Genomic DNA, 72,089 nt, shown 5'->3' on the forward strand with positions numbered 1-72,089 from the left:
AGAAAACAGACGCATCAGGACACCTGCTAAAATGGGCAATCGAGTTCAGTGAGTTCGATTTAACATTCCAATCTCGACACGCCATCAAGGGCCAGGCCCTTGCTGATTTTATGGTCGAGTTTGTCAAAGTCCCAGAAATGGAGGCGATAATGGAACCAGCCGAGCCCCCCACATGGAAACTATTCGTAGATGGGTCCTCAGGAGAGACTGGCTCAAGGGCAGGGATCGCACTGGAAAGCCCAGAGCGCCACAGGCTAAATTGTGCAGTGAGGTTCGACTTCAGAGCCTCGAACAACGCTGTTGAATTCGAGGCCCTTCTAGCAGGTCTTAGACTTGCTAATGAGATGCGGGTCAGAAGGCTCCTGGCGAGCAGTGACTCTCAACTTATAGTGAACCAGGTCAATGGAAACTTTGCAGCCAAAGATGGTAGCATGATTGCGTACTTGAAGTTGGTTCTGGACATAGTTCCTCATTTTGAAAGGTTTGCACTGACTCAAGTCCCCCATCTAGAGAATGTACATGCAGACGCCCTTTCAAAATTGGCCAGCAGCAAGGATTCAGAGCTGCTAAAGGTCATCCCTATTGAGCACTTATCAAAGCCCTCCACCTCCGGAGGTGAAGAGATACGATGGATAGAAGGCATCCCATTGTGGATGCAGCCTATCATCGCTTTCCTGAAGGATCAAACACTGTCTGCTTCTAGAAGCGAGGCAAGGAAGTTAAGAAGAAATGTTGCACACTTCGTCCTGCAAGAAGATACTCTTTACAAGAGAGGCTTCACCTCGCCGCTTCTTCGATGCGTGGGGGGCGAAGAGGCCACATACATACTCAAGGAAATCCATGAGGGAATCTGCGAAAATCACTCTAAAGGAACGGCCCTGGCACACAAGGTTCTCCGTCAAGGCTACTTCTGGCTGATCCTAAAAAGGGATGCGTGCCAATTTGTCCAGAAATGTGACAAGTGTCAGCGCTTCTCGAACATACAAAGATAGCCCACTCAGAGCCTCTCCGTAGTAATCAGCCCTTGGCCATTCGCCAAGTGGGAAATTGACTTCATTGGTCCACTCCCAAAAGGAAGAGAAAGTGCAACTTTCGTCATTGTCGCCATTGACCACTTCATTAAGTGGGTCGAGGCAGAACCCCTTACCAGGATCACCGAGGCGAATACTACCAAATTTGTCTGGAAGAACATCATTTGTAGGTTTGGCATTCCCCACTCCTTAGTGTTTGACAATGGAAGGCAGTTCGACAACAGGAAGATGCGAGACTTATGCGACGAACTAGGCATAAAGAAGGACTTTTCAACACCTCATCACCCCCAAGCAAATGGGCAAGTTGAAGCAGTGAACAATACTATCAAGCATACCCTGAAAATGAAGCTTGACACCTCAAAGGGGGCCTGGGTTGATGAACTCCCCCACGTCCTCTGGGCTATCAGGACTTTTAGCCGAACTGTAACAGGTGAAACACCATTTTCCATGACCTACGGAGCCGAGGCCATGAGCCCGATCGAGGTCGAGGTCCCATCACATCGAAGGATACACTTTAATGAGATCAGCAACGACGAGGCTTTAATAAGCAAACTATACCTCCTTAAGGAGAGGAGGGATGCCTCCCAAGTGAACTTGGCAAAGTACCATCGAAAGACGACCCGCTATTATAACTCCAAGGTCAGAAGCAGAATTCTTCGCCTGGGCGACCTCGTCCTCAGAAGGGTCTTCCAATTTTCAAAACCAACCGGGTCAGGAGTGTTTGGCTTGAACTGGGAGGGCCCTTACCACATCTGCAGGAAATCCCGACCTGGTACTTTCGAAATTAAAGATATGGCAGGAAAGGCACTGCCTCATCAGTGGAACATCAAACACTTGAGGAAGTACTATTAATGATGAGCTTTTGTTCCGTTCCAATCTCAAGATGGTCTAATGAATCGATTGTTCTGATATGGTCTCAGTTGTAAGTTCCTTAGCTTACTAAGTGCGGGAATTGGCTTGGTAAAGTGTGGTGTAATTTATCTCAAGTAGTGAAACTTCGGTTCTGTGCCACATCGGTTAGTAAATAGTTTCCTCAGTCCTTCGATATGTTTACTTAAGTGATCCGATCTTCAATTATTACTGATTAACGTTAAGCGGCTCTTCGTGTTTGCTTAAGTGGTCCGCTTCATATTAACTTAAGTGGTCCGATCTCAAGTTTTTAACTGATTAACGTTAAGAGTCGCTTCATGTTCGCTTAAGTGGTTCAACTTATATTAACCTGAGTGGTCAGAAACTCAATTATTAACTGGTTATTGTTACGAGGCGCTTAGTCTAATGTTTGTCATTCATACAAGTATAAACAAATCCAAAAGGTAAAAAAGCAGAAGCACAAATACTTAGCAAAAAATTTCATTTCATTTAATGAATTGAAGTACAAGAAAGCCGAAGCTATTATAAAAGATGGCCCTATTCGACTGGAGGGACTTCTGCATCGGCCGCCTCCGGAGCCTTCTCAACAAGCTTATCAGGCCGACCTCCAGTTGGTTCCCCGAACTCTGCCTCCAATGAGGAGATGTCCAAAGTAGGGTGTACCTCTTTTAGTCGACCCAACAAGCTTTGGGCACTCCAAGAGGTCCAGAAATTGGCGAAGTCGTCATACAGGGGATGGTCTTCAAAGTGGTCGATGAAGTTTTGAACTGCTACCTCCCCTGCAGACTTCAACTCCTCCTTCAAAGAGACAATTTCCTCTGACTGAGCCTCTGCCTTCTGTCTCAGCTCCGCCTTCTCTTTGTTTGAGGCCTCCAGAGCCTCGGTGGCTAGCTTGTGGTGCTCGTTGGGGTGATCAAGTCGCCAAGTCACAGCAGCCACTTGGCACTCCACCTCGTATAACTCCTTCTTCAGCCGCTTAACTTCTGCTTTGGCGGTAGTTAGCTGGGCCTCGGCCTCCTTCTTTCCCTCCTCCGCCTGCGTGGCCTTGGCCTGGTCCTCTCGCATGGTATCCCCATAGTGCATCGCCTCCTCGAGGCACTTGACAAGGTCCTCCCTCTTGGAGTTCAGATCCTTCACCAGGCCTTCAAGTTGGATGCTTGTACTCAGGGCCCTAGCCACGCAGGCGCCGTTTGCAGCCACCAAGTCCTCAGCTATGCACGAGGCGGCGTGGTCCTTCCACTCCTCGATCTAGTATTTGCTGTGGACCACCGCCACTGCAGCTGTTTCTGGAAGAAGGGCCTCCAACACTTCCCTTACCGACTTCTCCGAATTTGTGCCCAAAAGTCGACTTCCTTAAAGGGACGGGGCCTCTTCCTCTTCTGCTTCCCTGGCACTTGAGCAATTGGCATAGCAGCAAGTGGTGTTGTAGTCGGGGCAGTAGCAGCATCAGATGGAACAGGCCTCTTCTCCGAAATGGCCACCCCGATTGGAATTGTGGTTTGCTTCAGAGCAAGGGATGGCCTCGCCACAGTTGGGCATTTTTGAGGGGTTGCGCTCTTTTTGCCCTTCCTCTGAAGGTCAGCCTCTGGGTCCTCCGGTACCTCCTCCTCCGTCGAAGGCTGAAGCTTCTTACTGGCGTCCACCAGATCCTCCATTTGCTTTTTGTAAGAGGATGAGGAGGCCTTCAATGCCCGTACCTCTGCCATCATCTTCTGGATGGTCTTAAAGTCGAGGCGCACGGGCATTTTCTTGTTAAAGTTGTCTGCAGAGAATGAATTATGAATGAGTACAAGTGTTGAGAGTTCAGAATAAATGGTAAGGACTTCGGTCCAGTTACCTTGGGATGCCATCAGGTCGTGGGTAATGAAGTGAATGTTCTTTTGGATCAGCCTATAGTAAGACCTCTTCTAGTGAGGCAGCTAATAGATGATGCAGATGGTTTCGAAGTCCTCAGATGACAACTCGCACCGAGGAAGAGCACCTCCAAAGGAAATGCAAATATTAGGCACGATTCGAACCGAAGAGAAATATAAAGAAAAGCAACTACTATTCTCACTAAGTGTTGAATACTTCGTCGGGATCGTAAGAGGCGCCAAAGGGTCCCTCTCCATCATGTCCCATCGCCCTACAGCCCAGCACCACGAGCTCTTCCATTCTTTGATAGAGCTCGACAGGTTGAGCACGAATGGAGTGTGGGAACCCCATGAAGTAAGGTCATACCACCCCCGGGTCTTATCCCCCCCGGCTGTTACCTTAGGTATGTAAAGGGTCTCGAAGACGGAGAGGGGCATCTCCACCCCTAATGACGCCTCTTTCCACAATATTCAGGAGCCCACCATCTGGCTCTAGGAGTTTGGATTGAGTTGCGTCGGGGCTAGCCCATAGGATCTAAGCACCATCCTAAAGAATGAGTGAATTGGCAGCCTAAGTCCGACCCTAAGGATTGCATCGCTAATGGCCACACAACCCGGCCTGGGGTAGCAGGCCCTCTCTTCGGGCCCAGGGAGGATCAGATCTATACTATTAGGGATCCTATACTCTGTCCTAAGTCTCCCCAGGTCGGCCTCTCTTAATTTAGATGGGTAGTCCAATGCCTCCCAGTGCACAGAAGTATCTGCTGGGCTATCCGGTCGCTTCCATATATTTTTCCCCCTATTATCGCCTCGGCTAGTTCTGAGGAGGTCGCCACAATGGGCTCGTCCATCCTCACTAGTTCTAACCCCCTCCCCGAACGAGAACTCCTCTTAGAGGCCATTTTTCAAAATTTAAAAATCCTAAAAGGTACTGAAACCTACGAGTTTGAAGGTTTTCCTAACCGGGAATGGTGTAAGGTCGCCGGATGTTGGTGTTTCTCGTCGGAAGTTCAATTTTCTCACCGGAATTGCTTAGAAAATGCCGAAAATCGCAAATGACTTGAGAGCAAAGTATAGTGTTTGTTTCGCAAGGGTAGAAAGCTTGAGAAAAGCTTAGAGTTTGCCTTTTATAGAAAGACCCATCCGATCTCCACCGTTAAATTCAAATGCGATCAATCTAAGCCGTTCGTTGTATCTTCAATCTGGGCCATTGAAATGAAACGTCAGATTTGATCTACACCCAAGATGTAGCTGTGACCTTCACGCTTGCTTAAAACGCGTCACCACCAGCCGTCAATAATAATAAGTAGCCACAACAGCATTTCAGGAGAATGGGCATGGCACCCAACTGTCACCTTGGAAATACGCAACAGTTGTCAAATCATTTGACGTTTGAATCGCCTTGGATCGAGCTTCTCACTCAACTTTATAAGGTTTGGATACACCTAACGCAAAGTCCTCTGTGGGTCATCGCCTCGGACGCTGCGTTCCCTCCCAAGCTTTACAAAATTTTAGCCATCCCCAACGCATCGGCCCTGTGGGTCAGCGTACTGGTGGCAGATGAGCTCCTCACTCAACTTTACAAAGCGTGGACGCACCTGACGCAAAGTCCTCTGTGAGTCATCGCCTCGGACGCTGCGTTCCCACCTAAGCTTTACAAAGTTTTAGCCATCTCCCAATGCGTCGGCCCTATGGGTCAGCGCACCGGTGGCAGATGAGTTCCTCACTCAACTTCGCATAGCCTACACGCGCCTGACGCGAGTCCCCTGTGGGTTATCGTCTCGGTCAACACGTTAACCTCTTTTCCTACTAATCGTCGTATCTTGCAGCACTTCGACCTCACATCGGTTATTATTTCCCTTACGTAGTAACGAAACTTTGGCGCATCTGCCTAAGATCATGGCTTCGGTTACTGCGAAGGATCGACCCCCAAGCTCCCACGAGTAGCGGTCCCTAGTTCCGAGACATAAGCATCCGGTCAGGAAAGCAAGTCCACCCATGATATAAATATTCATACCTAGACTTGGGGGACCACTGTTACACCCCTATTATCTGAACCGCTTCGGCATGCCGCCCATCACACATTCCGACCATATAGACACCCAACCGAAGTCCTTCCAAAGTGATATCACCAATGTCAACAACCTAGTAGCACACTACGATATATAGGCGATCCTGCTGAATTGACCGAAGCTCCTCGCCTCCGAGGTCGAGGCCAAGTGGACCCCTGTCAGGAGATCCGTCGCCAATTTCAGAAAGAGATTTGTGCCAAGATCATCTCTGCACCTAAGGTTTAAATTGATTTCACGTCTCCATGAGGCTAGTTGATATGACTTATCAACTTTATGTCAATTCAACCCAGGAGAAGCAAGCTGCCCGCCCACTTTACAGACGCAGTTGATTGACGCCTATGAGCGGACGCCTCATACCGTCAGATGTATACACGTGTCCCACATCCAACGGTTCATCCCACCTATAAATACCCAAGGTTTGGCAAGAGACAAAGGTAATGAAACTCTTATTACATAGCACTCCATAGCAAGTTTATATATTTTCTCCTCCCCCTTATTATTATTATTTTGCACAACCCCTGGGTACTGTTCCGACCACCTAAACCCAACTTGACCGTCGGAATGTATACGGCCGCCACCACCCCCGCCGGTCCTGGCCGTATGCGTTTGACCGTGCGTTGATTGTGCGCAGGGAGGAATACGTGGAGTAGCTATCGGTTGGCCACGTGGAAGGTCTAATTTTCAAGGTCAACAATAACTGTTATTTGTTATATCAAGACAACATATTCTCTTGAAATAATTTTTTGGACATTTATTTGTGGAAAAATGAATATTGGATAACTGTACGTGCAATTCAATTGATTGAGTTCCCAGACTATCTAAATAAACAATTCTTATTCCTTTGACTGCAAGTCGAAAAATACTTAAATGTTAAAATTTCAATAAAAACTTAATAAATAAATTAATTTGCATTGGAAATGAATTATTAGAAATTTATCAGCGGAAAAATGTGTTTTAAAAAAATGGAAAAAAGAGAAATCTACGTGCAGTTCTTGTCAACATTTTAAAATAAAGAAAAATGGAAAATAGAGAATCCTACGTGCGGTTCTCCGTACATTTTTTAAAATAAAGAAATGGAAAAGAGAGAATCATACGTGCGGTTCTTTTTGATATTTTTGAAAATTTCAATTTTATNATTTAACCACTGTTTGTTTTTCATTCTTTGACCATCAAAATGAAAAAATATAACCATTATACGTTACATGAAGACATCATATTTTCTTAAAATAAATTTTTTGACATTATTTGTGGAAAAATGAATATGGGTTAACCGTAATTGCGATTCAATTGATTGAGTTCCCAGACCATCTAAATAAACATTTCTTATTTCCATGACCGTAAGGTAGGGATGTCAAAAAATGCTCGGTGGCTCAGGCGACTCATGGCTCGACTCGGGAAAAGCTCGAGCCCGCCCGACTCGTGGCTCGGGTTGAGCCTCAAAATAAGAGGTCAGCCGGAGCCCGAGCAAGACACGGGCCGGCTCGTGTCACAGAACATTTTTGGCCCGTGACAATAATGCTCGGCCCGAGCTGAATTAAAGGGCAAAAAATTTTTTTTTAAAAAAAATTAGCAGCAGGTGTGACCTGCTGCCTAAGGCAGCTATAAAGCTATCTATAGTTGCCGGCAGGGGTAGCTATCGCTGCATTTTTTACGTGTTGTAGCCGTGTAAATTTTGAAATTCAAATTTGAAAAATAACACGGGGTTTTTTTTCTATAAATACGGGGTGATTTTTGAAGTTTTAAATCACTTTGTTATCGATTTTAATTCGCATTATTTCTATATTATAAATTCAGGTTCAATTATTCAAGTTTCAATTTCTTCTTTCTCACTTCTCATATAACAATTAATATATTCAATTTCTTTCACTCTACAGTCTAATATTCAGTATTTTATATTATACTAGTTATTATGGATTTTACAAGTGATAAAATTAATCAGTTTGGCGGTAGCTCGAGTACTCCATCTAACTACGAAGCATGTCAAAATGTTCCAATTAATTTGGAGGATATTGAAGAGGAAGAAGTTCAAGTACTCGAGACAAAAAGGTCAAAAAAGAATCATTGGATTGTTGGCAACATATGACACGTAAAAAAATTGGTGTTCAAAATGGAGTAGATATTTGAAAAGCATGTTGCAATTACTGTGACAAAGAACTTAGTTGGAAGCTCGGTTCGAGCACAACGCATTTGAATAGACACGTATTAAGGAGTTGCAAAGCTAAACCAGCCGATATTGACTTGAAACAGATTGAACTAGTGTTTGGCTGTTCTAATTCTACTCTTTCCACCTTTGTATATTCACAAGAAAGATTTCGTGAAGGAATGGCTGCATACGTGGCTGCAGCAGAGATGTCGCTTACGATGATAGACTCAATACACTTTACCCGATTCGTGCAGAAATATCTTCAACCCAGGTATTCTTCTTATTCTAGAAGTACTCTTCGTTCGGATAGCATAAAATTATATAACAGAAGAAAACAAGTTACTATTGAAGGTCTAAAAAGTTTTAATAGTGTTATATCATTTACTTCTAATTTATGGACCGATTGTAATAGAAAAGGTAATATTGTTGTTACGGCTCATTATATTGATCACATGTGGCTTCTACATAAAAGAATTATTGCATTCAGATGTGTAGAATATCTTCATAATGCCACTAACATATACATGGTTTTAAAAGATATCATATAGGAATATGGTATACAAGATATGGTTCGAAATTTTATTTTTGATAATGTTGTAGTGAACAAAGTTGTTATTGAAAGATTTATTACTGATCTTAACCCCGTATTTGGAAATTTATTTTTTCATCAACGTTGTGTATGTCATATTATTAATTTGATTGTAAAAGCTGGATTAGAACATATAAGTTCACCTTTAGATAAAATTAGACAAGCAATAAATTTTATTACTGTGTCATCAGTAAGAAAACAAGCATTTAATAGTTTGTGTGCATAGTATGAATTACAGGAGAAATCATTTGCCACTGATGTAATGCATATGTGGAACTTTACATATCTTATGTTACATTCGTGTAAAAATTACGATAAAGTAATTTCACTATATTATAATGGTAGGCATACACTTGGACCCGAACATAATTTGGAAGATTGGGAATGGGCTATTGCATTTTACGTGAAAAAATTCTTACAACCTTTTTTCGATGCTTCAAAGGAATGTAGCGGTGTTTATTACCCTACATCTTATCTTGTTTTACAACATTTTTTCTACATTTCACAAGCATTTCATATATATAGGAATTTGTCACTTTTTGCTGATGTAGTCCGCTCTATGGAATTAAAATTTTGTAAATATTGGGAAAAGTTGCCTTCTTTATTTCTTTTAGCTTCAGTAATGGACACTCGACTTAATTTAACTGGCACAAAAGCTACTGTAAAGGGGATATCAGATTATTTGAATATAGAATTATCACATGTACATATAGAATCTTTTTATGTGAAATGTATAATTATTATGCTGAAAAGGTAGGTCAGGGTAGTTCTATTTCCCAAGGTTCTTTTTTTTCAAGAAATATTTCAATAAATTCCGAAAATTTATGAAATTATTTAGATAGCAATACAAGTGTTCCTTCATATAGTTTTAGTTCTAATTCATCAACATCTAGAGCAATCAATATTGGTGGTACAAATCTTGAAATTCCTTCTGAGTTAGCTAGGTATATGTGCGTGGATGTTCGTAGTGTGTTGCAACCAAACGAATTACAAGAATTTAGTCTTTTAAATTGGTGGAGGTGTAATGAAAGGCAATATCCAATTGTATCAAAAATTGCACGTGATCTACTAACACATCCGATGTCTACGGTAGCATCGGAGGCTGCATTCAATTTAGGTGGTCGAATTTTATCAGATGAACGATCAAAACTAAAAAAAGATATATTGGAGGCTTTGATATGCTTGAAGGATTGGGAATGTGCGGAATTACGTGTTCAAAAATATGTTGACAATATGGCCGAAGAGTTGCAGCATATCTAAACATAAGATGTTGTAATTTTATAAATTAATTATTTTTCTTTAAGAAATGTATATTTTAAATTTATTTGATTTACGAAAATTGTATACGAAATATTTTATTCGTGTACAATTTTAACTCTGCCTACGTTGATTGTAGTCGATCCTAAGCCCGAAAAAGGAGGAGGGTTGTAATTTGTAACTTTTATATAATTTGTTATTCGTATAAATTACATAATTTTGGAAGTTGTACTTTTATTTAATTTGTAATTTGTATAAATAATAAATAATGCAATTTTTATATTCTTTAAAAAAAATGTGAAAAAATATCATTAAACAATTTCTTTGCCTTCTACATTAAACAAATTGCACTACAACAATTGGCATGTGAAAAAAATGTCATTAAAAATTGGCAAAATTTTTTTTTTTTAAAAACCGAGCTGGCTTGGCTCGTAAAAAGCCCGAGCCAAAAGGTCAGGCTGAGCCGTATTTTTTTGGCCGAGCTTTGGCTCGAGCTTGAAAAAAGCCCGCTATGATTTACTCGGACTCGGCTCGTCTCGTTTACATCCCTACCGCAAGTCGAAAAATACTTAAATGTTAAAATTTTAATAAATACTTAATAAATAAATTAGTTTGCATTGAAAATGAATTATTAAAAGTTTATCAGCGGAAAAATGTGTTTAAAAAAAATGTAAAAAGGAGAACCCTACGTGCGGTTCTCTTTGATATTTTTGAAAATTTTAATTTTATTTAATCAAAAATGGAAAATTACAAATATATTTAACCACTGATTGTTTTCCATTCTTTGACAATAAAAATGAAAAAATATAACCACTATATGTTAAATCAAGACAACATATTCTCTTCAAATAAATTTTTTGACTTTTATTTGTGGAAAAATGAATATGGGTTAACCGTACGTGTGATTCAATTGATTGAGTTCCTAAACTATCTAAATAAACAATTCTTATTTCCATGACCGCAAGTCGAAAAATACTTAAATGTTAAAATTTCAATGAATACTTAATAAATAAATTAGTTTGCATTGGAAATGAATTATTAGAAATTTATTGGCGGAAAAATGTGTTTAAAAAAAATGGAAAAAAGGGAATCCTACGTGTGGTTCTCGTCAACATTTTAAAATAGAGAAAAATGGAAAATAGAGAACCCTACGTGCGGTTCACCTTACATTTTTTAAAATAAAGAAATGGAAAAGAGAGAACCACACGTGCGGTTTTCTTTGATATTTTTGAAAATTTCATTTCTATTTAATAAAAAATGAAAAATTACAAATATATTTAACCACCGTTTGTTTTACATTCTTTAACCATAAAAATGAAAAAATATAACCGTTTTATGTTACATCAAGACATCATATTCTCTTGAAATAAATTTTTGGACATTTATTTGTGGAAAAATGAATATGGGTTAATCGTACTTGCGATTCAATTCATTGAGTTCTTAGACTATCTAAATAAACAATTCTTATTTCCATGACCGCAAGTCGAAAAATACTTAAATGTTAAAATTTTAATAAATACTTAATAAATAAATTAGTTTGCATTGGAAATGAATTATTAGAAATTTATCGGCGGAAAAATGTGTTTAAAAAACAATGGAAAAAAGGGAACCCTACGTGTGGTTCTCGTAAACATTTTAAAATAAAGAAAAATGGAAAATGGAGACCCTACGTGCGGTTCTCCGTACATTTTTTAAAATAAAGAAATAGAAAAGAGAGAACCATACGTGCGGTTCTCTTTGATATTTTTGAAAATTTCAATTTTATTTAATCAAAAATAGAAAATTACAAATATATTTAACCACTGTTTGTTTTCCATTTTTTGACCATAAAAATGAAAAAATATAACCGTTATATGTTACATCAAGACATCATATTCTCTTGAAATAAATTTTTGGACATTTATTTGTGGAAAAATGAATATGGGTTAATAGTACTTGCGATTCAATTAATTGAGTTCTTAGACTATCTAAATAAACAATTCTTATTTCCATGACCGCAAGTCGAAAAATACTTAAATGTTAAAATTTTAATAAATACTTAATAAATAAATTAGTTTACATTGGAAATGAATTATTAGAAATTTATCAGCGGAAAAATGTGTTTAAAAAAAATGGAAAAAAGAGAACCCTATGTGCGTTTCTCATCAACATTTTAAAATAAAGAAAAATGGAAAATAGAGAACCCTACGTGCGGTTCTCCGTACATTTTTTAAAATAAAGAAATGGAAAAGAGAGAACCATACGTGCGGTTCTTTTTGATATTTTTGAAAATTTCAATTTTATTTATTCAAAAATTGAAAATTATAAATATATTTAACCACCATTTGTTTTTCATTCTTTGACCATAAAAATGAAAAATATAACAATTATTTGTTACATTGAGACATCATATTCTCTTGAAATAAATTTTTGGACATTTATTTGTGAAAAAATGAATATGTGTTAACCGTACATGCGATTCAATTGATTGAGTTCCTAGACTATCTAAATAAACAATTCTTATTTCCATGACCGCAAGTCGAAAAATTCTTAAATGTTAAAACTTTTATAAAAAAAAATTAGTTTGCATTGGAAATGAATTATTAGAAATTTGTCAAATATAAAAACGAGTACCTTACGTGCGGTTCTCTAAAACATTTTCAAATAAATAAAAATGGAAAATAGAGAACCCTACCTACGGTTCCCTCTGATATTTTATTTAATCAAAAATGAAAAATTACAAATATAAATTAACCACCGTTTGATTTCCATTCTTTGACTACAAAAATAAAAAAATATAACCGTTAAGTATCACATCAAGACATCATATCTCTTGAAATAAATTTTTGAATATTTATTTGTAGAAAAGTGGAGATGGGTAAACCATGTGTGCGATACGATTGATTGGTCTGAGTTTATCGACATGAAAGATTTGTGTGAGCCACTTCGCTTAGAAATGAAAAACACAGAAATTTATATTTTTAAAAATATATAAAAAAATGGAAATTTGCTATTTTTTATTTGGAAGAAAACGAAAGAGTGGGACATAAATAGTGAAATAACGGTCAAAAATCAATTTTTAGTGTGTAAAATCACTCTTAATAAAAATAGAGAACCCTACGTGCGGTTCTCCTCAACATTTTATTTTTTTTTCCTTTTCGAAAATTCTTTTTTGAAAACGAGAAAGAGAATGCGTTTTCAACTTTTTGAAAAACTGAAAATAGAAAACGACCCAAAAATAGTAAAGAGAACACACCCTAATATTTTTAAAAATAAATAAAAAATGGAAATTTGCTAATTCTCCATTAAAAGAAAATGAAAAAGAGCGACCATATTCAGTTCCTTGACTATCTAAATAAATAATTCTTATTTTCATGATCGCAATTCAAAGAATAGTTAAATTTTAAAATTATAATAAATAAATTAAACGCGTTGGAAATAAATTATTAGAAATTTATCGGTGGAAAAATATGTTTAATAAAAATGGAAAATAGAGAACCCTACGTGCGGTTCTCTTATTTTTTGAAAATTTCAATTTTATTTAATCAAATTGAACATTACAATTTTATTTAACTATCATTTGATTTTCATTCTTTAACCACAAAAATGAAAATTATAATCATTATGTGTCATGTCAAGACATCATATTTTCTTGAAATAAACTTTTGGACATTTATTTGTGCAAAAAATGGATATGGGTGAACCGTACGTGTGACTTGATTGATTGGTTTAAGGTTATCGACAAGAAAAAATTATGTAAGCCATGTCGCTTAGAAATGAAAAACACAAAAATTTAGATTTTTAAAAATAAATAAAAAATGGAAATTTGTTATTTTTCAATTGAAAGAAAATGAAAAGTGAAAGTGAAAAAGATCGACCATATTTGGTTCTGTGACTATCTAAATAAACAATTCTTATTTTTATGACCGCAGGTCAAAAAATAGTTAAATGTTAAAATTTTAATAAATTAGTTAAACGCAATGGAATTAAATTATTAAGATTCGATTATTTTGGGCTCAGAACATCATTGTACATTCTCTACAAAATGAAAACTCCACAAAGCTAACCCCGAATTGATCGAACAGAGGCAACTACTACAATGGGCCAACAATCAACCCTAACTCTGATTTTTTATTTCTCAACCTCTAATCGAAGAACCACAAAGACTAAAAACACGGACTAAGGAGTTTAACATATTTACACAAAGTACGAAGAAGAAGACTTGACGAATGAGAAGCGACACGAAGAAAGAGAGAGAGAAAACCAGAAGCTTCTCAAACAAAATTAGAGATGAAAAGTCACGTAGGGAAGCCACTCAAGTGGTATTTATACCGCTATTTCATCACCGTTGATTTCAATAGGGTGATCTAACAATTCGTAGCAGCACATGCGTCGTCCAAGATTGGGGTAAGGTTTAAGCCCATTTCATTAAGTGTTATCAGGCAATGGATAAGTAAGCCAGCAAATGGGCAGCGCCCAATTAGACCATTGTCCAATGAACTAGGTCAACTTTAACTTGGCATCACAACCCAATATTGAGTTTGACCTATAACTTTCCTATATAGCATTTATCTTTCTAATTTATTGTTCATTAGCTTGTGAATATTATGAAGCATTCAACAAAAACCACGTTGATTTGTACAAATATTGAGAATTTAACAGATTAATGAAAAAATTCACAGTATTATTTACCTTCAATAAAACCTGGATGCTAGAAGATTTTATTTAAGCAACTCGCAATATGCACGTCTACTATACTGTCTAAAGGCGTCTCAATGCCATCAAGAATCCACGGCGTTACTTTTGTCATTTTAATGAACCAGAGTTTAGGTTTCGGTTCTTCTCATTAAAAGGAAAATCAGGGATCATTGTTTGGGGTTTAAATTTTTATTTAATAAAAATATTGTTTAGAGTTTCATCTCAATATTTGTGTCAATTATTTTGGTATTCTCTTCGAATTGATGAATCGTTCACCTCCAATTCTGGAGTAGAACATACAAGTCTTTTTACCTGTCCACTATTATTTGATTCCAGAGTCTTCATTGACCGCTATTTTAAAGGTCAAAATAATAATAATAATAATAACAACAACAACAACAATAATAATGTGGGTAGGATCAAGAGAGTAATTAACGGTTAAATGGGTTTTAAAATTTAGATTGATTAAATAACTTTGAATGACGTATAATATGAGATGACATGTGTATATAATTGGATTCAACAACATTTCATAGAGATCAGATCTAGACTCGTATTAATTTAGGCCTTGTTTAGGAGGGATTTTAAGAATTGATTTTTTGACCGTTAGAAGAAAAGTGGGGTCCACCTGTAAGAAAAGAAGTCAAAAATTACGATTGAAATGGTGAAATAACGGTAAAAAAATTAATTTTTTTGGGTAAAAAATCACTCCCAGTCAAGCTGCTAGCTTCATCTTAATGTGCCTTTTTTTTAATACCTGTGCTTTGACTAAAAACACTAGAAAATCTCCAAAATTGAAACGAGTGGACTAAATTGTTAGCGCTTATGGATTTGAGTTTCATCTCACTATGCATGATGGTAATCCCATAAACAGTAATCCCATTGTGTACGAAGAAATTTATAATTTTTAATAATTTATATGGCCATTTTAAGCCTTTGTTTCAAAAACTACATTCCATGATCGAAATCTAAGCTCTGTTTCGAAAACTGTGACCGGATAATGCATAAGTTTTCAGAAGCAAAATTTAATAACTTGTGCATTATTTTTCCAAAAATCTAATTCTTGACTATTTTTGGGGAATCTAATTCAACAAATTCAAGCCCGGAATTCTAGTTTATGATAAGAGGTTAGAATCTCTTCAACTGATATGTCTTGAAACGAGAATTCAACGGGCAGTTTTCCAAAATCTTTTCGTAAATTGTGGTAAAAGAACTCATATACGTTTAATATCCACGAATTTATCCGAAGTCGGAGTGCCTAAACTTAGTTAAAAAACCACTATAAAGGGGCCATTTTCATGAAGATTAAAAAACCAAGCCATCTTTCTATTGGGAGAGTCAGGGGCAAAGAATCTTATAATCATCTTTGGCTCTAGTCTCCCTTGCACCCATGTAAACAGGTGGTGAAATCATTCAAATAAATTGAACGTGTGTGCGCGCGATCGATCTTTTTAATAATTTAACTGATGTAAAATATATCGAGTGAATTTCTGAAAAAAATTGTTGGACATTTTGGAGAAGTAAAAATGGCAATAATAATGTGGGTAGGATCAAGAGAGTAATTAACGGTTAAATGGGTTTTAAAATTTAGATTGATTAAATAACTTTGAATGACGTATAATATGAGATGACATGTGTATATAATTGGATTCAGCAACATATTGAATTGAAGAGAGATTAGTATGGGATTAATTTAACATTAATCAATATTGTATCTGATAATTATTCTAATTTTGAAATAGGTGGAGTTACGGGCATGGATGATTTTCTGATTAAGTTCTTCCCTAAAGTTCATGAGAGAAAGCTTCATGCAGCAGAAAACAATTACTGTAAATATGATGACCAAATGCTACAGCTTTTTACCTCTTCCTTGTACCTAGCTGCCCTTGTATCCAGCTTTGGCGCGTCAAAAGCGTGCAGTATTTTAGGACGCAAGCCCACTATTTTCTTGGCTTCAGCGTTTTTTATTGCTGGTGCCGCGTTTAGTGCAGCTGCTGAGCAGAAATGGGTGCTCATTCTTGGTAGAATTCTATTTGGGATTGGAGTAGGATTCGGAAATGAGGTATGTCCAATTGGCAAACTTAAGCTATAAGATTTAGTTTCTTTTTCTGTTTTTTTAAAGCTGTTTAGTATTCCTCAAATCACATTTTACATATGTTTCAAGATACTAATAATTAGTGCACTCTCCGAAAATTGCAGGCTGTTCCTTTATTTTTGACAGAAATTGCACCTGCACAGCACAGGGGGGCTGTAAACATTCTGTTCCAACTCTTTGTAACCATAGGAATTCTAGTTGCTAACCTAGTGAACTATGGAACATCTAACATGCATCCCAATGGATGGAGAGTATCACTAGGACTGGCAGCAATTCCTGCATTCGTTTTACTTATAGGTTCTTTGATCATAACCGAAACTCCATCTAGCCTTGTCGAACGTGGCAAAGAAACTCAAGGAAAAGTAGCACTTAAGAAGATCAGAGGTGTTGACAACGTTGATGCAGAATTTCAGCAAATCATTCTAGCCTGCGAACAAGCCAAAAAAGTCCAGAAACCATTCAAGAAACTCTTCAAACGCGAAAGCACGCCGCCTCTAATCATCGCCATTTCTCTGCAAGTCTTCCAGCAATTCACCGGGATCAATGCCATTATGTTTTATGCACCAGTCTTGTTCCAAACACTTGGATTCAAGAGCGATGCTTCATTGTTGTCCGCGGTTATCACGGGTTTAGTGAATGTTGGCAGCACTTTTGTGTCAATTTTTGCTGTTGATAAGGCTGGAAGAAGGAAATTACTTCTGCAAGCTTGCGTTCAAATGTTAATCTCCCAGGTATATACTAGAATCAATAACAAACTAAGATTTGTTCATTAATAAAATTATGGTGGCTGTGTTCGATTCATTCTAGATATATAAGAAAAGATCCAAATCAACAAGATTCTTACCAACTACCACAAGCCATATTAATTTAGTATATCTTTTCTTTTTCTCATGTTCTGCCAAGATCACATCACTCTTATAAATTAAATCTTCTTCAAGTCAATGCAATACCTGTTTGAACCACTCAATTAATCCTTCCCTTAATTTAACTCATCAATAATGTGATCATTCTACAATTAAACAAGATTCAATCAAAGTGATAGTAATCTAAACTATGTTGTCTTGTGATTACAGCTTGCAATTGGATGGATTTTACATGTCCACTTGAAGGAAACAGGTTCACTCGACAGGACTCTTGCAGCCATTGTGGTGATACTAGTGTGCACATTTGTAATGTCCTTTGCATGGTCATGGGGTCCTCTTGGTTGGTTAATTCCAAGTGAAACCTTCCCAATGGAAACAAGAACAGCAGGATTTGCCTTCGCAGTGAGCTCAAACATGATTTTCACTTTCATCATTGCTCAGGCATTCCTGTCAATGCTATGCCACCTGCAAGCCTACATTTTCTTCTTCTTCTCTGCTTGGATTCTTGTAATGGGGATTTTTGTTGTATTCCTATTGCCGGAGACCAAGGGCGTCCCGATCGACTCTATGGTCGAAACAGTATGGAAGCAGCATCCAGTGTGGAAGAAATTCTTCACGGATGAAGCTCCCAAGAGCTATGAGATGGCCTGAACATACACATATACATTCATTCAAGGATAATGTTTTTCAAATCAAATCTTTTTATCGTCTTTGCTTTGTATTGCAATGTGTTATAACTCTTATGGTACATTGTACTACTGGCTATTTTGTGCTTAATTGAATTTCATTATATAAAAATAAACGCGTTGGAAATAAATTATTAGAAATTTATCGGTGGAAAAATATGTTTAATAAAAATGGAAAATAGAGAACCCTACGTGCGGTTCTCTTATTTTTTGAAAATTTCAATTTTATTTAATCAAATTGAACATTACAATTTTATTTAACTATCATTTGATTTTCATTCTTTAACCACAAAAATGAAAATTATAATCATTATGTGTCATGTCAAGACATCATATTTTCTTGAAATAAACTTTTGGACATTTATTTGTGCAAAAAATGGATATGGGTGAACCGTACGTGTGACTTGATTGATTGGTTTAAGGTTATCGACAAGAAAAAATTATGTAAGCCATGTCGCTTAGAAATGAAAAACACAAAAATTTAGATTTTTAAAAATAAATAAAAAATGGAAATTTGTTATTTTTCAATTGAAAGAAAATGAAAAGTGAAAGTGAAAAAGATCGACCATATTCGGTTCTGTGACTATCTAAATAAACAATTCTTATTTTTATGACCGCAGGTCAAAAAATAGTTAAATGTTAAAATTTTAATAAATTAGTTAAACGCAATGGAATTAAATTATTAAGATTCGATTATTTTGGGCTCAGAACATCATTGTACATTCTCTACAAAATGAAAACTCCACAAAGCTAACCCCGAATTGATCGAACAGAGGCAACTACTACAATGGGCCAACAATCAACCCTAACTCTGATTTTTTATTTCTCAACCTCTAATCGAAGAACCACAAAGACTAAAAACACGGACTAAGGAGTTTAACATATTTACACAAAGTACGAAGAAGAAGACTTGACGAATGAGAAGCGACACGAAGAAAGAGAGAGAGAAAACCAGAAGCTTCTCAAACAAAATTAGAGATGAAAAGTCACGTAGGGAAGCCACTCAAGTGGTATTTATACCGCTATTTCATCACCGTTGATTTCAATAGGGTGATCTAACAATTCGTAGCAGCACATGCGTCGTCCAAGATTGGGGTAAGGTTTAAGCCCATTTCATTAAGTGTTATCAGGCAATGGATAAGTAAGCCAGCAAATGGGCAGCGCCCAATTAGACCATTGTCCAATGAACTAGGTCAACTTTAACTTGGCATCACAACCCAATATTGAGTTTGACCTATAACTTTCCTATATAGCATTTATCTTTCTAATTTATTGTTCATTAGCTTGTGAATATTATGAAGCATTCAACAAAAACCACGTTGATTTGTACAAATATTGAGAATTTAACAGATTAATGAAAAAATTCACAGTATTATTTACCTTCAATAAAACCTGGATGCTAGAAGATTTTATTTAAGCAACTCGCAATATGCACGTCTACTATACTGTCTAAAGGCGTCTCAATGCCATCAAGAATCCACGGCGTTACTTTTGTCATTTTAATGAACCAGAGTTTAGGTTTCGGTTCTTCTCATTAAAAGGAAAATCAGGGATCATTGTTTGGGGTTTAAATTTTTATTTAATAAAAATATTGTTTAGAGTTTTATCTCAATATTTGTGTCAATTATTTTGGTATTCTCTTCGAATTGATGAATCGTTCACCTCCAATTCTGGAGTAGAACATACAAGTCTTTTTACCTGTCCACTATTATTTGATTCCAGAGTCTTCATTGACCGCTATTTTAAAGGTCAAAATAATAATAATAATAATAACAACAACAACAACAATAATAATGTGGGTAGGATCAAGAGAGTAATTAACGTTTAAATGGGTTTTAAAATTTAGATTGATTAAATAACTTTGAATGACGTATAATATGAGATGACATGTGTATATAATTGGATTCAACAACATTTCATAGAGATCAGATCTAGACTCGTATTAATTTAGGCCTTGTTTAGGAGGGATTTTAAGAATTGATTTTTTGACCGTTAGAAGAAAAGTGGGGTCCACCTGTAAGAAAAGAAGTCAAAAATTACGATTGAAATGGTGAAATAACGGTAAAAAAATTAATTTTTTTGGGTAAAAAATCACTCCCAGTCAAGCTGCTAGCTTCATCTTAATGTGCCTTTTTTTTAATACCTGTGCTTTGACTAAAAACACTAGAAAATCTCCAAAATTGAAACGAGTGGACTAAATTGTTAGCGCTTATGGATTTGAGTTTCATCTCACTATGCATGATGGTAATCCCATAAACAGTAATCCCATTGTGTACGAAGAAATTTATAATTTTTAATAATTTATATGGCCATTTTAAGCCTTTGTTTCAAAAACTACATTCCATGATCGAAATCTAAGCTCTGTTTCGAAAACTGTGACCGGATAATGCATAAGTTTTCAGAAGCAAAATTTAATAACTTGTGCATTATTTTTCCAAAAATCTAATTCTTGACTATTTTTGGGGAATCTAATTCAACAAATTCAAGCCCGGAATTCTAGTTTATGATAAGAGGTTAGAATCTCTTCAACTGATATGTCTTGAAACGAGAATTCAACGGGCAGTTTTCCAAAATCTTTTCGTAAATTGTGGTAAAAGAACTCATATACGTTTAATATCCACGAATTTATCCGAAGTCGGAGTGCCTAAACTTAGTTAAAAAACCACTATAAAGGGGCCATTTTCATGAAGATTAAAAAACCAAGCCATCTTTCTATTGGGAGAGTCAGGGGCAAAGAATCTTATAATCATCTTTGGCTCTAGTCTCCCTTGCACCCATGTAAACAGGTGGTGAAATCATTCAAATAAATTGAACGTGTGTGCGCGATCGATCTTTTTAATAATTTAACTGATGTAAAATATATCGAGTGAATTTCTGAAAAAAATTGTTGGACATTTTGGAGAAGTAAAAATGGCGAGCAAAGGTGAAGTTTTCAAGTCTAAGATTACAGTTTACGTGTTGGCATGTTGGCTCCTTGCGGCCTTTGGAGGCCTAATGTTTGGCTACGACATTGGTATTTCAGGTGTGTTGATATATGCAACATATTGAATTGAAGAGAGATTAGTATGGGATTAATTTAACATTAATCAATATTGTATCTGATAATTATTCTAATTTTGAAATAGGTGGAGTTACGGGCATGGATGATTTTCTGATTAAGTTCTTCCCTAAAGTTCATGAGAGAAAGCTTCATGCAGCAGAAAACAATTACTGTAAATATGATGACCAAATGCTACAGCTTTTTACCTCTTCCTTGTACCTAGCTGCCCTTGTATCCAGCTTTGGCGCGTCAAAAGCGTGCAGTATTTTAGGACGCAAGCCCACTATTTTCTTGGCTTCAGCGTTTTTTATTGCTGGTGCCGCGTTTAGTGCAGCTGCTGAGCAGAAATGGGTGCTCATTCTTGGTAGAATTCTATTTGGGATTGGAGTAGGATTCGGAAATGAGGTATGTCCAATTGGCAAACTTAAGCTATAAGATTTAGTTTCTTTTTCTGTTTTTTTAAAACTGTTTAGTATTTCTCAATCCACATTTTACATATGTTTCAAGATACTAATAATTAGTGCATTCTCCGAAAATTGCAGGCTGTTCCTTTATTTTTGACAGAAATTGCACCTGCACAGCACAGGGGGGCAGTAAACATTCTGTTCCAACTCTTTGTAACCATAGGAATTCTAGTTGCTAACCTAGTGAACTATGGAACATCTAACATGCATCCCAATGGATGGAGAGTATCACTAGGACTGGCAGCAATTCCTGCATTCGTTTTACTTATAGGTTCTTTGATCATAACCGAAACTCCATCTAGCCTTGTCGAACGTGGCAAAGAAACTCAAGGAAAAGTAGCACTTAAGAAGATCAGAGGTGTTGACAACGTTGATGCAGAATTTCAGCAAATCATTCTAGCCTGCGAACAAGCCAAAAAAGTCCAGAAACCATTCAAGAAACTCTTCAAACGCGAAAGCACGCCGCCTCTAATCATCGCCATTTCTCTGCAAGTCTTCCAGCAATTCACCGGGATCAATGCCATTATGTTTTATGCACCAGTCTTGTTCCAAACACTTGGATTCAAGAGCGATGCTTCATTGTTGTCCGCGGTTATCACGGGTTTAGTGAATGTTGGCAGCACTTTTGTGTCAATTTTTGCTGTTGATAAGGCTGGAAGAAGGAAATTACTTCTGCAAGCTTGCGTTCAAATGTTAATCTCCCAGGTATATACTAGAATCAATAACAAACTAAGATTTGTTCATTAATAAAATTATGGTGGCTGTGTTCGATTCATTCTAGATATATAAGAAAAGATCCAAATCAACAAGATTCTTACCAACTACCACAAGCCATATTAATTTAGTATATCTTTTCTTTTTCTCATGTTCTGCCAAGATCACATCACTCTTATAAATTAAATCTTCTTCAAGTCAATGCAATACCTGTTTGAACCACTCAATTAATCCTTCCCTTAATTTAACTCATCAATAATGTGATCATTCTACAATTAAACAAGATTCAATCAAAGTGATAGTAATCTAAACTATGTTGTCTTGTGATTACAGCTTGCAATTGGATGGATTTTACATGTCCACTTGAAGGAAACAGGTTCACTCGACAGGACTCTTGCAGCCATTGTGGTGATACTAGTGTGCACATTTGTAATGTCCTTTGCATGGTCATGGGGTCCTCTTGGTTGGTTAATTCCAAGTGAAACCTTCCCAATGGAAACAAGAACAGCAGGATTTGCCTTCGCAGTGAGCTCAAACATGATTTTCACTTTCATCATTGCTCAGGCATTCCTGTCAATGCTATGCCACCTGCAAGCCTACATTTTCTTCTTCTTCTCTGCTTGGATTCTTGTAATGGGGATTTTTGTTGTATTCCTATTGCCGGAGACCAAGGGCGTCCCGATCGACTCTATGGTCGAAACAGTATGGAAGCAGCATCCAGTGTGGAAGAAATTCTTCACGGATGAAGCTCCCAAGAGCTATGAGATGGCCTGAACATACACATATACATTCATTCAAGGATAATGTTTTTCAAATCAAATCTTTTTATCGTCTTTGCTTTGTATTGCAATGTGTTATAACACTTATGGTACATTGTACTACTGGCTATTTTGTGCTTAATTGAATTTCATTATATAAAAATAAAAACCACCACACTACAAGAAAAAAAATTGCTTTTAATGACCAAATTTATTATTGAACTACTAAACTACTAACTAAAGAGATTAAATTTAGTTAATGCCTTCAACAAATAATTAAATATTAATTATCTAATAATCTAATTGGTAAAATTATTAAATTTATAAAAAGTAATGTTTAACTTAGATTGAGAAATTTCTATAGTTCCAACAAATATTTCCCACATATTATTAGAATACTTGTTTGAGATAAAACAGAGTTGTTCAATAATGTATCAAGACTCAAGTTTAAATTATTGACAGATTATTAAACGGTACTTACATCTCTCTAAACATATACTATAGATAATATTAAGCTTAGAGATGATTAGTTTTTCAATTGTAACACATTTATATCTTAGTTATGAAAATAATAGATTGTCTAATATATTAAAGTTCAACACAAAGTTATGAACTATATATTCGAACATAATATTTAATTCAATTACATGTATAAGGAATTTTATTATACTTGATTCATCATGCTCAATCCGATAGGAACGGTCAATCAATATCCATACATATACACATTTGTGAAACTTTTGCATTTTTCCACGTTTAGTCAACAGCCTATTCGATCGATGTCCTGATCTTTAAACGTCAAGGTATTGTTAATATGGAATTTGATAAAGCTACAACTCTTTCATTCTTTCACAAAATACACAACTAATTTAATTTTCTTTTAAATAGTAAAAAGATAAAATTTTATTGTATATTGTTATTCTACACATTTTTCATTAATTGATTTCTTAAAAACTTTTGATCAGTGATTAGATTAAAAGTTAAATGCGTGATTGTCAAAATAAAATAAAATAAAATAAAAATGGAACGGAAAGTTCAATATATGTTGCAATATAGATTAAATAAAATAGAGCTTGTAATTCAAAAAACAATAAAAGAAAATCATGTTTGAACATGTCATCTCACCATCTCGAAAAAATTATTCATCACCGAAATTCAGCAGCTGGTCAGCGTGGCCGACAGTCACTTCAACCATGCCGATCTCTTCTACTTCCCTACTCCAACTAAGATGAAAGATGTTCAACCTTCTTTGCCACACTCATTTGTAGATGTCACAGGTTCATGCAAATCGGGGTGTCTGGTGTCCCATATGAAGACAAGTATTTTTACCAACTTTTTTTTTTTTTTTTAAATCATTTTTACTTAAAAGTAATTAAAACTATTAATTAAAGATAAGTTATCTCTTTCTAGCCAAGCAAACAGCTTATTTAAGGGTCTTTCAAAAGATTTGCAATTTTCCAAGTGAAATAGGAGCCCCTATTTATATGTGTGAGGTTAGAAGAATTAATATCATTTTGAAGAAATTTCTTAAAATTATTTGTGGCATTTACTGTGTTGTTGGCAAAATTTTATTGAATTGTCGAGTGCTGCGATCATCCCTATCCATGTTGCGCAATAGCCGTGAAAACACTGCGCAATCATTTCTTATATTCAGCAGCTTAATTTTCTTAATTTATTCAATAATTTTCTTTGTACCACTAAATGCCTCATTGTTAGTACAACACCAAGTTTCCTAAGTTTTTCTAAAAATCCTAGAATGATACAGGTCCGGTCCAAGATTTTGAAGAGTGTTCAGCTAGGCTTGGATCTTATTTTCAGTATTTATTTTGTGAAGGGACTAATAATGAAGCAGAAATGAAAGCACACTTTGAAGGTACAATTATGCTGTGAGTTGGAGCTAAATCATATTGATATTGAGTGTGACTCACTGTTGACGGTCTCATGGATTCATTTTATCTTTGAAATGTTCTTTGTGAAACTTTCGGGATGATCTTTTGGATTTATTACAGAAGTTCAATTACCCAGTGACACATCAATGGAGGGAAGGGATTAGGCGTGAAGTGGGTATACATGATACATGCATGTGAATTGTCCTAGTTAGCCCACTAATTTTGACTCATTTTATTCGAGCATTCTTTTTGTCTGTTTAATTCAAAAAAGTGTACGATGATTCCTCTGCAAATTAATGTATTTTAAAAAAAATATTAACCCTAGATGCATTGCACGCAGCATAAAAAGACTCCCATGAATAAATTGTCAACAATTGCATGAAACTGAGTTATATGCCGGCAGGCGCGGAGCCAGCACCCGGCGAGGGGGCGCGGCTGCGCGTGCTGGCTCCGCCGGAGTCTTCAGTGGCTGCAGCTGCAGGGTTGGCAGCAAGCTCCTGCGCGCAGCGATTGTAACCGGAGGAAGTGGAGAAGACAACCGGATTTTCCATTTTTCCTTTGGGCTAATGTAACCGGAAATTGGGCTTTTTTTTTAAAAAAAAAATTAGGCCCAAATGTGGATAGTGGATCCATTCAAACGGTCCATGGATATGGCTTTAATTGGTATTTCTCTCAAACCCAAATCCCCCAAAATCCATTTGCAGAACGGCACAGAAGGCGATATCAAACCCTTGGTCGGTTGGTCCCTCACCCAGTTACCCTTCAATTTCCATTCGAAGTTGTAGCACTAGTTGCAGCTGGAGGTGGTGATCGTGTGCCGCCGGTGTGCGAAGTCTTAGGGGTGAATCTCTGACCGGCGACAGACTCTGAGGCGACTGGCAAAGGCCGAGCAGCCAGCAGTGTGCATTGGTGATTGGTGAGTTTAATAAGTCCAATACTTGAAGTTGAAGAGTTGAATATTGAATTGTTTTAGTTGTCTCATGTCTGATTGTCTCACTTGTCTGTAAGACTGTAACTCTGCAAATTGTTTTGACAAACTTGACGTATTTTATTTGTTGATTTGTGCAATTGTGCTGGTGCAAGTGCAACTGCAATTTGTCTCGTGTATTTTTTGATTTGTGCAACTTCAATTTATGATAATTAAATCATGTTGATGGTTCGTTCGTTCTCAAGTTTTTGAAAAGTTGAATTATGAATCTATTTTTTTTTTTTTTTTTGTCTCTTAATCATTTTAAGCATGTTTGGGAGAACTTATTTGGTACTTATTTTGACATAGGTCTACCTTATTACGAAAATAGTAATTTATTTTTAAATTTCATTAATAAAAAAGTTATTTTAAGTCTTACTATTTACTTACAAGCAATCTTTTTAAACTTAGAGACATAGTATTATGATTTAAATATTATATTGGATGTTGGTACAAATTGTGTTTTGGTAGAGACAATGATATACAGTGGATTCTTCCCAAGTTAATTTGAACACTCTATCAAGATTGGCTGCTTAGTGTCATTAATGAAACTTTAATTTTGTATTATAGTATTGCAAAACTTGTGATTGTGCATATGTTTTAAATCTTTATATTAATTATTTTTGATTGCTTCAAAATTTCAAATGATATGAAAATCGAGTTTGAGATAAACAATGTATGTAGATCATGAAAAACAAACTTATGCTTCTGACATTCTATCTCTAGAAAAAGCACATATTTATCAAATATAATGTTTACATTTTAGTGCATTTACATATATATCGAACAATTTTTAATATTATTTAATCAAAATTTAATACGAACTGATTATCGACGGTCGACTGTCAAAGTCAAAGTCAACGCCCTAGCTGAACATGGAGTCTAGATCCGTCCCTGTATGCCGGCATTATTTTTACGATGGTGTCCCATACGTTGTATTTTTGCAAAGCTAACCCCGGATGTACTATCAATTTCATAGCTAGGGATGGCAATTCGGCTCAGTGGCTCGAGCCTAGCTGACTCACGTGCCAAAACTTGAGGCTCAGCTCGACTTGAGTAAAAAAAAAAAAAAAAAAGCCCGAGCCGAGCCGAGCAGAGCAGAGCAAGACAACAGACAACTAGGTATGGGAAAAAAGGTGAGAATTTATTGAATACAAAATTGGGTTTTTTTCCATAATTGTAGAAATTTTAGTAATACCCCACGTGAATCAAGGAGTTCAAAATTTTGGCATTCTTTGTGAATTAAAGAATTTTTTTTTTCCCTTTTTCGTTTTTTATGCCTTAGTAAATTAATGTGAACTATGAGATTATTCGTCACATCTTCATTGGCTCTTTCTTGCATTACCTTCTCCACTGTATATTGAAACCTTCACACATAACCTTTTGGAAAAATATAACCTCTATATGCTTGCAGGCGCCGTGCTGCATAAAAAAGCAAACTATCAGTAAAATGACAGTTATATGCGAAGATAACTTGTGATGGTTCCCTAGTGGAGATGTGATCCATTGTCCATTCAACCATTCATTGTCTTCAGGACTTTCAAGTAAAAATTGTTATTTCAAATGTAATTCCTAGTATTTTGTCGCATGATGCATAAAAAAAGCAATCAGCCATTGAATGACATGTAGAAAATTGGAATTCTATTCAAAAGTTTAATCTATTCGATGGAGTAGCTCAATTTCTTATGAACCCGTCATTTACTCAATAGCTAACCAATATAGTAGGAATTTTTGTTTTCACTTTTCCAATATGAAAGTGACAGTCACATGCAAGGATGATGTTCGATGGCATCCAGATGGGACGTGATCCAAAGAACATATGCATTGCCTTTCCGTAAAGATAACCTAGGACCTTAATCTCAACTTTTTATTTTACAATGTTTTGTGGGCTTAATGCATGAATATAATCCACCCACCTTGAAATTAGCAATAGAACATTAGCTTAGTGATTAAAGTCGCATGATCTATGGTTGGGAATTAAAGATACGAGATTCTACAAGATAACTGTGATTGATGTGACGTTAATACCGTCATTCTCTTTGGGACTCAACATAGAGAAGTTATACATGTTCTTCCTACCTGTTGTAGTCAAAATCTGTCCACCTCTAAACTGGTCTTGAAAAACTATTGCAAGAACGCTGAAGCATTTATGGATAAATGGTTGGTGAACTCCCGATTGCACCTCTAATGAATAAATCATGTTTGTACGAAATTAATAGAGAATTAAATCTGGTAGCACGTATTTGAATTGTAAATTGTAGTTTGCTCGAAGAGACTATAGAATCCTCTATATATTTATAATCACAGGAAGTCCCATGTGAAACAACTTATTCATCGTATAATAGTTTTACTACGAAACTATAATATCAAGATTTAATTTACTTAATTTTCATTCACAAAACTTTCTTAATTTCTTTCATATTTATCAAATTGTCAAAAAGAGACTAATTTTATCAAAATTTTAGTAATAACAACAAAGAGAACAAACCAGAAAAAAAAAATAAAAAAAATTATGTAACTAAGTCCATGATGTACCTGCAGATTCTCCACAAGTTTCTTAGAATTTTCAATTATTTATGATTAGTTATATGAAGAACTTGCTTATAATAGAAAGGGAATGACGGCACTAACATGGGGGTAAAAATGATATGCTCGTGTAAGCAGTATGAATTGAATTTTAATATCTTCTTTAAAATAGAACTAATAAAAATAATTAAATGAGAAAAACTCAAGATGCCAACTTTAAATTTTTCAAAAGATACTTTTTGAATTCAATTATAGTGCCAATCTGAGTGTTTACGAGTGTATTATGTCGTATGTGGTATCTAATTCTCTAAATCTTGTTCTAAATAAAATTAAAATCGACCAATTAAATCTTTTTCGTCACTCTATCGACAATCTTTAATTAATAGAAAAGAAATGATGCAAAAATTGGCACACTCTATCTCCTAAGTTTAGCATTTAGTATTTAATTCAAGAAAATCAAACCCACACCGATGGTTTTTGATGCAAAGTAATGTCCTTTAGCTCTTAGTGGGATGACCTAATGTATTCGAATTTTACATGCATAAAGCTTGGGAAAGCATGCTCGTTTAGAATCCCCAAAGGTTAATGACCTTATTTATTTTGTATTAATGGCCTGTACTTTGTTAGGACCACATTTGCTCATTGAGCTCTAAAAGAAAAACAAGCATCAGCTACTGTCACATATTCATCGACGAAAATTTGGAATCAACTGCTAATTAGCGACAGATAATCGTTCTCATACATAACGGTGTCACATTACTATAGGCGTGTCATTTTTATTAGTGTAATTAGCTGTCTTTATTTTATTCTTGTCTTTGTCACATACGTAATCACTATTCCTAGCTGTTATCTGGTGAAAAAGTTGCATAATGAAGTAATTTCTTTCCATTACAATAATTTAATATCAAGATGAAACCCATGTCTAAGATGACTTCATGATTCTCAGTCTGTAACCTTATCTCCAATATGCTTCAACTTGAATAATAACCCCAAATATATGCTTTCCTTATACCTCTGATCTATGGATAATGAAGTTACATACACATGAGATCTATTGTTATAGCAATGTTTTTTACATATATTTTAAACAAAATATTTTTTTAAAAAAATGAGTAAATTATAATTAATTTCTTCATGCTCGTTCCAATCTCAAAGCCGCCCATTACTTGTAGTAGAACTTTGCACGAAGATTCCTCCTGTGATATGAGTTACGATCTCCTCATAAACTTTTGCGTAACTTAAAATTCTGCTTTCATTTTATTTTCCAGAGGTTAGGTCTAATCCTCTCCTCTCCTACGATATACTTCACATTTTATATTAATAAAACTGTGCCCTGTGTGTGGTTTGCTTAAAAAAAAAAAAAAGAAATCTACGTAAAAGCATAAAACTATAAAAAATTGATTTCATTTGGCCACCTGCGCATAGTTTTCAATTTTTAGAAAGCTACAACAGTCCATTGAAAATACATATATATGGTACTTAGTCACTTGTGCTAGCTGGCCACTTTTCTATTTTCTCCATCCTACAAGGTTTGAACATGCTCATCATTTCCATACTTAGAATTCTAGGAGTAAAGTTCACAAGGCAAAGAATCAATTAAGGACAGGCAACTTCATTTTTTGGGCATTGAACCGTCACTTGCTTTAACATTTAGGGTAGGTCATTTGTTGTCTACTCCCACCACCAGGAACAGAATCAAAGTGGATACATCAAAAAAGGTTTTTCTCTGTGAAATTTATGAATCGAAAGGGCAAAAGGGAATTAGGTTAATGTTGATAGGTTAACACCTAGCAGACAAAACCAAAAGGTCTCTTAGTGCACCATGATATCACTTGCTACCTTTCTTTTTAAAGAGCTTTAGTGTATTTTTATGATTAAATTTTCTTTTATATTTTATAAACATCGGTTCAAAAATAGAATTATGTTAGCTACTACACCAAATAAATTAGTAGAGAAGAAAATCAGGTTTCAAAAATGAAATCAAATAATGTGCACGAGATCTTTACTAAATGAAAAAAAATTTAACGCCTACTAAATTTATTAAGTAAACATGATTAATGTCGTCTAATCTAATATATGAGAGACACGCTAGAATTCCTCATTTTACTAGCGAGCTAACGTTATCAAGACGCCTATATAGAAATGTGGTAAGCGCTTTTAGGCAGGGGTATGCTTACCAAGAGCTTATAATTTTTTGCTTTCTCATTTTCATATATTTTAGGTACTACATGCAGGGCGGATATAGGAATAGCTCCACTAGGCTCCTGCAAATCCCTAAACGTGGGAGAAGAAATTATGGAAATAATAGATTTTATTAAACTTTTTTAAATATTAACTCACTCAACATAATCGTCTATTTCCTTTCCTGGCTACATGTGTGACTATGATAAAAGGAGCTTCACAATTAGACTAGAATAAAGGAATGTTTGCTTGTAAATGTACTCATGCCGCTTAGTTACATTTATTAATTAATTCTATATGCTCTCAGTTTCATATTTCACTTGAAATTCGATTTGAGACTTCCACACCAACATTCTCATTAGCATCACGTACGTGGAAGTAGAACGAACAACAATGCTGATAACATATTGGCCCGGCCCTAGCTAAAATCCATCTGTCCCCTCCCATACTACATGTGTGAATTAATTGTACACAAGGACACATAATCATCATAACATATTTTATCCACTTGAGCTCATAAACTACGATGACTTAGAGTTTGTTTAGGAGTGATTTTGAGAATTGATTTTTTGACTGTTAGGAGAAAAGTGGGGTTCACCCGTGAGAGAAAAAGTCAAATATGAAGGCTGAAATAGTGAAATAACGGTCAAAAAATCAATTTTTTGGGTAGAAAAATCGCTTCCAAATAGGCCCTTAATTTTATGCTAAACCAATTTATCTAGTCATGGAATAATGTCTATATTTTCTTTTCTAGTGCGTGACATATTAATATTTGTATAATCCAAGTGGTGCAAAAAGCAAACCCTTTCCCTTGGCCCCTACAATATAGACAACACACACTAACAAAAGATCTCTCTATAAATCAACTTTTGGACACTACAAATACAGACTCAACCCTCGCTTGTTCTTCATTCAATCTTCTCTCCGCTTCTCCTCATCCCCTCTCTTTCTGTCTCTCAAAATTGTTCTTCATCTTCCTCAACCCATAAATTCTCTAATTTTTCGTTCAAGTATCATTCACATTTAGGCGTATTTTGCCATGTCGACAGTAGTTTATCAAAGTCTGGTGTCACATTTCGAGTCTCAAGTGACAGAGGCAACAATCTTAAGGATGAAAGTGGCGCCTGCACCAGACGTGGGCAGGGGCTCCTGCAGTGCAAGAACTGATCAAAGCAAGAACGAAAATCTTGAAATAGGCAATTGGAGTTTTCTTCATAGCCTTACCAAGATTCCTACGTGTCCTAAGGAGGAAATGGAAAATGATAACTCATATGTTCATAGAAAATCTTCATTTCCAAAACTAAATGGGAAAAGTCTGGATCTTTGTACTGAAAATTTGGGAAGTGAAACAGGTACTGAATGTATCGCGGACAGCACCAGTATTTTCTCACTAGACACATTCAGTTCGCAGTGTGAAACTTCATGTCCAATGAATCAGCAACAGCAAAAGGTGCATCAACAAATGAAATCTTCAAGAAATAATAAGATGACGACTTCTTGTCGCAGTTTCCCACCGCCCTTGACAACGATGAGCGGGTCGAGTTCTCTCCAAATAAGGGCTCACCGCGAAGACGGAAGGCTAATCATCAAGGCAGTCGACGCCCCCTTTAGGCATTCTTATCTGCAATCTGAAAGAAGCCACGGCCGCCTCAGGTTGTCATTTTTCCAAGATTACGATTCAAACTTTGATTCTGATCTTATAATGACCACGGAAGAAGAAACTGAAGCATACTGCCAAATAGATGATGAAATCAAAAGCGAGTTGAATGATGGAGAAGATGAGCTAGAAAATGAAGAAACCGTATCAGAACAAGATGACGATGATGATGTTCACGATGAATGCGATGTAAAACTGACTGAGACTATGGATGTAGAAATTGAAATGCAGAAAAATCAGAGGCTTACCAGGTGCAATGAAGGTGGAGAAGGTACTGAAGGATTGTGTAATTGGAAGCCTGCATTTTGGGTGGCTACTTCTTAATATTTTTTTTTACTTTTTTTTTGTGGATCTTTATTTTTCATTCTCGAAATCTCCAAATTTAAGTTAGTCATTTTACCTTTTTCATCACCTTTACTTCTGTATTTCTTTATTTCGGCCATACACTATGATGTTGGCAGTTATTATCGTTATTGGACCACAAACTCTTTTCAACCCCCACCCATAAACCCTTTCTTGAACACTTATTCGCATAATGTTCTGACATTTTTATATGCATGTCAATCTTGATATAGTAAAAGAAAACTACAAAAATGAATCAGACAAAATGGCTGCAGAATTGTATTCTCGAAAAATTTTCTTCAGAGCAAAGACATCGTTACTCGTACATCTTTTTCTAGTTGAGGAATGGAACTGTCCATTTTCTCTACATTATTTTGGGAATGACCCTAAATCGTGTATTCTAATGTGATGCAATACATGAGTCTATGACTCATATTGGAGAACAGAGCAAATTAAGGGATTGATAGTAAACAGAACCACAATGGTGTAGCCCTAAAATTTTTAGAATTATGCTAGTTGTACATTATTCGTGTACAACTTGGATGATATTGAATACGTGGCAAAGTCGAGATTATTGATTGTTTTAAGTATTGTAGCAATCAATGATAAAATTGTATGTCACGATACAATGTTAAGTAAAATGACAACTAAAATGTATGTATAACAAAACTGATTTTTTTTATATTGAGTCAAACTCTTGGAGTTGACCAAGTTTCTATATTTTTAAAATAAATAGTGGATTTGGGTTTTCAAGCGAAGAGAATCGAATCCTCTCTCTTCAATTATTTCAAAACTTTACATGCATATTTTTCAAAATAGAGGAAAATCACTGATTTTTTTTAAGAAAAAGAGGAAGCTCGAAAAAAATGAAGGAAAATTTCGAATCATTATTTCTTATAGAAAAATGAAATTAAATATTAAATTAAAAAAATGTTGCTGAATATGCATAAAAATTCTCACTATTTTTATATTTTCTTCAAGTTGATCTTTAGGTTGAGGTACTCTCTAGTAAAGTTTAGTGGGTTAGAAGGATTTTAGGAGAAGTCTCTACCTAATTTTTATCTTTTACAATTCTTTTTACATTGAAACTTAATTATATGCACATAAAAAAAGAAATTCCATAATACAATATTTAGTGTACAAACAAAATGGTTTATACGATGGCTGCCTAAACTTTACGAGTTATGGCTATGAGAAAGCTTCTATAGATGGTTTTTATGACGTATTTTCAGTTATGATCACCTTTTTTATGTCATAAAACCTAAAATTTATATAGATTTATTTAATGAACGTACAATATTGACGTAACATAAAAATATTATAAATTTTCCATATATGCATTAATTAATGTTACATGTAGATTTCAAGAGTTATTTTAAACAATTTTCATTTCGTAAAGAAAGGGTTTTTTTTTTTTTAAATTTAATTAGTTATTGAATTGCCAAGCCAATATGAATGAGTATATGACAACCCTATTAAATGATTTTGAGTCATATTATAATTTCCAAAATAAAGGACCTTCATGTTGGTAAAATGTAATGTCCCATACTGAATAACTTCATTAATTAGTTTTTATTTCAATATAGCTAGTTTATTTTACTTGAGGTAATTAATTATTGTCATAAGACTAGGGACTAAGGAAGAAATTTCAATTACGTTTCTTAACTAGGTCGGGTAATCTCTATAAGGGGCCAACCGAAATACTTGATGTCCTAAGTCGTAAATATTCTCTAATCATCATGTAATTAAATTCGTTCTTGTGATATTTGTGTTTCGATGATGCTGCTTGCAACATCAAATATGTTCAAGTAGTATGCGTTTGAAGATGAGTACAACTTACTATCACAACCACCCATTTGGAAAGAATGTGTGTTAATATATTCAATGTTTGACCCTCTTCTTCGTCTTGTTGTCTAGAGAATCAAATGTAATTCTATTGACAATTATAAACAGCAAAATGATCTACACGCTGATAAAGTATTTTTTTTTTTTTTAGACTCTCCTCCACAGTGATTGCTCCATATCAAATTTATGGCCGCAAGGTCCCACCAGGAATCGAACTCTCCACCCTGTCGCTGGAAGCAAGACAATGTTGATTGATCCACCAGTTGAGCTGTGCCCCGAGGGGCCTGATAAAGTATTTTCTTTGTCTTAATTAACGTGGTACATGCCACCCCTGCATGTTTTAATGAATAATAAAATTTTGACTTACATGCAATCCTTTGTCTTCTTATAATTGCTTGTGAAGAAGAAAAACAGAGTTGATAAAAAAAGAAAAAAAAAAGAAAAAAAAAGGGAATTGGAGAATAATAGCATGATCCCCTATCAAGTACTTGAACCTAAATGCAAAACGTCAACAACATTTCTTGAATATACCGTTTGAATCTAAAAATCGAGATGCAAAGTCTAAAAGAGAGAATGAACAATGGAATTATATGTTGGAAACAAAATATGAGATCAAAAAAATACGAGTTTAGCTTGGATCGACAGACTGGGTCAATAGTTGAGCAATATGGAGATTGCTTTTAGCTTCCTTATGAGGAATGATTATTATTATTATTATTATTATTATTATTATTATTATTATTATTATTATTATTATTATTATTATTATTATTGCTTTATTTTCGCATTCATGTAAATTGTATTCTTGTTTAATCCAAAGCTTATTACATTTATGATCTATTTACAAATATCATAAATAAAATAGATGGCTTTATTATTTTCTTAAAATGTCTAGCTATCTCTTTTAAGTCAAAATTGCTCAAATTAACAAAGTCATAATGAGTTCGTGGTCTCTCGACAAAGATTGTGTATAAATATAAATAGATAAATTATTTCGACTCCTAACTACATAAGCCATAGTTCAACATATATTACTTTGATTCCATCATTTTGTCTCTCCACATATCTCTATATTGCAAGTGTGCAAACGTCTATGGCAACAAAAATTAAGCCCCCCGTTTGGGAGTGCTTTTTCAAAAAAAAATTTTGACAGTTATTTCTTTATTTCAATCATCATGTTTTACTTCTTCACTCATAGATGGCTTTTACTTTTCTACCTAACAGTCAAAAAATCAATTTTCATAAACACTATCGAACGGGCCCTAAAACATGAAGCAGAAAAAAAGACATTATTGGTTTTGGAAGGATGATGAATAAGATCATCCTCCACCACTGTTGGATCTATTGCACATACAAAATATATCTAGCAGCAAAGATTTGAACCCCAAACCGTACAAAAATTGGGTCGACAAAATCGGTCTACTCAGGAATATCTTCACGTGTTTCCATTAATACGCATTGCACAAAATCTGGAGAAGATGCGTGTCAGTGAAAATATACAATCTGGAAGTGAAAGTCGCGAGTTGAGACCTACAGAGCTGCAAGACAGTCACAATGGGACAAGCACCCTTTGGAGCTTAATGTATTGTTATTATTATTATTATTTTTTTTTTTGATACCCAGATATCCTAATTTCGCCAGACTAAATTCTGAACCTCTAGCCACGGACCTCTCAGTGACTCGAGGAGGTAAATCGCAGGTTATGCCCTTGTTGGCTCCCAAGTTCCCACTTGGTTTATACTCTTGGCCCTAAGAGAATCCTCCTCACTGCGTTGATCAGGAATCGAACTCTCCACGTTGAGGTTGTAAGCCCGTCATAGTGATTGTTCCACCAACTCGAATGTGCCCTGGGGGGCGAGCTTAAAAAAAAAAGGTTGAACCCCAACCTTAAAGGTCCCCCACCGCCCCTGTCCTGGAGTATCGTGAGAGAGGTAAATCGCAGGTTATGCCTCCAAGGGTACAGGTGGAAGGCTGCTTGTACACTTGCACTTACCCAAGAGTCAAATCCATATTTCAGAATTCGAACCCTTGACGCGGCAGCCTCAAGTAAAGTTGGATTTCTCCACCTTCCCCTTTTACCACTTGGAGATGTGCCCTGGGAGGCGAGCTTAATGTATTATTGTAGTAGGCAAAGGGGAAAATTACAACGAAATTTTCAACTTTTTACGATTATTCTTAACTCCTACAAGTGAGAATTTTGTCTTCCATCTCTTGAAATTTATAAATTTGGTTCCTTATGTAATCGAGCATTCACATTTTTGTGGCTTAAAGTTGGAGAGCAAAAATGCCAAATCACTCAAATTTTTTTCTAATTCGATTGAAAGTCATGCTTGCAAATTCACTTTTTTGTAGTCCTAATTGACGATCTCAACCACAGGGGAACCAGATTTATAAATTTAAATGATTGAAGAATCAAATCATTACTTTTAAAGCTCGGAGACCTATAGGCACATCATCTACAAAGTTAGGGATAAGGATGGCATTGATTTGGGTAAGCTATTACCATCCCGGAACCGTCAGGATTTTTGAGATGCGAGGTGGAGCGGAAGCATGCCGGATTAAAAAATAATTCATGTACCAACCCTTTTATTTATTTATTTAAAATACGATTTAAATTGAAAACATAACAAAAGTAAAATAAAATAAAAAGATTCATGATGAGTTGAGATAATTCAGGACGAGAGCCAAAATCCCCATGGCGACGAATTTTGCCATCCCTAATTGAGGAACACTATCCAAATTTATATATTTAAAAACGGATAGAGATTCAAAACCTCACTTTTAAAGATTGAAAATACATAACTACATCAAGTGAAAGATTAGGGGTGCTCAACCCTAATTTTCTCTCTTGCAATCTATAAACCTTTCCATATAGATTACTTAGAAGATATATATGTGATGCATATTAGTAATAAACAAAAATAGACAATATAAAAGCTTTTATATCCTCTTCATTTGCTCAATATTATCAATAAATGTTGGCAAACAAGTCCACTGCCCACTTTGCACGTGGAAATTTGTTAGTATCGCATGTGTAGAAAAGGAGCTCCATCATCGGGTCCAATGTCCCAATCCACGCGTTTATGGTTGGACCATGAATATAAGCTAAATTCTTTTGACCAAACCTTTAAAGTAATTACAAAATTCACAATCATATTTTGTTGATTATTACCTTCAGTGATTGATATAATCTGAATCTCTAAATTAAAATCGAGCGTGTTCTATAAGCATAATTTAATATTTATACCATCGAGTAATCATTGTATTTGAAAAAATTAATTAACAGAATTATGTGAGATTATATGAGATCATGCTTTCATATTGTTGACGCTTGGCGAGGATGTTGTTGATGGTTTCATGTGTTGGGAATTTTGAAAGTTGAAATTGCTTCATTGCCCATGTTGTTGATGCTTAGCGAGGATGTTGTTGATGGTAGACCCTGTGATGAGGGATTCCTTAATTTGTGCAAACAAATTTCAAATCTTTGAGCATTGTTGAGTGAAGAAAACGGTTTGATTTTGGAAAGAAATGACTACATATAACCATAGTTATTAAAAACGAACCGAACTGGTCGGTTCAACCCGAAAACTGGTGAGTCAGACACTAATCCGGTTCGGTTAGCAAAATTTGGTTCATTTACAATCCAACCGGATAAGAACCGTCCAAACCGGCTCATATATGTCATAAACCGGACGGGTTTAAGTGAACCAAATTTTGTGAAATTGGTACCTAATAAAATTTATATTAAAGTTGCATGAAGTGAGAATCGAACCCTTATTACCTTGTTGAAAGGTTGAAGCCTTGACTACCATGGTAGATGTAGAATTGCAAAAAATGGTGTGAGCCAAATATATATATTTAGTTTAACTAGAATGACATTAAATAACATTTATACTATCTTTTTATTTTGAAAAAATATTTTTAATTAAAATTAAGAACCAACATTGACCCATCGGTTTAATCACTAACCCCCGGTTGAACTATTGACCCAATGACCCGATGATTTTTCCGGGTCGATAATAGGGTCGGGTCTGATAACTATGCATATAACTATGACGATGACATTTAGAACAAACTTTCACAATTCTAAGTTTAGTAAATTTACTAGTTTTTTTCCTTCATTTTGGTCTCAAGTTCCTTGCGCTTACTTTTGAATTGAAAATGTGTATCATTCTTGCATTTATTTTTTATTGGAGATGTGCAAGACTGAATTAGCATGATGAAGGCTTTTTAACTATCTAAAAGTATGTAGTGACCTTAGCAAACATGCTTAAAAGTTCTACAAATTAATAGAATCCACTAATTAATAAATTGCTATGCAACTGATCGTATTAATTTACGGAGATCTCACTATAATACAATCGAATAATATATAGTAATGTCTAGTTGTGATAAAACTTGACAAATTGTTTCATGTCATTTATTTAAATTCTAACTTAGGTTACTCTCTAAATCAATCATATATGAATTCCTTTTGTATCACTTTTATACTGCTATATCAATTACGACTTCTCGTCTACAGAAACTCAGATAGAAAATTCTGACTAAATTTTTGAAAGAATATTCCATTTTTCGTATCTAGTGCCTCACTTTAGGTTCACTAAAAGTAGAAAGAAAAAAAAAATGGTGAAAACCAATTGACAGTGAACACTGGTTCAACGACTGCCTTGGTGCAATGCAAAGAGAGTCGCCGTTCATTTGGCCTCTCTATAAATCATCTTCGCACTAAGATCTAACTTTTGAGAAAGTGACATAAAAAGTTTAAAGAAAAAGTCAATAATTGCTGTAATTCAAAGAGTGACATAAGAATAAGAATAAGAATAAGAATAACAACCCTTCCACAAGCCCTTGCAACAGTACAGCATGAGCCCACCAAGCCTGTAGCTGCTGTTACACAAATTAAATGTGCTCATTGGAAAGGTTGCATTTAAGCAAACATGCCCTCTTCTTTTCTATTGTCTTCGAACACTCAAAGATGATATTTCTTCATAAATCGTGATATATCGTAAATCACAGCATTTTAAGAGACCATGCCGACAGGTCAAGATTGCATTTTTCTTTTTTTTAAAGGATATTTACACTCTATCAACACATTCAATATACACACATCGACTGTTACACAATCTATCATACAGAACAAGTCAAACTAATTGGTACATATATTCACTTGTGTCCACTAGATTGTTAAGCTTATCCATTTGGTTCGATCTTTAGGATACCCTTTCAGTAACTTAATTCAGAAAGACAGAGAGATAAGACAAAGAAATGGATTGCTCACTCAAATATTAGATTTGAGAGAGAGAAAAAGAGGACATCTTTTATGTAAAGAAACAAACTTCAATTATTTCACAAAGTGGAAAAAGATGAATACCCTCAATTAATGGAGATGGAATATGGACAGAAGTTTGGAGATTTGGTGCGTAGAAGGGATTATGAAAACGACTAGAAGCTTGAAATATACCTTCTACGATGCATGATGGCAAGATTATTTTTCTATAGCTAGAGCTCAGTTAACACATCCCTCCTAAAATTTATGTAATTTTATTCTCTGCATTATTAATAATAAATAATCCGTACGATAGACATAATCTTCGCTTCCTCTAACAGAGAAATTCTGGTTGTTAAAAACTCGTAATACAATTCTCATTTGGTCAAAACTTAAAATGATAAAGAAAAGTTACATGTATTCACTTAAATTTCATCTTCTACACGCACTCTTATACACATATGCATTCATTTTTATCAAAGATCTAATGCGCGAGTGCACAATTTTCATATAAACAACAATCACAATCCCCTTGTGCACTTTGATCTCTTCCTAGCTTTCGAAAATCATATATTGAGAATTGTTCACAAAGAATAAGCACCAAGACGAATTTCTTCCAGAAGAAAAAAAATGTTGGATATTGGTTAAATAAATCGAGAATTGAAAATCAATTAAAGTGACTACGTATCGACTTCGGCCAAATACTCAAAAGCTCGACTCAATCCGTTTAGACAAAATTGTTTGCCACTTCGCCGCTTCGGGGAGCACAAACGGGGATCGACCTGACCGGTCAGGTCGTGGGGGCTCGAGGGCAACGCCCGAAAGAGAATTTTGATTTCTCTGCATGTATTGAAGGGTATATTTGGCATTTCGAAAACCAATATCGGATGAATGAGAAATTACTAAAAAGGACGAAAATCTGGTCAAAATATTTGACCGTGCGACCGCACGGTTGTCCAGTGAATAGACACCTTTTCATAAAGGTGCATTGTTTGGAAAGGGTGCATGGTTTGGCCTCAACCATTTCGTCCACACCCTTTCATGGTCTATAAATAAGACCATTTGAGTGTCCTATTCCTCACAATTTGATATGCAAAACATCTCTCATCCTCTCTTCTATCCAAAATCAAAATTATTTCATTTATTTTGATTTTCCTTCATTTCATCCTTGGAGTACATAAGCCTAAATTTGGTTCGTTGTACTTGTGTTTTGGAGTGCTACAAACACAAGTGTAGCCGTTGTATCTTGGGAGTCGATTGCCGAAATCCGTAGGCACCGTTGCAACTCTATAAACACTTGTAGATTAATTGCAACTTTTTTTCCCTGGAAAACAAATAGAGAATCTCTTAGGATCTTTGCTTTCATTTTGGTTCAACATTCAGTCAAATGAAATAAATCGTACGTGTAATTCACTACGAAACATGATGGGAATATTTAATAGTTAGTGGCCTTTGATTAAAACTTATACCATCGAAATTATTTGTTTTTATAATCATGTTTCTTGGAGTGAAAAAATAAAAATAAAATGGAACTATGAACCTCACCATAAATTTAGGGAAATATCAATGGGAAGAGACCCTTTTTATATTTAGGAAAAGTCAAACTATTTGTTTTTTTTTTTTCCTCGCATATATCACATTTAAAATATAGTGACTACTTTTTAAAGAGTGAGAAACTTGCTTAGTTGTTCATGTATCTTTTTTTTGTTTTTTTTTTTTTTTTTGTCATCATAATTTCATTTTTCTAACATTTACAATGGTTGATAACTTGGAGGTAATTCCAATTCCCGACTACACAACATTGACCCTTGCTTGGTCGGTCTTCAGATGTTTATGAATCAAAAATCGAAATAGATGCTTTAAAAAGAGGATGGCAATTACCATTTTTTTTTTTTTTTAAATTCGAGTCTACAACAATAGTAGTTTCTAATTATATTTTATGGCAAAATCATACAATAATTATGTATGTATGGAGGATGGCAATTACCAATTTTTTTTTTTTTTTTTTTTAAATTCGAGTCTACAACAATAGTAGTTTCTAATCATATTTTGTGGCAAAATCATACAATAATTATGTATGCATGGAGGATGGCAATTACTCCCTTTTTTTTCTTTTTTTCCTTTTTTTTAAATTCCAGTTTACAACAATAGTAGTTTCTAATCATATTTTGTGGCAAAATCATACAATAATTATGTATGTATGGAGGATGGCAATTACTCCCTTTTTTTTTCTTTTTTCTTTTTTTTTTTTTAATTCCAGTCTACAACAATAGTAGTTTCTAATCATATTTTGTGGCAAAATCATACAATAATTATGTATGTAAACAATAGTAAATCACCCATGTTTTTCATGCAGTGTAAAACACCTACAAAAATTTATTTAGGTCCATGGAAACACAAAGGAAATTTTCATTGTCAACTTGGATATATTAAAGGGTGAAACTCAAATCGAAGAAAAAATATGAAATAGATAAGATAGGCCTTTTAAAGTGAACATTTGTATAACAAATAACAAGAAAATAATGAGAACCGTCTGAACTTGTTATTCCATAAAACCAAATACCCGAAGTTTCATTCTGCACAAACATATGGCCCAATACGAAAATGAAGGTACAACCTTGCTTTCTAAACCAATTCAAAAGTGGGAAAATATAAAAATGCACTTAATTAGGCCTATCTTACCTGAAAAATCTGATTTTTTAACATTTATGGCCATAAAATTACAATTACAATTACAATTTTTCTGACCTATTTTTCAATGAAATATTAAAATGATGAATTTTTCAAATTTTCATCTGAAAAAACAGGTCTAATTTCATCGTTTAAAAATGAGAACCAAATGAAATCTTCCCTTATTAACTGTTTTAATAAGCTACAAATAGAAAGAAGTTCTCAAGCGCTTAGGATAAGACAACAGAAAAATCTACAAAATGACCCAATAGAACATTGTTATTGGATAGTGAAGGTCAAAATAAGTAAACAATGCAAAATCTAGGAACGAGACTGATTGAAGGACCGCAGTTGTAAATTTAACTCAATGGAGAAAAAAAAAATCCCTAGTAAAGAGAAACAAGTTAAGAGAATGAAACACTAGCATTATTCTATAATGACAAAAGTGAGGTATGAACACAACAAGATACATGCCCTGAAAGCTTTATCAGGAAGAACAGAAAAAAGAATACACGTGCTCATAACTTCAGATGAACCACCATAACTAATATAAAGTGGTCCGTCATCATATTGAAGAAACCACCACCATCTATGACATTGGTAAGAAAAAGTGATGTTCTTATGACAAGCACGATATTCATATTCACATAGTACCTAGAAGGCATAGCAATTCATATCATAACTTCTACCTAAGTCCATGAATTAGAAACCAGATGGATGAATTGCCACTATGTCAATCGCCTGACCAGCATCTTTGCAACTGCAAATTTTCTCGTCAAGTTCGTGAATAAAACGTTGTCAAAAAGCGAATCATAACTTTTGACAAGTCTCAGACTAGCATTTATTTCCCTGGAGATGCAAATGATAATCGGTCTCTGTATCGATTTCTGACAAGATCCTTTGGAGATGATGTCTTTGTTCCTGCCTGACGCATAAGCCCTGAAAATAGTGAATTGTCGTGCATCATAAATCCTGAATACGCACTAAAAAAATCTTAGCGACATTAATCCGCTAATTGAGACGTGTCGCAGGATGTTGAACCATTCCTAATGTAGCAGTAGGATTTCCCCAAAATGCTACTAAAATATTATTCTGAATTATGTTAACTGAAAAAAAAAATTGTGTAGTTAGATGGCATTTTCATCTACAGCCTCCTCCCAGGTGGATTGTAGTCCCAGGGTATTACAAGAAGCATAAAGAAATTCATAGCATATGATATGCAGCTCCTATAGCAAGGAAAATAATTATAAGAAAAATAAGGACCTGAGAAATGACTTGATGAAACTTCCCTTACATTACAACTTCTTTCTGTAGTGGAATATGATTATCGGTGTTTAAAAAATAAAATAAAATAATCATTTGAGATCTAAACTTTTGACATTGAGTGAAAGTATAACTAAAGTGTTTTTGCTGAAACTCAATCTAAGAATTAAGAAATACATTCTGATCAGATAAAATAATCAGCAACTTCAGACTACCCAGATTTAAACAATGGAATGCTAGCCAACCTACACGTGCAAAAAGTTAGAGGACTATTTTTCCATATGTTCATCATTAGCCCATCAATACATCTTGATTGTTTCCATTACCATTTTAAACTACGAAGTCTAAGAGGAAGTGCGACTCCTTAATACACATTCGACAATCAAAAATGATAAAAAAGAGCATCTGAGTGCAGAATTGCAGCTCAAGAACTGCTTTGGGTTGTATCGTAACATGTTGCAGTCCTTGGGAAAAGACAGGTAATTATACTGAGTACAAACAAAACTTAAGGGGGACGCTGCTCTAAGAGGGAAGCAAAGTCCCTAGGAGCTCGGGATTTCACACTCTTGCGAGTAAGAATGCTTCGAGGGACTTTGAAAGAAGAGCAATGAGCATAGTCTTCAACTCTTTCAGTAAGCATCCCTTCCAAAATCCAAAGCAGACTGAGAAATTTTCTCTCGTGGTGAAGGACAGAAATGAAAATAGAAACCATTTTTAGAACTTAGGAACCAGCAGCAATAGACATTATAGACACTATTGCATTCAAGTCTACAAGAATGTGTAGCTATAAAGTAGGGAAAAGTTATGGATCCATGAGAAAAATGTTTTATTGGGAGAATGCGTGATTGAAAATGACAATGGAAAAAAGTGAGTTTTACAACATGGGAGGCAAAGAGGGCCTAAGCACAGGTCCAAATTTTACTTTTTGGCGAACAGAGAGAGATTCTACATTCACACCCTTCGGAGATCAACTCAGTGATTTCTTGATGCACACTCTTTATGTTTACAAACAGGCATCAGGTAATGCTCATTCATTTTTAGTTACTGGATGGCAATAAAAAAAGCTTCTTTCAGTTGCCCATCTAGCAATGCCTGGACGTTGCTTCCAAACACGTAGATCAAGTAAACAACCACAAAGGGTTCATGAAACTAGAATGTACCACTATAAACACTTAAAGGTGATTTCTAAACATCATGCAGAAGTAGATAAAACTTACCTCGTTTCCTTTCGAGCTCTTCGTCAAGTTCTTCTTTCCATTTCCTTTGTCTATTAGAGAAGCTTGCGCTATCAAAAGACAGAAGATTTCAGAATTTCAAGCTACAGGAGAAAGAATGGTTTATTATGGTGGCATTATGAATTGTAAACTGGTGATAATTTCCAAACCTTGGACTAAGTGGCCTGGGTTGAGAATCAGGAAGCTCTTTGACATTCTTAGAAGCCTTAAAGTTTACATCGCCAACACATATGGAAGAACTCCCCGGGCTTGAGTTGTACTCAAGGTCAGCAGCAGTTGAAAGTCGTTTGTTAGCCACCCTATTGGGTGACCTACTTTTAGGGGTTAAGTTTGAATCATCCGAAATATTCTCCTTATTCACAGTCCAGACAGGACTTGGAGGTCCAGTAACACTCGAAGAATTGTAGAATTCTTCATATAGAGGTGTTTGCAGCTTCTTCAGATCTAAAGCCTAAAAAAATTTGATGAAGTATACACAAGACTTCAATTACACCGAATAAAAATGTGTTGAAGAAATAACAAGGTATCCACATCAAGTCATATTCTGACAAGTGACAGCCTATGCGAATGAAATAATACCTTTTCATCCAGGAATGCCTTAATCTTTGACTCAGTTACTTCATCATCATCTTCAGCTATTGATGGTTCACTTGGAAATATCAAGCCACAATCACCAGATGCTTGAGGTTTATTCCCAGGTTCAAGAACTTGACTGGTAAGCAACCTTGTTCCAGTTTCCTCCACCTCTGGATTTCCATCAAGCTTGCAAGGCCAATCATCGTCAGGGTCACACATTGGATTAAAACTCTACATATAGAAAAAGTGCACAATTTGATTAGCTTGTAGCTTTCTACTGCTAAGAATCATACTTCAGAAACACATGAAGATGATTCAGTAGACCACCTATGAAGAAAACAAGCTTAACCAACAAACTGTAGAAGAGATCTAAGGAATATAATTATTTATGAAGATCGAGTTAAATATGAGAGACTCAGTGCTTAGTCTTAATTCTAATGGGAAATGCTAAAAAAATACAGTCTCCAAACATAACAATACTAATCCAAGGAGGACTTGAAAAATTAAACTCTTGAGACTTACTACCTGATTAAAATCATATGTAAGCTGACTAGATTTATATTTCATTGTTGCGCCAAATTCATCACTGTCGTCTATTCGACACATGTCGTCATCAAAGTTCACTGGTTGCCAAGAGGATCCTGTACCTGACAACTCAGGATATATAGATGAGCATCTTACACTTCCCAAGTCACTGACATCTTTCAAACCACTGCAGGTCATCCTTGTCTGAAAATTCATTCTACAACATGAACAGAGAGTGAGAACATCAGATTCTGGTGAATCCAAAAGAACCAGTCCTATTACAAGAAAAGCACTTACGACATCTTGAGGTCAATTCCAAGCGCTGTCATCCTCTTTCCATAGCTATCCTTCTGATCTAAATACTTAAATTATAAGAAACACAATTGTGGTGCAGAACTATAATAGTTTAAACAAGAAACAAGAATTTGCTGACCGTAAGCGAAGTGTGTGAAAGATGGTGGGATCTCTGACATTCTCCAGTCACAAATGGATGCTGTAGATCACAAAGAGAAAAATGCCTATTTGAAAACTTCACTGCATAATATTTCTTATTTCTAATATTAAAACACAAAGATTTGTCACACCACAGCATAAAATATAAACATCTAATAACAACGTGAGTCTTTTATGCTGTAGTCACTATGAAAAATTTAAGATAGAAAGCAGCATAGAACCACCTTTAACAAATCTGATGCAGAAAGCCTAAAGTCAGGTTCCCTGCCAAAATTTAAGAAGCACACTAAAAAGTCAAAATGGAAATCTAGTAGCAAAATTCATTAGTTGTTTGGATTTTTTCTTCTCAGCGCAATCAAATTACAGCTCAATAGCCCTGACTAAAGGTTTTAAGGGGGGTAAAACAAAAAGCAAAGTAAGCACAAGAACAAGTAAGTTTATATGTACAAAAAACGTACTTCTGTAAACATTTTAACAAGAAGTCCTTAGCCTCAATGGAGAGATGTGCAGGTATTGGTGGGTGAGATTTGGTAGTCCCCACATGAAAGAGTGCAGCAAATTCCTGAAACTTATACCATCTGTTAGAACTCAAAGCAATTAGCAAGTAATAAGAAGTTGTTGTCACACTTACAATTAATGGTTTCACAATGGTTCTAGAAAATAAGGTATACCTCCTGATACTGCTGGCTCCAAGGAGGTTTTCCGGTGGCCATCTCAATAACAGTGCATCCAACACTCCATATATCAGCAGAGCTATTAATATTTTATGTAAAATAAAGAACATTTGAGTGTTAATTAGTAAAGTTTGAGTTGCTAAGCAAACAAAATGGACAGAACGGCATGGTCCAAAATTGAGGGTACTATTGGATAGGGAAAAAGCACTGAGTTAATGAGCTCAAAAAAGAAATGAAAAATGTGATTCAACAGGTCAAAGGAATAAGAAATATGCAGCGCCAACCAATAGTTGTGAACAAGGTTCTCAGGATAACCATAGCTTAGTCTATATCCAAACATAAAACAAGAAGCATCAGTAAATTGCAGGTCCCAAAACAGGTCCCAGTTCTAGTTTCTGATGTGATTTTATTTGAAATTTACCACTGGTTCATAAAATGTCAAAGGTAAAACAAAATAAAATGAATTAAGACTTATTATAGTTGAAGCACTTCAATTAATGCTACTTGGTTCAATCATCATTAGTACCCTCACATTTCAGAGTATCATACTGGAGGTAATACAGGAAAGCCACTTCAATCTACCAAATGTACGAAGATTTGTGAAGATGTGCCATGCATTACTTAAAAAATGCAGAAAATGAAGAGATGTTGATCAGCTACATGAATTGAGCTGCGTTCTTTTACTCACTAGCTATGACCAGTCTGGCGAATAACTTCAGGAGCCATCCAATATGGAGTACCCTTCATTGATTTGGCACCCGTCATAGTAGCCTGCAGCAGAATTCAAACCCTAGTTAAGATGAAATAGCTGATAGAGAAACATTGGAAAAATTAAAAAAAATATTGTACCAGTGCAACAACTTTCTTGGATGCACCAAAATCAACAAGTTTAATGCAACCCTTGTTATCAACAAGAATGTTTGCCCCCTAATAAGCAGGCACATAATCAGTTTCAGAGAGTTATGAGCATGTAATACATCCAAAAATAAAATAAGAAGTATTTGAGTAAACAATACCTTAATGTCCCTATGCATAATCTTATTCTGGTGCAGGTATTCTAATCCAAACAACAGTTGTTTCGTATACATTCTGATAACCTGCATTGCCAACAAGAGAGAGAAGGCAGATTTAGAGAATCCTAGACATGGATATAAGAAAGGATCAAGAATACTATTGGTTCAAGAGCTCAATTTTTAAAAATAATAATTCACAGACTTGCAAAAGAAGATGCCCATGGATATAGGTCTCTAAACAATAGGTTCAACGGATATCAAATTTTTTTAATAAATTTCACAAACAAGTATGATAATCACTTACTGATTCTGGAAAAGATCCAAATTTTCCCAGTAGTGATGAGATGGATCCACCAGGAACAAATTCCAGTAATATATTCAACGAATCCTCCTCTCTCGCAGTTCCTAAGTATCTCTGTGAATCGAGAGGAAATTTACTCAAAATAGAGATCAATCATCATTCTTTTAGGAATCAAAACAAACAATTTTACTCACTACAATATTTGGATGCGAGAGATTTTTCAGTAGATTCACTTCTTTCTCAAGCTCTGTGATTTGATCCTAAGAATTCAATACAAAAAGATTCTGTCAAATTCAGAGAATGCATATCAAGGTTCAAAACAACTTTATTCAATAAAATATTACGTTCAAATATGAACTACAGATCCAATGTATGTGTAGACAAATTAAAGTATTACAAAATTAATTATATACAACAACCATTTCAAGCTGAACCAGAACAATATTGAACTTCTAAATCAGTAGAAATATCTATTATATATCTTCTGTGCAAAGGATCAGAAATGCTTGTTTAAGTATCATTTGAAGCAGACATAACATAGTGTGATTGGATCAAATATGCTTGAAATCAACACAAGAAATTCAGCTTAATCTAATACCATTACCTGGGTTTTCTTTGAGGCACTATTCACCGCAATTGCAACCTATATATAAACAAAAGGGAAACGTGAATATGATCACCTCAAATAAAACCCTAAAAGACAACAATAACATTATTTAATATTCCCTAATCAAGCAAGACAAGTTTACCTCTTTCACAGCAAGTAACTCTCCAGAATCAAGATTCATACCCATGTAAACCCTCCCAAAGGCCCCGTACCCTATCAACTCCCCCTTTCTCCACCTGATCGGCAGCGGCTGTTCCACATTCTCTTCCATTTCCACCGCTTCAATCTGAAGTGTTACCGCCTCCTCTTTATTAATCAATACTCGCCCTTCCTCTTTGACTGTTTTTCGTGGCGTCTCTGGTTTAGCAATCGGGGGCAGGGCGTGGAATGGGGTTTTAGAAAAAAGTCCGATTCGGGAATTTCGAACACTTGTCCCGATTTTCTCAACGATGTCGCGGAAGCCACCATTATCTTCGCCGCCGGAAGGCTTGAAGACAAGAGATCGGCGCACGGAACCCATAAACTCTTGCATCGATTTAAGTGGTGAAGTAAATTTACTGAAGATCGAATTAGAGAGAGAAGCTAAGGGATTTTCGGTTTTTGCATTTGACAATTGAGTAGTGAGAGACTGAAAAACAGAGATAGGAGAGGGAAAAGGTGGGTTTGATATGCTGTTTGAAAATAAAATAACGGGAGAAAATGGAAGATTTGATATTTTGGGCCTGCTGTTCCTATTTTACGTTCGTATTAATCCATTTGTACAAAAAGAAAAAAAAAATGTTTCACAGAAGATTATCAGAATACTTCCATGAATGGAGGCCCATCGTGAAAAGGATTTGCCAAAAAATATCCCGCGTGTGTCCTGGCCAGCCATACATCAAGCAAAACACTTTACGTTCCAATCTTGAATGCTATTGTATGTCATTGTGTTCTGGCATATTGATTGAACTATATGTACATAATAATTTTGATACACATGATATGATGAGGTCCCGTTTGGTATACAATAATGTAAAAATAAGAATGAAAAATATAATCGTTACGAGCCTCATACAAGAATACAAAGTCAAATATGGTGGCATGATGTGATGGATAACGATCATATTTTTTCATTTTAATGAATAAAAAATGAAAACCTAGTGGGGGCTGAGATGTGATTGGGTTGAAAAAATTTTTAAAAAAATATGGAGAAAAGCTTCACAAATCTCTTCTTGACACTAAATATTTAGGTAAATAATTATATACAAATAATATTATTCTATAATTTATCTATCTCTTCCATGTCATCTAGTACTCAATGATTTACAATAGCATTATTTTCGTGTTTCTACCCATAAAACTTTGTAAATGTAGACGAACTGAATCTAGCCATTATTGTTCTAAAAAGCGTAATACGTGACTAGACGACAAAATCAAGTTTTAAGTTTTTACAAGCCTAAACAAAGCTTAATGCTTGTTTGGTAGAAATTTTGTTAATTAATTTTTTGATCGTTAAATATAAAGTGAGTCCTATTTGTAAAAAAAAATTCAAAAATGACGGCTGTATTAATAAAATAATGGTGAAAAATTGATGTTAAGTAAATTAAAATCTCTACCAAACATGCTCTTAAGCTTAAAAAAAAAAAAAAAAGCATAAAACATAGGTGATAACTTAGGTGAACTTTTTAGAATAGCTAATGAAGGAGAGAACTATAGAGTATATGTCGTTACGAGCCCCATACAAGAATACAAAGTCAAATATGGTGGCATGATGTGATGGATAACGATCATATTTTTTCATTTTAATGAATAAATAATGGAAACCTAGTGGGGGCTGAGATGTGATTGGGTTGAAAAATTTTTAAAAAAAATATGGAGAAAAGCTTCACAAATCTCTTCTTGACACTAAATATTTAGGTAAATAATTATATACAAATAATATTATTCTATAATTTATCTATCTCTTCCATGTCATCTAGTACTCAATGATTTACAATAGCATTATTTTCGTGTTTCTACCCATAAAACTTTGTAAATGTAGACGAACTGAATCTAGCCATTATTGTTCTAAAAAGCGTAATACGTGACTAGACGACAAAATCAAGTTTTAAGTTTTTACAAGCCTAAACAAAGCTTAATGCTTGTTTGGTAGAAATTTTGTTAATTAATTTTTTGATCGTTAAATATAAAGTGAGTCCTATTTGTAAAAAAAAAATTCAAAAATGACGGCTGTATTAATAAAATAATGGTGAAAAATTGATGTTAAGTAAATTAAAATCTCTACCAAACATGCTCTTAAGCTTAAAAAAAAAAAAAAAAAGCATAAAACATAGGTGATAACTTAGGTGAACTTTTTAGAATAGCTAATGAAGGAGAGAACTATAGAGTATATTAAGCTTAATGTTTCGATATCAAAACAAAGACACATAAACAAAACTAACCCAATTGTAAGAAAGTCCTTGTTTGACCTCCATTCTTGTCAAAAAAAAATATTTTTGAATAGTGTGCTGATGAAAAATATATGGTTAAAAAATAAAGAAAAGTTATGAATTTATGTGTAATATTATTTTATTGAAAAATATTTTATTGAAGTGGAGCATAAAACTTTGTAAATGTAGACGAACTAAATCTAGCCATTATTGTTCTAAAAAGCGTAATACGTGACTAGACGACAAAATCAAGTTTTAAGTTTTTACAAGCCTAAACAAAGCTTAATGCTTGTTTGGTAGAAATTTTGTTAATTAATTTTTTGATCGTTAAATATAAAGTGAGTCCTATTTGTAAAAAAAAAATTCAAAAATGACGGCTGTATTAATAAAATAATGGTGAAAAATTGATGTTAAGTAAATTAAAATCTCTACCAAACATGCTCTTAAGCTTAAAAAAAAAAAAGCATAAAACATAGGTGATAACTTAGGTGAACTTTTTAGAATAGCTAATGAAGGAGAGAACTATAGAGTATATTAAGCTTAATGTTTCGATATCAAAACAAAGACACATAAACAAAACTAACCCAATTGTAAGAAAGTCCTTGTTTGACCTCCATTCTTGTCAAAAAAAAAATATTTTTGAATAGTGTGCTGATAAAAAATATATGGTTAAAAAATAAAGAAAAGTTATGAATTTATGTGTAATATTATTTTATTGAAAAATATTTTATTGAAGTGGAGTTAAATTACCGTTGAAAAGTATATTTTGATGAAAAAAATGAGTCTCAAACAAGGGCAAAATGCAAAATGCTAGTGTTTAGGAAATTTTATTAAGTCCTTGTTTGATTTTTATTTTTGGATAAGTGGTTTTGTAAATTTTTTTTTTTTTTTGGGAGAATATGTGATTTAAAGCAAAGAATAGTTATGAATCAACATGCAAAAATATTATACCGAGATAAATGAATAGTTAAAAATGAGTTTGAAGTAAAGTAATGTAGAAAAATCAAAATCAAACAAGCACTAATGGGTTGTTTAACCAAAACCTTTGATAAAAAATTTAGTTGATTTTGATAAAAAAAAATGATGAAATATATGTTGAGAAGTCCATAAAAGTTGTAAATCCCTAAAAATATCTTATTACAAACTTTCTCATGCAAGCACTAAATATACTGCCAACAACACAATTTTTGTATAGTTTATAAGTTTGGTGATGAAATTGGAATGAAAAAGGTTGGGTAACATTGAAATGATTATTTACATTTTCTTCGATAATACACAATGAAAGGTCACTTATATCATAGCTATTGTATTTGACATAGTTTTTCCAAACTCATGAACAAACGCTGAAACAATTGTGTTGTTAGAATAGTCAAATATGCCTTCTCTGCAAATATCAACCAACTGAAAAGTCCATTGCATTGAAGGAAGATGACAAGGGTACATATATGTCCATATCCAGCCCAAGAATCAATCATACAGTAATTTCACTACGTAAGAGCCACAAACAACACATTTTTTTTGTGCACAATCATCTAAATATCCTTGCCTCATTGAGTATTCCGCTTGTGGAGAGCAAATAAATAGTGTTATAATTAAAATATTCTCCGGTAAAGTGAATTGTATGGTGCGTAACTGTTATTGTTATTGTTATTATAAGCGATATGAGGAAGCCGTCCTGAATTATCAGAATGCCTGTGGAATCTAGCATGTCTTCCCTGCCTATTCTTCCTTCGTGGATGCGAAGAACGAGGAATAAAAACTCCAGTCCCAGTTGGGTAACATTGAAATGATCATTTACATTTTCTTCGATAATACACAATGAAAGGTCACTTATATCATAGCATTTGTATTTGACATAGTTTTTCCAAACTCATGAACAAACGCTGAAACAATTGTGTTGTTAGAATAGTCAAATATGCCTTCTCTGCAAATATCAACCAACTGAAAAGTCCATTGCATTGAAGGAAGATGACAAGGGTACATATATGTCCATATCCAGCCTAAGAATCAATCATACAGTAATTTCACTACGTAAGAGCCACAAACAACACATTTTTTTTGTGCACAATCATCTAAATATCCTTGCCTCATTGAGTATTCCGCTTGAGGAGAGCAAATAAATAGTGTTATAATTTAAATATTCTCGGGTAAAGTGAATTGTATGATGCGTAACTGTTATTGTTATTGTTATTATAAGCGATATGAGGAAGCCGTCCTGAATTATCAGAATGCCTGTGGAATCTAGCATGTCTTCCCTGCCTATTCTTCCTTCGTGGATGCGAAGAACGAGGAATAAAAACTCCAGTCCCTTTGCTTTCTGTTGTGCTTGTCTGCTGATGAAGAGTTTGCATTTGTATGGCTGGATGGATTGCCTAAAAATACTCGAAAACGGAGAAAAGTTCGGTTTAGCAAACTCTTCAACTTGACCGCAGGGCATAAGATAATATAGGAGTGAATGATTAAACTTAGCCCATGCTTTTATGCAGTGGTGGGACTCAAACCAGTGAGTACCATACTGTATTTATAGCAACTAATGGAAACTCAAAACACTACAAGACATTACTTAGCCCCTATTTGATTTTGCGAAAAATCATATTTTAATTGAAGTTCGTGATGAAATGTGTGGTTGAAAAGGTTATAAAAATTGAGGGTCCTAGTTATAGTTGACTGTTAAGTGTAATATTAATTAAAACCTAATGTAGACGCCATTTCGAAGAACTTTTATTCAAAATTTCTCTTATAAGTTCCCTTTATGTGTCTACATTTCACTAAAAATTTGAAAAAAACAAAAAAACAAAAAAAAAAAACGATGACGAAAAATCGTACGAGCAAATTAGGTGCGGTTGGTTTCCATTTTCATTTTCAAAACGATTTTTAATTTTCCTCGAAAACAGTCCGTTTTTCGCATTTTCAACATTTATAACTGAAAACGCTAAAAACGATAAAAAGTTGTTTTGCGTTTTCAGCTATAAATTTTAACTCGTTTTCGAAAATGCGTTTTCGAAAAAAAGGACCAAACGCATTTTCCGCGTTTTCGAAAACGGAAAATGAAAAATGGACCGAAAACGGCAAACCAACCATGGACTTAATTTTTCTTCTTATCAAATGGGTGAGACTAAAACAACATATTTGATGTTACACACAAGATAAAATGCCATTGAAGGAGATTTTAAAAGGAAGGAAAAAGCAAGCAAGCAATTCAAATGCTTTTGATGTCTACGTTCATTGGAATGACCAAAGATCCATTGAACATGACCGTTGGTAGAGAAACAACACGGTTGGTCCTACTAGTTGCGGGGGAAAAAAAAAAGAAAGAAAAAGAATCATGGTTTTTTTTTTTTTGTGAAAGGTTTGGCATTGATCCCTACCATGTTTATTAACTGGAACAAGGGAAATTCGCCAGAGATATCCAACATTTAAAAAATGTGCAGTTGAATTTCAAACATTAGAAATTTTAGTACCTACTTATCAAACCTTCTTATAATTGTGTGTCGGAAAGATCTCTAATGATTTTAATCCAAAATTTTTTTTGTTGATCAAAATCCAAACTTGTGACCTTAATTTGATTAATTTAATGTAGGCTAAATTGATTTTTTAAATATTTAATTAACTAAAACAATTAAAAATACAAAAAAATGCATTTCTTGATTCAATGTACTAAACATGTCTTCAAATAATACTAATCGTCCAAGACATCTTCAGTGCTACTATTAATGATAACCTCTCATATTAAAAAAAATACACATTCTCAGTTTGATAGTTTTACAATCTCTAACGAATTTATATTGAAAATATCAGTAGATCCAAAAATTTATACGACAAGTTGATCCTCTAATTTCTATATAATCAGCATCAAGTATTTATTTTGTTCATTCTACTTGAAAGACATGACGTGATTCCACTGCAATCTTTTCGATCAGTCCCCTTCGCAATTTCTCCTTATCATCAACTACAAAGTGACAAAAATAAAGCCAAAAATTAAGAAATGAAGATGTGATTAGAATTCACTTGTTAAAGCATTTGATAATGGCAACTGCCCTCGAAATATTCAGTTGCTGTCACAGTTGAGGTAAGAGGTTAATCAACGTCGTATTTTTCATTAAAGTAAGATGATTCCAATTGAGGAAAAATTAAGGCAACGACAATTAAGTGGTTGCATGAGACTGTCTTGTGTAAACCTAAAGATGTTTTAGTTAACAAAAACATTGCAATCTCAATAAATAAATAAATAAATAAATAGGTATGAAATGGAGAGTTGATCAAAACTAACATTATTAAAACTTGGGATCTTATTTAAGAGGTCAATCTTAAGAGGATTGTTTCGATATCTAATTGGTATGAGATTTTACCCTTTAACATGTCCTACAAGATTGTTGTTCATTTGAAAGTGTCGATCTTCAAATCTAATGGTTCATTTGAGCTTTAGACGGATTGAGTTACTCGTTTAAACTTAGTGAACTCTGATACCATATTAAGATTTAAGATACTTTTTTTTTTATTACTTCCTTGAATTTTACCTTTAACTTATAGAAAAGTGAGCAATGCATCAATACAATCAAGTTGATCCACCTTTATCTAGATAGCATATATACAACTAGTGGATTAACCACCACAAATGTAAGATTCAGCTTGCCTTATCATCATAATTCTGTCGGACCATCATCCTTCTTTTAGCCCAGTCTGGTCAAAAGAAATGAACGACTCAATCAAAGAGGGGACAAATTATAAGCTGCAAGCATTAACTACTTTAACATGACTGTCACATTCTTCTTGTTGACTAACACTTTTAGGGTTCTTATTCTATTTATATATATATAGCTTATCTTTAATGTAAGTTATGAATTATAAGATCCCTTGGTCCACTGCTCACAAGGGTTGCTGGTTTATTTTGCAGAAGATTGAAACTTGAATTTTCTCAGCATTACGAATTTGCTCAAAGTAGATATTTTCTTATCACCATTGTAGCTATCTAGTCAAGCGATAAATTTTATGTGTGATTAAGTGCAAAGGAAAATAAGTCTTGTGCAAAGAAAATAAGAGGCCTATCCAGGGCATGTAAAAAAAATAAAATTTAGGTCCCATCAGAGTGAATGATGGTATTATAATGTTTGACATTTTGATTTGTCATTGGATAAATATAGCCTCTTTATTTATGTTTTCAAAATTGTTATCGCACTAATAATATTTGAGCGTGCTATTAAGTGTCATAGATTGGGGGTGATAACATGAACTGAGTACCAGCATGTGTTAGTGCATATAAATATGACTAATGTTTCGATTGAGAATTAAGTTATCCTGCACTGATGAGCAAAAGTTGACACTCAGTTCTAATTAAGATCGTCTAGTCAATTGCTCTACCAATTAGTGTGCATGGTTTGTCTTAATCGTGATGATAATACTTTGTGAGTAATGACATTAGTACACCGATGTGTAATGAATAATAAATATGTGGTAGCTTAATTTTATAAGATGATCGTATGCAAAAATTATACTACACGACTATCTATAGGTCCAAATCTATAACAAGATAGTGATTATTATTTGTGAACTTGGGATTTTTTTTTATGTAGCAAAGAGTGATTGAACATCTTAACTAGGACCCATATTCTTATACATATCCCTAGACTTGAAGTCCAATTACTTGATGACCCTTATAATTGTGACCAGATCTCATTTTTTGAATGGAAATACAGCTCAATTTTATCTAGAAAGGACCCATATGCACCAAATATGTAAGATTATGATGCTGGAAAATTTAATTGTGGACTTGAGTGCTTAATTTGTCAAAGGTTGGGGGACTGCGGATCTCCATAGTTGTTTTCCTTATTTTGTCTTAATCACTAATCTTATCGATTTCCGATTTCCTTACATCCAATTTCCTGCTAATGTTTCCATAAATTCTATTTGAAACCTCTACCAAACAAGTAGTCGTAAATGGGTATCAACTTACATCAAAATCCCCCCCACCAAACAATAGAGATTTGAACAGAGTCGCAAACTTCATAGGTCTAGCACAGAAAAAGAGTTCTTGGTCGAAGAAAAGCTCCATATAAAAATCTTCTTGGCCAACAGGTTTAAGCTGTTCGATGATCCAAGAGCTATGTGATCGTGCACATACTGAAGATAAGATGCAGAGTGGGCAGGGCGATTCCACCACTCTTTCTTCATAGTAGTTAAGCATGGAGTTGAATCATTGAGCTACGACATGTTTACCCACAAGACATTGCTACAAGCATATCATCTGTCATTGATGCATTTCTGCTAAAATGAGAAATGGAATTAAAAATGTATTTGATAAAATTTGTCTTATTTAAATAATAGCATTTCTCATTTGCCCCTAAACTTTGGCTCATATACATGTAATCACATAAAAATGTCACTAAACTGCTTTCCCTTCTTTAGCAGCCTCGAAAGATCCCCAATTGCTCGTCAATGGTGTATATGAATCCTCTGGTACTGTATAAGCAATATAGATTAGTCAGCAATGGATCAAACCTGTGCACCTGAATGTTGATTAATTTGATGTTCTGATCCCTTCACGCTGTAGAATAAGAGTATAAAGTAGCTCATTCCAAGCATCGGGCACTCCAGGAAGACACCAATGACTGCAATCCTGCCTGTAGAGAGATAAAGGACTTGTCTTCGGACCCATGTAATACATAGACGAATGCCCGTCTTTTCTTCTTGACGACATATGAGTTACATTTAGCAAGTCAAATGCTCTCATATCTGAAATGTTGAAGTATTCTGAGATGACTTGGGAAAATATGCTATAGCGTGCCCAAGTGTCGGATGACACCAATGAAGAACCAAGCTCCGGAAGTGTCTCCAAGTGACATGTTCCCCCAGATTTCCAATCGCCACCTCTGAAGATAAAGGGGGAAGTAACATGGAGAACAATAGTAGATAATATGAATTAAATAACCCAAGTAGTTTGGTGTAAAATCCATGAAATCCTAAAAGCCTAAGCAACTGATGTAAGGAACTCCAACTTAATACTTCCCAAGCCAATTCTCAATTTAAAAATTTTAAATATGGCTTCAAGACAAAGTTTCACACGACTCTCTATAGGCCAGTATTTCTTAACTCATTTTCCTTATAGTTTATGAATGATATTAATCTTTTGTTGTTGAAATTTGTTTACGTAAAGTAAAATCTACAGACAAATCATAGTTTCCCCAAAAATAAATATATAGGAAGATAAATGTTAAACAAGCCAAAATCGTAAAGGAGCTAGACCTGAAATGTACAGGAGAATAAGTTCGAAATAAGACTTGAGTCCTGTTTGTAGTCAATTCACGGTGTATCCACTGCATTACTGTTTCTAAAGACTTCTGATATGCATCGTCGACTCTCATTTCAATCTTCACCTCGGACCCCTCTTGAAAGAAACAGCCCCTGACAAGGTCAGAACATAAAATGGTACACATGAAATCATGAATACATAACAACAATGTTCCCTACTGCAAGAAACATTCCCACAGTAAAAGTAGTAGTTAACGGTTTATCTGTGAAATTGAAGGAATCAAATTTCAAAAGCATCCTTGATATTCTCTTGTTGCATGCAAGTAAAGTTACACTTTCACCATGACCAGCTAATACACATGCTAATTTCCTAGATTCCAGAAATTCTTACGACTCCTCTAAAAGAGTGTTGCACTGAGCTTTAAAAACAAAGCTACTTTTGCTCCGCAAATATTTTTAGATAACATAAATTTTTAGTTTTAGCTTTAAGTAAAACAAATAATTATTTGAAAGTAACTTCTAAGTTGGTCAAGATAAGTAACATACTTATTTCTAGATTTCTCTGGAAAAAAAAAATATTTTATTTGCTTTACAACTAACTTATTTACTTAACAAGAAAGTTTATTTGTAACTTATCAGTAAACTTTAAAAGCTTAGGCAAACAAGCTCCAGCAACACATCGACAGTTCGAGAGAAAATACATTAGTATCTAGACAAGAGAAAACAACTAGACGAAATTACCCTCTTATTGTCTTCTCTTGATTCCACCAATGTCCCGTGTTGAAAACTAGCACATCTGCATCTTTCCATTTGGAAGAACTCCAGTCCATTTGGTCTAGTTTCAGAGTAGTTTTTACCTCTGGTGGAACATTGGCAGGAGGCCGGCTTTGCAATACAAGAAATGGAGCCCTGTAGTATTCCACAGTGCAATTGTACTCTGTAAACTTGAATATCAAGAAACCTTTATGTTTGGTAATGGGGCTGCCATTTACTTCATAGATAGAGTCCTTGTTGTAAACAGCAGAAGAAAGCATGCAGAGTAGAGATTCCCATTGGTTTCTTCCTATTGAGTCTCCCACAAACACTAAACGTTTATTTCGAAGATTCTCTAGCATAATCTTTGCGTCAAATCTGTTTTATAGGTGCGGAGAAAAGATATCAGAGTCCATTCTACTTCTTCTCATACTAGATTAAAAACTCCTCTGCAGTGAAAGAGTTTGATATAGGAAAAACACATGTGAATGAAAGGATTGGTTTGATTTTGTTCCTTGGAAACCTTACTACATCTATATACATTCCAAATGAAGAAATTGCTCCTCAAATAATACAAATTTGCATCCAATAGCAAAAGTTTTAAGAACCTAAGAGAAAACAGGAAAGAAATATTCAAGAGACAACATTGCAAAAGAAAGTATTTTGACATAAACAGCTACGATGTAACGATCTTAGTGAACTATATAATAGAACTGAAGGTATATTGAGTAGCAATCACAATAGAACATAAATATCCATTCTCGCAGCATGTTAAATTTCTAAATTACGGTCAACTTGCTCATAATCATTCATCAATGCAAAGAAAATAGCATCAACAACTAAATCAATAGACAGAACTAATAATAGCCAAGCTTATATCCAACCACTACATATTTTGTTTTGCTACTGAAAATAAACTAACAAAAAGTTTAGATGAGATGGTTAAAGTCCGATCCTCCATACTTAAATCATCATTCAATTAAGTAATAATCTAGGGTAAAACAACTACCCAAAATTTTGCCTGCCATGTTCAGTAACCAAAAAGACAAAATCCCATTAATAATTATGGAAAACTAATGGGAATACCTTGGCAGGTTGCAATTTTTGGGTTGCCATCTCCACTTGGTGTAGAATAAATCAGGTCTCCCATTCTCTTTACACTTAAAGCCTTCATCCAAGAACCTGCAATCTTTAGATTGATATAAAGGATAGCTTTCATCCCACACCCAATCACCTTCAAATACATTGCAAATATTATTATTTTTATGCAAATTATCAGGATTTTTTCTACTCGGATAACCCAATCCACCATCAAATCTTAACCACAGAAACCTCTCATTCTGAATCGAAAATCTCAGCCCTTTTGACTCATTTCTATAATCAAGTAAAAATAAGCAAAAAATAATAAAAACTATCACAAAAACGAATCCAAGAACCCCTATGGCGGGCTCAAATAGCCTTAAACGTTTTATTCTCTTGAAAACTTCCAAAAAAGACGTAGTTTCAGAGTGTTCCATTAAGTACTTATTTTGAAGTATATAAATAGTACAGTTGTTTAGTCCAAGCAAGTGTGTAACCGAAATCATCATGGAAAATTTGGTCTGAAGCTTTGATTTATCATTATTTGGTCTTTTCTTTTTCTGAGTAACGGCTGGCTATTGACTACAAGTAAATATTGTTTTTGCAGGATTTATAAAACAAAGAGGGGGTACCTGGAAAGCAAGGTACATTAATGGCAGAACGAGGGAGAGGGAGAGGGAGAGGGAGAGGGAGAGAGATCGTGGGTGGGAGTGAGGATGCTTGCACGAGGATTAAAGTTTCAAATTAGAAAGAATCTGGAAACGATAAATTCATGTTCGGTCATTGAACTTTTGACAAAATTTTAATTGAGTAACCAAAATTTAATTTGTATCAATTAGGTCATTACGCTTCAGCTTAGTTTCAAATTTGATTTCAAATTACACCCCTAGTTTCCTAAATAGAACGTTTCTTTATCGGTAGCTATACCTCAACGGATTATAAATCGACCAATTTCTTAAAATTTGTTTTGATCTATCGAGAAACAACGAAAGACTGAAAGAGCAATAAAATTTAAATAATATATATTATAATAGAAAAACGAAGCGTAAGGATTATAACTAAAGAATTTTATTATAAATATAAGATTCCACATAAAAACTAGAACTTTTATTATTTTTATTATAAACCAAAATTTGTTGGACAATTGTCTTATCTTTTGTTGTTAGCTTTCGCCATACACTTGTCTTTATTCTTATTTTCATTGTTTGAGATCTTTTTGACCCTACATAATCTACAATGTATTATTAGGTGAGAATTGAATATAAACTTTAAAGTTGTACCTCTAAATAATATAATTAATAATTTGTATCGCTATAAAAAATTAATTCAATTAATTTTCACTAAACACAATTATTACTAATTATTAGCACACAATTAATAAAAACATTATTACATATATTTAAAAGAAATTATAATAATGCTACATATATATAATTCAAAACAAAATACCAAATGATTCAATTTATTTCCTCTAACTAAGATAACTAATAATTAATTTTCTGTAAAAAAAAAAATTTAAGCCAATTAATTCCCATTAAACACAATTACTACTAATTATTAGTACACAATTAATAAAAACATTATTGGGTACAATTAAAAGAAATTATACTAACACTACATATAGTTAGGACTGTAAGTAAAAATCGCAAAATCGGAAAATCGAACCGAAATCGTATTTTAGAAACCGTCGGTTTGGTGCCACGTGGACCCGGTCAACGAAATGGTTTTGACTCAAACCAAACCGGTCAAAATGTTTTGGTTTAGGTTTGAGAATTTTAATTGCGGTTTAAAACCAAACCGGATCGGTGAAAAAATATGTAAATATAAAAAAATGAAAAAATGAAATTTTTTGAAAATACATCCAAATATGTAAAATTTAATAGTTTTATCATTTGTGGTTATTTTTGTTAATTTCTAATTTTCTAATATAGATATATTATTATTATTATTATCCAATAATCCTAATATATATCTAATAATTTCAAGACTAACATAATCTATCAAAAACTTTTTTCCTCTTCAGAATTTAAATGAACTACAGTTGACTCCCAACACAGTCTTGTGTCACCGTCGCCACACACTTCTTTTTCAGATTTTTCACGCCTCTTCAAAGTTGAATTGAAGTTCATTATACCAAATCGGAGACAAAGAGATTCTAGACCTTCGGTGATAATATTTGTTACGAATAAAGTTCAGATCAATAATTTTTTTGGAGCAAATTAAGGAAAGAATCTGAAATTAAATACATTTTGTAGCATCATAAAACGTAAACTTGTGTAATTGTTATATTTATATATTATAAACAATTACTTTATTATTGTGGGTGGTTATTCTCTTTATTTAATTAGTATCCTTTTTTCAGATATGATGATCACAAGATCTTGTTGGATATTATTGTATTTTTTGGGCCTTATATCTAGTTTAGTAGACTTTTATTGTAACGTTGTTAGCCTAAAAAGGTGAAAAAAATGAAAAACAAAACTATATTTTAGTTTATTGTGATTTCACTTTGATTTAGTTGGTATTTAAATTTATAGTAGATATATTTAGCCCATGTTTGAGCCATATTTTACATATCATTATAATGAGAAAATTGACTATTGGAGAGGAGGCTGGGTCCTACACATGAAACAGTAGGTCAACAAAGGCGGCTGAACTTGTGGGATAACGGTCCAAATTTTCATTTTTTTATCCCAAAAATTTGGTTCAAACAGGGGCTTAGTTTGTTTTAGATTTATTACTAGTAAGATATAAATATATATTGAATTCAATGAATTAATGACATAAAAGTAGACGGACAAAAAAATATATGGAGAAATCGACAATTTAAAATCAGACCAAACCGTTAGCTTTAGGTTTGAGTTTTTTTCAAACCGTTCAAAATGGTTTGGTTTAAATTTGGGTTTTTCTCAAACCGTTTTAAACGGTTTGGTTTGAAAATCTATCAAAAACCGGTAAAATCGAACCGCTTACACCCCTATATATAGTATTAACTTGAATTGTCATATTTTATTACATCAATTAATATTAATATATAAATTTTATTAAAAAATTATTACTTATACTATTTAATTTTTTCAAATCTAATATTACATATTAAAAATAATATTATATTCCTATACAATTCTACCGAAAATAATAAATTCAATCCATAATTGAAAGGGATTGAGAAATAGCTATCTTTATAATTATTAATGTAAATAAATGAGAGAGGAGATGCTGGACTACTTTGTGTTTGTGCATGTACCATGTAATAAACGCATTTATTTAAGACCATTATAGATATAGAAACTAACATTTCTCATTCTATTCCATGTTAAGATCTTATAAATAAAAATTTGAGCGGAAAAAAAGTAAGAAATGTTGTCAATGCAAGCAATTTGTTGTGGGCTAGAGCTTCTCAATACTCAAGAATAGGCTAGATGATGTTTTATGTATGTGAGTGTATTCATATTGACCATTAGAGTTTTCGAGAAATTGATTTTGTGTTATGGTTGCTTTGACCTTATATATTTAGATATAAGTTAATTCTAAAAGGATAATGTAATTCTTTTTCTCTCTCGACAATATTAAAAAAGAAGGATTGAAGAAAAACTTTTGAATATCAATTTTATTCTTATATATTTTGTTATATGTCAATTCTACCCTTATGTATATTTAGTACAATACCATTTAATTTAATTTAACTTCATTTAATATCCATTTAAGTGTAATGTTCATTATTGTATATCGGAGTACTAAAAATTTTACATTGATCCAATTAAGTTTAATGCTTAGAATCGCGCATTAATATAATAGTAGATTAATTACAATATGAAATAATATTTATTATGGTTTTAATATAATTACATATGCAGAAGAGCTTCAATTTTAAGCTATTAAGCTTAATTTGATTAAATATAAAATTCTGAGTATTCCAATGTGGAAAATGAACTGTATACTTAAAAGAAAATTACATGAAGTTAAATTATTAGTAATATAGTATAATATTATTTCATGTGTATACGTATATATTTTTTTATTATATTATTTATTATTTATGTATGTGAATTATACTTAAAAAATCAAAGCTCATCTACTCTTATAATTATATTATAAGACAATATATACAAATAAAATATGGAAATGGATGAAAATCATTCAATTTATCATTTTGTCCTTATTTAACACCGTCAACATTTTCATTCAAAGATTATAAATAGCACGGTCAATTAATATAATGGATAATATAATTATTTAAATATAAAGAACAATAAATTGAAAAGAAAATTTTGCTTAAATATGTTCGACGGTTAGGAGGGGAAGAGTCTAAGGTGGGGAAAATTATACATCAATCTTAAAAACTTACTAATTACTCATAATAATTAGAAGTTACTTACTTTTCTCATATTTGTATCCACCCCACTAAATACATAATTTGCATCTCAATTACAGATTTTCCACTAAAATCAAAATTTTAAGTATTAATAAAAATTAATGTTATTTGTTTCAAAACAATATTAATATAGTATTGGCTATTTCATTATTATTTCATGTTTATTTTTATATAAGCGTAAAAATTGACGTTAATCCAGTTACTTATTACATATAAACATATAAAGAAAAAAAAAAGATTTTTTCTATCTCAATACATTTGGAGGGAAATTTTCTATACCTCTATTTGTATTAACCCTATTCAAAAGAAAAATAAAACTTTTGTTTAAGTTTTTTCACTTCTATATCTGTTTTGAATATAATTTTGGTTTTTAATTTTAAAATAAATGTTATGAATTAACATGACAAGCATGATTAGTACATAAATTTTTGTTTCTAAATGTGTTTAGATGATTCTTTGTTTTTTACTTTTCAAGGTGAAAAAGTTCATATTACAAATAAAATGAGTAATTTTTTATTTTTAAAATCATTATTGTACATTTAGTTTACTTATAAGTGAACATTTTAAATTTTTTTACTTATAAGTGAACATTTTAAATTTAGTCAGATGTACATCTTTTAATCCAATCATTTTTCATGTCCATGTATATCAGAAAGCTGGTCAATACCAGCTGTAATGGTTGAAGATTGGGATCCAACCAATGTCAACATAAAAAAATAAATAAACAGAACATTGCATTTCAAGTTATTTAACATTTTCACACTATGTACATAATTTCATGAAAAAAATTATTCATATATATTCTTTTTAACAATTTTAATTTTTCCTTTAACATTATCAATTTCCTTACTTTAAAAACATCACGTATATCATTCATTTCGTCTACAAGACGTGCAATGTACGTACTTACTACTAGCAAGTACAAAAATGTAATACGATATATTGTCTAGTTTTGAGGTTAATTATATTCAGACTTGACTTTACATTATCTTAAGTTTTGTTCATTTTTATACTTGAGTTCCCAACGTTTTTATCCTTATTTTTTTTAATGAATTTACATAAAAACCTTAAGGTGGAAGTGAAAAGACTTATTTGCGTCTCATATATTTTCTATAAGCAAGATAAACAACAATATAAAGTTCAAAAAAATATTTCTTCATGACAATAAAATATTTAAATGAAACTGTTGCTAGAAATAAGATGTGCAAATTAATTGAAGATTAATGACAAAATTACAATGAAAAAAATTGAAGACATAAGTGCGAGAAGGAGAAAAATTCGAGGACTTTCATTGAAATTAAAATGTGGCATATTAACGAAATCACCTTTTATTTCATTTGATTCCCTTTTAACCATCAATGCAAAAATTTCAATAAAAATAAGGAGGCAATATTTAAAATTCCACTCATGAAAGCTGTTTATGTTTGAAGGAAAAGATAGAGAAGTTCACAAAAAATATTATGCCCTGCTTGGTGTAGATAAAAATCTATTTTTTTTAAAAAAAAAATTATGTAAATTTTAATAAAACTTGATGAGATTGTTGATTGAAAAGTTGTGAAACTCATAAAACATGTGGTTAAAATTAATAATTATATCATTTAAAGTTTAATTAGCTTTTGTAGCTAAACCAAATGAGGAACTTTGATGATATTCAGGGAAATTAATTTTATAATAATAATAATAATAATAATAATAATAATAAAGAAGAAGAAAGAAAAAAGGACATCATCTTCCAATGAAATGATCTATCACACTACTCCGTGTCAGTGGTGATCTTCTGCCTACAGTGGACAATAATTATTATGTCCATTATGAATATGACAGCATTTGATGTTGCCACATCAACAGCGGGAATATGACGTGACAGCACTAATTGTTGTCACACCATTCGTGGGTGTTCGTCAAATTCTCCCAAGCGTACGAGTTTGTTGTATAAGTAATAATCGTGATAAGAGAGTTATCGTCCCACGGGAAATAATGATCAATTTCAGTATATTGGATATATTTAAATTCGAGTTTGTAACCAAAAGATGATCGAATGAATAACTAACTAATTTTTTATAACTAAAACTTATTAAATCAATGAAAATTGGTTTAAAAATTAAATGTGCGAACGTATTGGATTTCCGACGCCACTGATCAATTCTTAGTTCTAATTCTCAATCAATAATAATTATTTCAATTTATGCAATTGTGACGATCAATAATTCCACTATTATTTATTATTCTTTTCCAAAATATAATAAACCTATAATTACCACGAGACGATCCTATTCCTAGTCCGACTTCATATGGCAAACATGTATTGGCATTTAGGATTATCACATAAAATCGTACACGCCACAAATATTATTCCTAATATTTATTGCCCGTATGTCCCAATAATAGTGTTCTACATATCGTGACTTTTCCAACACTACGAAAAAGTAACTTATTATCTTAATGGTGCGCAAATATTAAAACAATCTAATTATGCATATTAATGGAATCAAAACGCAATAATTAACATAAAAACATAGGTCTCGAATTAAAACTAAAAATTAAACAATTTTGTCATAATCCAATACATGAAAATATTTAGCCTAACATAATGTTGGGATTAAATAAATAAAAGTGGAAGGAAATCACCAAAACTTGACGGGAGTTCAATGTTTATTAGCTCTTTGCGGGTGTATGTCAATTCCATGCAACAAAACCAGCAGCTGCTTCCACGTTACTGCTCCAATTTCGGCTTCTCTAATTGCTGTATATATTAAATCCAGCCACAATATTTGACAGCCAAAACAATGATCAAATGTTACTCAATTTCTTACTACAGGATGCCGCCTAAATTTTCCTTCTTTTCTCCCCCCTAGCTGCCGGTTTTGTATACTCCAAAAGAGTGAAATTCCAACCGTTTCTTTTCTCCCAGCAATTGTATTAATTTAGCAGCCCTTTTGCAATCCAACTAGCTGCCTCCGTTTTCTTTCAGAATTTCTCCGAGTTGGCTGCCTTATTAATGGTTTTGTCTCCAAAAGATTCTCCACTTTTCCTTCAATTGGCTGCCACCCAATTCCTTGTATATGAAATCTAATTGACTGCCACCCACCGTCGTATATCTATTCTAACCTAGCCACCTCTTTTCTTCAGCCAGCACGTATATGTTGGATATTGGTTAAATAAATTGAGAATTGAAAATCGATTAAAGTTCGTATCGAATTCGGCCAAATACTCAAAAGCTCGACTCAATCCGTTTAGGCAAAATTGTTTGCCACTTCGCCGCTTCGGGGCGCACAAACGGGGATCGACCTGCCCGGTCAGGTCGCGAGGGTCGAGGGGGGTCGGGGGCAACGCCCCCGAAAGAGAATTTTGATTTCTCTGCATGTATTGAAGGGTATATTTGGCATTTCGAAAACCAATATCGGATGAATGAGAAATCACGAAAAAGACTTCAACCATTAGTGAATAGACACCTTTTCATAAAGGTGCATTGTTTGGAAATGGTGCATGGTTTGGTCTCAACCATTTCGTCCACACCCCTTCATGGTCTATAAATAGGACCCTTTGGGTGTACTATTCCTCACAGTTTGATATACAAAAACGTCTCTCATCCTCTCTTCTATCTAAAATCAAAATCATTTCATTTATTTTGATTTTCTTTCATTTCATCTGTGGAGTACATAAGCCTACATTGGGTTCGTTGTACTTGTGTTTTGGAGTGCTACAAACACAAGTGTAGCCGTTGTATCTTGGGAGTCGATTGCCGAAATCCGTAGGCACCGTTGCGGGGCAAATTCGACTTAAGGACAAAGAGTCCAACTCTTGCCTCGACTTTGTCACCATCATTATACTTATTTCGGCGTCACTATTCACAAAATTCTTCCAACAGTATATATATAAATTAACGTAGAAGATGCCTTTTTTTTACTCCAATTCCGCTTCACGTGTGGCCCAATTACATGTAATTTATTTATCAAGGCTTTACTTCATTCCCCTGGTGTATTTTAGCCCTCATGCCATTCTTAAATTCAATTCTACCACTTCAGTTTTTCAATGTATACAATTTGGTCTCCGACTTTCGATTAAGCTCAATTTAGCCAATTTCTCGCTTGTTTGGTCTAATTCCTTTATTTTTTCCCTTTTGCTTCTTTTCTTCTTCTTTTGCACTCTTTTTTTTATCACTTCCATCAATCTACAAAATAACATCAAAATCACATATTAGCACTTTTAAAATACTTTCCAAAATAGCAAAATCATGAAATTAATGGCATAATATAATGAGTGTAAATCACTCATCAGTGGGCATAGTAAATTCTACCCGTTATGAGGTGGAGATCAAATCCATCACACTATTATTCTTTTAAACATAATTGAATACGTTGTTTTTCCTTATAGTAATTTCTTGAACAAACTTATATAAGTTAACTTTTATCCTTACAATAAAATAATTATTTAACCTACTAGTAAAAGATTATTATCAAAATAAGTTACTTTTCATTTTCTGTTTAATCAAGTATTTTCTATAATTTCAACCTCACGTAAGGTTAGGGGTGCCGGGAAGGGAAGTTGACTCCAAAGTTTTTGAATTTTTACTCCGATAAAGTATTCGGCTGATGGCTCACCCGAAGAGTAGGCCGATGCAGTGCTTACTGGGTTGATAATAAGTGGGGTGTAAATTAGATTGGTTGAAGCATCAATATTGGGAAGAAATCGATATGGGCCATCACCAAATATTACAACACCTCTGGCTGTTGTTGAAGAGCTTAAACAAACAGCAAATTTTCTGTCGAAGCTAAAATCTGCAGCAAATTGAGAAGGAAGTGCAATTCTTGTCCTTCCAAGTCCTGCCATGCCCTTAACCCCACTTGCAAGCCCTTGTAAAAGGAACGTGGAGCCACAAACGAAGAGAAATTGGGACACAGAAACATTCCTGCCAGGGTTCCTTCCATCGGTAGATTGAATCGACACAACATCGGAAGCCAACTCCCCACTGGTGGCAGTCCTAGTCACCGTGTTATCCGGGAGGAGGCCGCACGTGTTATTATTGCAGCCAGGCCTAGGCGGTGAAAAACACTCCCCGCAGCCTGTGGCCCTGGCAAGTGAGCACTGAGCCGATCGACAACGGGCCGGCCGATAAGTGGATGAGACATAGCCTTGGTCACAATCCACCCACAAGAACTGGCCCCCAAGATCAAGTGTTACACTAACAGGCACAAGGGGTGTTCTTTGATTAATTTCAGTAAGGTATTGGAGAGTTGATGGATCTTTTGTTACAGGTAGAGTAAGAGCATTAGGTCGAAAAGACGTTTGGGCAATAGCTGAGGAAACAAACAGAAAAGAGCATAAAATAAGGACGTACGAAGAAGAAGAACCACCAGCCATGATCAATAATTTTCGTATAGAATGGATGGAAGACAGTTCCCTTTTATAATTGGGTCTATCAATTACGTGATGAGGAGAAGCTGTCTAAAGGATTTTGTGTGTCGACTTATTTGGAAATTCAACACTTCCAGAAGGGTTGAGATTTGGAAATTTTGACTTTGATTTTGTCTTCTACGTGGCTTTATCCATTATAACTATAATCATTAAGACAGTACGATGGAGATATCTCTCATCTGATCTAAACTCGTTTTGCACTAAATTATCGAATGTAAGAAACATAGAATTGTTAGATCACCGATTATGTTCTGATTGATTTGTTAATCATCTAGCCCGTGTTTGTCATCGATTACTCTACATTCTTTGATATTATTACTTTTACATTACTCATTGTTAACCACACATTTTTCATTAAAATAATATTATACAAAAAATAAAAAAAATTCATTCTTCTTTAACAACACATTCTTCATCAATCACCATTACATAATACATTTCTTCAAATTGATGAGGCTCAAACAGGGCCTTAGTACTTATCTTCATTGATATTCAATGCACCAATGTATTGTTAGTCACTTTCGTCTTTATTTTCGTTGAAAAATTCATAAAATTTTTTGAGATATGATGCAAATATCCTCATTTCAAAAGAATTTACAAATGGTTTAATTTATAAATAAATAGAAAGTAGTAGTCAATAAGTGGATAATACTTGTATATTCATCGAAATATATTATTAAAATAAAGTTGAAATATTTATAAATAATTTAAAAGTTTTGTAAAATAGAATTTATCTTCTTAAATTGATTCTTGTACACCGACACTTTCCCATGCTATACCAGGATAATACTTCACGTACAAGGCATATGCTGGTTTCACATCATTATGTCAGCTTAAATTATTGAAATAAGATTAAAATACAATTAATTTTGAAAGAATAATTAATAAGATAACATAAAAAAATCAAAGTCGTAGGAATTTTATCCTTTTTAAGATAATCATAATTTATTGATTTGAAAAATATTAGACAAAGTTTATTTTTCCCCTTGTTAACTTTTAGAATTTTATATGTTATAGAGAGGGAGATTGATTTATTTTTATTATTTTTCACAAATATTTGAATAATAATTTGTTAGTTATAATTCTTAAAACGGGAAATATTATCCATTCCGTCTAATAATACAATTCCATGAGACAATTTCGAAAAACAATTGATGCCACAATGGAAAAGAAAATAACACTCTTATTAATAGTATTTTTCACATTGCAAGAAAGATATTTTCCAGCTGTAGCTAAATGATATGTAAAAGAAGGCCAGAGTTTTCATTTATTTATTGGATAAAATATTCACATTACCCCTTTTTTTGTTAATTACACTAAATTATAAGTAAGGTCCTTAATTTCTGTTCATTTTCACTTTTGTGTTCTTAACTTTTTTTGTTATTTTTTAACCTCAACCTTATCTTAATTAGCATATCCCGTTCCTAATGATGATAGAAAAGTTCATTAGAATATAATAAAAAAGATTTATTTTTCCTTTATTTTTTTTAAATAGGTATGTTCGATAAAATATTTCCCCCACATAAACACAATATTTGGATAGAAATTTTTTACGAAATAAGATGTTTTAATTAATTGAAGGTTAACGGTGCAAAACATGACGAAAAAGTTACTTATATAAGTGCAAAATTGAAGATCTTTATTACAGTCAGAATATGGTATATTTAACTAAATATTTTTTATGTGATATAAATATAATCTCTGAGCAAAT

General features: G+C 33.9%; 6 protein-coding genes across 7 annotated transcripts in view; 3 read left to right on the forward strand and 3 right to left on the reverse strand.

The window, feature by feature from the left end:
- The first annotated feature begins 16,065 nt into the window (after nt 1-16,065).
- Nucleotides 16,066-18,252, forward strand: LOC111382291 (sugar transport protein 8-like). The gene is made up of 4 exons (XM_023006210.1): nt 16,066-16,069; nt 16,235-16,554; nt 16,692-17,318; nt 17,661-18,252. Exons 1-4 carry the CDS (start codon nt 16,066-16,068, stop codon nt 18,099-18,101), a joined length of 1,392 nt encoding a protein of 463 aa, XP_022861978.1. The 3' UTR covers nt 18,102-18,252.
- A 2,588-nt stretch (nt 18,253-20,840) lies between these two features.
- Nucleotides 20,841-23,304, forward strand: LOC111382289 (sugar transport protein 8-like). Its single transcript, XM_023006207.1, has 4 exons — nt 20,841-21,158; nt 21,262-21,581; nt 21,719-22,345; nt 22,688-23,304. Exons 1-4 carry the CDS (start codon nt 21,047-21,049, stop codon nt 23,126-23,128), a joined length of 1,500 nt encoding a protein of 499 aa, XP_022861975.1. The 5' UTR covers nt 20,841-21,046; the 3' UTR covers nt 23,129-23,304.
- Nucleotides 23,305-31,598: 8,294 nt separating this feature from the next.
- On the forward strand, nt 31,599-32,740 carry LOC111382295 (protein FANTASTIC FOUR 3-like). Its single transcript, XM_023006214.1, has one exon. It carries the CDS (start codon nt 31,715-31,717, stop codon nt 32,654-32,656), a length of 942 nt encoding a protein of 313 aa, XP_022861982.1. The 5' UTR covers nt 31,599-31,714; the 3' UTR covers nt 32,657-32,740.
- A 10,105-nt stretch (nt 32,741-42,845) lies between these two features.
- LOC111382290 (mitogen-activated protein kinase kinase kinase NPK1-like) lies at nt 42,846-49,862 on the reverse strand. 2 transcript variants are annotated; one of them, XM_023006209.1, is made up of 17 exons: nt 49,245-49,862; nt 49,100-49,138; nt 48,690-48,755; nt 48,499-48,609; nt 48,198-48,278; nt 48,031-48,108; nt 47,870-47,952; nt 47,179-47,260; nt 46,966-47,069; nt 46,732-46,771; nt 46,488-46,547; nt 46,352-46,401; nt 46,055-46,271; nt 45,533-45,760; nt 45,103-45,404; nt 44,936-45,003; nt 42,846-43,394 (listed from the first exon to the last, which is right to left on the reverse strand). In XM_023006209.1, exons 1-17 carry the CDS (start codon nt 49,632-49,634, stop codon nt 43,297-43,299), a joined length of 2,097 nt encoding a protein of 698 aa, XP_022861977.1. In that variant the 5' UTR covers nt 49,635-49,862; the 3' UTR covers nt 42,846-43,296. The 2 variants fall into 2 exon arrangements, with proteins under 2 accessions (XP_022861977.1, XP_022861976.1); XM_023006208.1 differs by having other exon boundaries at nt 46,352-46,404; nt 49,245-49,861.
- A 7,871-nt stretch (nt 49,863-57,733) lies between these two features.
- LOC111382294 (protein trichome birefringence-like 10) lies at nt 57,734-61,048 on the reverse strand. Its single transcript, XM_023006213.1, has 4 exons — nt 60,595-61,048; nt 59,497-59,886; nt 58,750-58,908; nt 57,734-58,376 (listed from the first exon to the last, which is right to left on the reverse strand). Exons 1-4 carry the CDS (start codon nt 61,023-61,025, stop codon nt 58,025-58,027), a joined length of 1,332 nt encoding a protein of 443 aa, XP_022861981.1. The 5' UTR covers nt 61,026-61,048; the 3' UTR covers nt 57,734-58,024.
- Nucleotides 61,049-69,436: 8,388 nt separating this feature from the next.
- LOC111382292 overlaps nt 69,437-72,089 on the reverse strand; it is a 5,263-nt gene continuing 2,610 nt past the window's right edge. Inside the window, exon 3 of the mRNA XM_023006211.1 lies at nt 69,437-70,408. Coding sequence (XP_022861979.1) covers nt 69,452-70,408 — 957 coding nt within the window. The 3' untranslated portion in view covers nt 69,437-69,451. The remainder of the gene's footprint in view (nt 70,409-72,089) is intronic.

Source organism: Olea europaea, unplaced genomic scaffold, assembly GCF_002742605.1.
Source record: "Olea europaea var. sylvestris unplaced genomic scaffold, O_europaea_v1 scaffold2467, whole genome shotgun sequence".
Taxonomy (NCBI): Eukaryota; Viridiplantae; Streptophyta; class Magnoliopsida; order Lamiales; family Oleaceae; genus Olea; species Olea europaea.

Excerpts from the sequence above, each read along its gene's own strand:
- LOC111382294 (XM_023006213.1), bottom strand. The coding sequence starts at position 61,025 with ATGGAACACTCTGAAACTACGTCTTTTTTGGAAGTTTTCAAGAGAATA. Across the intron at positions 59,887-60,594 it reads AAAAATTGCAACCTGCCAAG|ATTTGACGCAAAGATTATGC; the intron begins GTATTCCCATTA and ends CCTATAAAACAG. Across the intron at positions 58,377-58,749 it reads TATTCTCCTGTACATTTCAG|AGGTGGCGATTGGAAATCTG; the intron begins GTCTAGCTCCTT and ends CTTTATCTTCAG.
- LOC111382289 (XM_023006207.1), top strand. The coding sequence starts at position 21,047 with ATGGCGAGCAAAGGTGAAGTTTTCAAGTCTAAGATTACAGTTTACGTG. Across the intron at positions 21,582-21,718 it reads GAGTAGGATTCGGAAATGAG|GCTGTTCCTTTATTTTTGAC; the intron begins GTATGTCCAATT and ends CGAAAATTGCAG. Across the intron at positions 22,346-22,687 it reads TTCAAATGTTAATCTCCCAG|CTTGCAATTGGATGGATTTT; the intron begins GTATATACTAGA and ends TTGTGATTACAG.
- LOC111382295 (XM_023006214.1), top strand. The coding sequence starts at position 31,715 with ATGTCGACAGTAGTTTATCAAAGTCTGGTGTCACATTTCGAGTCTCAA.
- LOC111382291 (XM_023006210.1), top strand. Across the intron at positions 16,555-16,691 it reads GAGTAGGATTCGGAAATGAG|GCTGTTCCTTTATTTTTGAC; the intron begins GTATGTCCAATT and ends CGAAAATTGCAG. Across the intron at positions 17,319-17,660 it reads TTCAAATGTTAATCTCCCAG|CTTGCAATTGGATGGATTTT; the intron begins GTATATACTAGA and ends TTGTGATTACAG.
- LOC111382290 (XM_023006208.1), bottom strand. The coding sequence starts at position 49,634 with ATGCAAGAGTTTATGGGTTCCGTGCGCCGATCTCTTGTCTTCAAGCCT. Across the intron at positions 48,109-48,197 it reads TTATGCATAGGGACATTAAG|GGGGCAAACATTCTTGTTGA; the intron begins GTATTGTTTACT and ends CCTGCTTATTAG. Across the intron at positions 46,772-46,965 it reads TTGTTAAAATGTTTACAGAA|GGAACCTGACTTTAGGCTTT; the intron begins GTACGTTTTTTG and ends AAATTTTGGCAG.